We start from the raw sequence: 72,089 nt of genomic DNA, 5'->3' as shown, positions 1-72,089 counted from the left end.
TCTGTTATCCATTTGCCCATTAATGGACATTTGGGTTGTTACCACTTTTTGGCTACAATGAATAATGCTGCTCTAAGCATCCATTTACAGGTTTCTGCATGAATATGTGTTTTCATTTCTCTTGGGAATATATCTAGGAGTGAAATTGCTGGGTCATATAGTAACTCTATTTTTAATAATTTAAGGATTGTCAGACTTGTTTTGCAAAGTGGCTGCACTATTTTATTTTACCACCATCAATGTATGATAATTCCAATTTCTCCACACACTTTCCAACATTTTTTATTATCTGAGTTTTGATTCTAGCCCTCCAAAGTGGGTGTGAAGTGTTTTCATTGTGGTTTTGATTTGCATTTCCCTGACAGCTAATAATTTGGGCCATCTTTTTGTCTTATTGGCCATTTATATATTTTCTTTGGAAAAAATTCCATTCAGATATCCTGCCCATTTTCTATTTGGATTGTTTGCCTTTTAATTATAGAATTGTGATTATTCTTCATATATTCTGGATGAGACTTTTATCAATTTGTGTGATTTCCTTTCATTCCATGGTTGTCTTTTCATGTTCTTGATGTTTTCTTTTGAAGCATGAAATTTTTCAATTTTGTTAAAGTCCACCTTATATATATTTTTTCTTTTGTTGCTTGTCACATCTAAGAATCTTGTCCAAATTCTAGGTCATCAAGGTTTACCCCTAGGCCTTCTTTTAAGAAATTTATAGTTTTCCTCTTATATTTAGGTCTTTGATCCATTTGAGTTAATATTTATATGTGATGGTAGGCAAGGTTGCACTTCATTCTTTTTCCAGTTTTCCCAGAACCATTTGTTGGAAAGACTATTCTTTTCCCATTGAACGATCTTGGCACTCTGGTCAAATAAGATGATAATAGATGTATGGGTTTATTTTCTATTCCAAGGATCTATTTCTCTTTACTTGTGCCAGGACCACACTGCTTTGATTACCATTACTTTGTGTAGGTTTTCAAGTTGGAGAGTGTGATTCTTCCTACTTTATTCTTTTTCAGGATTAAACTTTTTATCACTATTCTCTGTCTATGGCAATTCCATATAAATTTTAGAGGTGGCTTAAGTACTTTGTGAAGAAATCAACTGAGATTCTGATAGAAATTGTATTGAATCTGTAGTTCAGTTTGGGGAGTTTTACCATCTTAATAACATTAAGTCTCCCAATCAATGAATAGGACACAGGCCATCACATTTTTAATTTCTTTCAACAATGTTCCATCATTTCAGAATATAAATTTTGCACTTTAAAAAAATATATATTCCAAAGTAGTTTCATCTTTTTGATGCTAATGTGAATTGAATTGTTTACTTAATGTCATTTTCATATTGAGCATTGTAATTGTAGAGGAACACAATTGATTTTTGTATATTGATCCTGTGTCCTGCAACCTTACCAAACTCATTTATTAGTCCTAACAGTTTTTTTTTTAATAAATTCCTTAGGGTTTTCTATTTATAGGATCATGACAACTGCAATAGAGATAGTTTTACTTCTTTCTTTCCAATCTGGATGCCATTTGTTTCCTTTTCTCTCATAATTACCATATTTTGACCATCCAGTGAAGAGTGGAAATTCTTATATTATTCCTGGTCTTATGGGGAAAGTATCCTGTCTTTCACAATTAAGAATAATGCTAGATGTGAGGCTAACTTAGATGAACTATATTAGGATTAAATAAGTTCCTTTATGTTCCTAGAATTTTGAGTATATTTTGTTTTGTTTTCATCAAAGCATGCTGGATTTTGTCAGATGCTTTTTCTGGATCTATTGAGATGATCACATGATTGTTGTTGTTTATTCTGTTGGTATGATGTCTTAATGAGTGAAGTTTAAATTATTGATTTAAGATCTTCTTTCTTAATATAGGTATTTGCAGCTAATAATTTCCCTTTAATACTGCTAGATTTGTGCCATACTTTTGGTAGGTTGTGTCTCCATTTTCATTCATTTCAAAATATCTTCTTGTTTTCTTTTTAATTTATTCTTTGACCCATTCGTTAAAAATACATTGTTTAAAATTCACATATTTGGAGTTTCTCAAATTTTTCTTTGTTATTGATTTCTAATTTCATCCATTATTGTTAGACAACATACTTTGTATTATTTCTCTCCTAAATTTACTGAAAACGAGTTATTGATGTCTCTAGCTATTATTATTGAATTGTCTATTTCTCCCTTCATTTCTGTGATGTTTTGCTTACATATTTTTGTGTTTTTCATTATGCCTAAATATGTTTCTAATTGTTATATCTTCCTCGTGGATTAAATTTTTTATCATTATAAAATGTTTCTCTTTACCTTAGTAACTTTTATTTTTGTCTTAAGGTCTACTTTTTATATTATTATAGCCACTGCAGCTTTTCAATAATTGCTTTTTGCATGTATTTTCATCCCTTAACTTTCAATCTAGTTGTATCTTTGAATCTAAAGCATGTCTCTTGTAGACAATAGGTAGCTTGATTGTGTTTTATTTATCCTATTTGGCAATGTCTCCTTTTAGTTGGATGGTTTAATCGGGCTTACCATAACTATCTTAATTTATTAGAATCAGCTTTATACTTATGCTAGCTTAATTCCAGTAATATATAGAAACAATACTATATAGTTCTGTCTCCTTTTCTCTCTGTTTTGTTATATTATTGAACACATTATCTCTATTAATGTTAAAAGAAACTCAACAATATAATGTTATAATTATTACTTCATTGGTCATCATTTCCTTAGCCCCTTACAGCTTTGTTCCTACCTACTTCCTTTACTATTGACAAACCCATTACACCTTTACTATATTTCTATATATTATCCATATTATTTTACTTGATTGCTATTTAAATCAGTTATGAGAAGAAAGGAGAACATGCATTTATGCTATCTTTTATAATTATTTTTATAATTATACAACTGCCTTTACTCATACTCTTTATTTATATAGATTCAAATTTCCATCTGGGGTCACTAGCTTTCAGCCTGAAGAACTTCCTTGAGAAATTCTTGTAAGGCAGGCAATCTAACAACAAATTCTCTCAGTTTTTGTTGATCTTGGAGTTGTTTTAATTTGCCTTCATTTTTTCATCTTTTTTAAATTTTACATTTTCAAGACAATTAAAATATTGAAATGTCTAAGTAGATGGCTATATAATTCATAAAAAGACTGAATGAGAGTTATAACCTAATATGACACAAATAGGACTTGTCATAGATTTTCAACTTCCTACACAAGTAATTTCTATTAAGTAATGATTTCTAAAAATGAAAAACGATCTGTGAAGAATAAATTATCATTGGTCTGGGAAAAATGCCAAGCGAGAGAAGAAAAGGGTGATGGCAAAATGCAACCTTACATGGCTTATAGCAAACATGTTACATCTATAGAATGGTTTTATATTTATTCTACTTGTCCAGTTCTCTTGGGTCCTTTCTCTGTTCTGCTGGTTTGAAGCTGTCATGTACCCCAGAAAAGCCATGCTCTTTAATCTTCATTCAGTGTTGCTGGGTGGGATCATTTTTATTGTTTACATGGAGATGTGAGACACCCAATCGTGGGTGGTAATTTTTTAATAGTTCATTTCCAAGGAACTGTGTCTCCACTCATTCAAGGTGGGGTTGCTTACTGGAACCCTTGAAGAGGGAACCATTTTGAAAGAGCTGATAGTGCCAACAGAGCCCACACAGCCAGAGACCTTTGGAGATGCAGAAGGAAAACGCCCCAGGGGAAGCCTTAGGAAATGAGGAGAGAAAGCCAGCAGTCTTCACCATGTGCCCTCCTAGCTGAGATAGAAATCCCAAACTTGCTTGGCCCTTTCTTTGGAGTTAAGGGGCCTATCTCTGGATGCCGTAGTTTGAATATTTTCACAGCCTTAGAACTGCAAACTTGTAACTTAATAAATTCCATTTTTAAAAGCCATTCTGTTTCTAGTATATTGCATTCCAGTATCTTACAAATAAAACATCTGGGGATGTATTTTTAAGTAGTAAAGTGATTATAAAAAAAAAAAAGGTACAAAAGTGACTACTATCCTCAAGGCTTTGAGCCAGTTGGAATATATGACAAGAGAAAAAGTTCAGTGCGTAATGCCATCTCCAAACCTATTATTACCAATGCTATAGCATCACTGAGTCTTTCAGAAGTAAGAAAGGCAAACCATGAAAATAAGAGCAGGAGTTGTACCATTAGTTAAATTAAGGAAGTCTGGTTTGGCTGGACTACTTTCTGGCAGAGCAAAACTGCATATGACTTCTTCCAAGAAAGATAGGAAACTGGTTCCATGAGCTATTTGAAGAAAAGGGGATATAATTCTTTGTCATCACCTTGACTAGAGGTAGAGCGACAAAGGGGATTAGTCCTGCCAGAGTTACATATAATGCTGGCTTTGGGCTGTCAGGCAGGTGAGTGACGGTGCGTTGAGGCCTGGCTGGAAGTACTGCTTGCTTATGCTTCTTAAAGCACCACTAGGAAGTATGATAGCATGGTCTTTTGCTCATACACATTGAATATGTCAAGAAGAGTCAAACCCTTGGAGACAAAGGGAAAAAATTCTGCTGGAGGGATATCTTTAAAGAAGGTGTATCTACTCTGCTGGCTCCTAGTCCCATTGGAAAAGAGTACTACAGCATCTTTTCAGATTCTCAAGGAAATTTCTGGATGAAGTGAACATACCGGACCCTATTGAAAGTCTTGCTCAAAAAGATGCCAGGAAGTTCTGATTAATGTATTTTTATGACTAAATGGAGGATTGAACCAGAAAAAGCATGTTGGTGCCAGCATAGCATTCGGGGGATAGAGAGCTCTATTTTTGCCTTCAGTTTTTGAAAGATATTTTTGTTAGATATGGAATTTCTGGTTGAGAGGTTGTTTTTTTCTTCTTCTTATTGTTTTTTTAACACTTTGATTATGCTTTCCCACTGCCTTTGAAACCACTGTTTCTGGTAATGTGATTTGTTAATCTATTCAGATTCCCTTATAAGTGCCATTTGGTTTTTCTCTTGCTTATTTCAAAATTTTCTATTTGTCCTGGAGTTTCAGCTTTCCTATTAACATGTGTTTACATGAGGATCTCTGCATTTACCCTACTCACAGTTCATTGAGCATCCTGGATGTGTAGGTCATTGTTTTAGAATAAAGTTTTTCAGCCATAATCATTATTTCATCACATATATGTATTTCCTCCTTGCTCTCTCAGCTCTCCTTTCTGCTGCATAGTCTCTATTTATATATCCTCAGATTTACTAATCTTCTTTCAGTTCTCATTTTACCTTTTGGTTCTTTTTTTATAGTTTATATCTCTCTACATTGATGTTCTCTATTTGGTGTGACATTGCTATTATACTTTCTTTTTCTCCTTTAATCATGGCTCTTTTTAGTTCTTTGATATATCATCAAAGATGATTTTGTTTGTTTGTTTTGTTTTTTACATGGCCAGGCACCATGAATCTGGCATGACAGGCAAGAACTCTGCCACTGAGCCACCGTGGCCTGCCCCTTTGATGCTATTTTTAATTGCTACTTTGAAGTCTGTGTTGAATCAGACATTTCATTATTCTCACAGGTAATTTCTGATTCCTGCTTTTCTTCTGGTGTATAGTTCATCGTTTCCTGTTTCTTTGCATGCCATGTGATGTTGTTATTGGAAATTGGACACTTTAGATAATATATTCTAGTAATTCTAGGTTCTAGTCCCTCTACCCACCTGCATTTGTTATTGTTAATTGTGTGTTTATTTGTTTACTGACTGTGTGCATTTTACTCTAGTCTATCTCCCACCCAAAGTATGAAGCCTCGGATGTTGCATACCCCCAGGAGGCACAGCTTTGGTTCTGTCCACAGTCACCTGGGTACATGGTTCTGGAAGTTCTCACTTCCATTCATTCCTGGACCACACTCAGCTGTGAAATTCCGCTAATTGCCAGTCAATTGCTCTACTGTTTTCAACAATGTTCCAGGCCATAAATTCCTCTACAAACTAACCCAATTAAATTGTAACTTGAGGTAGAATAGCTTCTGTGGTCAATGTTTGCCTCAGAAAAGTTTGTCCCTACAGTTGCCTTATTTCTTGGCTTTCTCCTGCATGCTATCAGCCTACAGTCTTTGCTGTATCTTCATTAGAGATTGGACTTCCAGCCTCCAAAACCATGAGACAATAAATTTCTGTATTTTTATGCCACCAAATTTGTAATACTTTGTAACAACAGCCCTAGGATACTAAAATATCTCCCAGTTCCCTATATGGTCTACTTTTCTCCCCCAAATCTCTGAGCTATGGCTCTGGAGCCTGGGGTGGGGATAATGACATGTTTCTCTCTTAGTGGCACCCCTGCTTTAGAAATTTCATCCTTGGTGGAGGGGGGCAGAAACTAAAGGTCTCTAAGTTGCTTCTCCTGGCATTGAACCAACACTTTACAAGATGGTGGCAGAGTTATAAGTATCCCACTATTGGCAGAACCACACACTTAAGGTAAAAACTGTTTACTTCCTTGAGTGGGGTGTGGGTAAAAGAAGGAAGTCCCCATCTCTCAGCCATATTCACCAAGAAAGCCCTCCAAGTAGGGGTTGCAGAGAGAGGGCATGTCATTATCAGGGGTTGTTCTGGTCTTTAGCAGTCTGGATTGGAGTTTGCATCGCTGAGCTGAGGGAAGGCAGAGAGGGAGTGGTCTTGGCTCAAATACCATAGACCTTCACTTTTCCTTCCAAGTGTTCATAGATATTCTTGAATAGACATTTCTTCATTTGCTGTATGCTCTTAGAGGCTTTAAATTATTGTTTTTTAGGACAAAATTTTTTTCTTTTTTTTTTTTTTTTTTACAGATTTCACTGTTGAATGGGTCAATGGAGTTCTGCATGCTGTCTTGCTGAAATAAAGTCTTCTTACCCTTTCCTTCACCTTCAGGTCCCCACCACACATCTCCTGCAGTTTCTGGAAAAGCTGTTCTGTCTATGAACACTGAGATTTAACTTGATATTATTAAAAATATGTGTAAGATAAAAATGTTAATAATGAAAAATATGTAAGAACTAATTGGAGTAAAAGTATTCTAAGTTTTTAGTATTTTCATGGACAGTATTAAATTTATCAATTTTACATAATAATAATAAGTCAGGGATGTAAGTTTTAATCTGTAATATAGTAAAAGAGTTACCCTCTGAATGAATATTAAATTAAAGTAAAGCTAGCAAGTTAACAGAGGAAAAAAATGGAAAGTAGGCTATATTTGATTAATCCGATAGAAAGCAAATTGGAGAGAAAAAGAAACATAAAATAGAAATATGACAGATAAAAATCAATATGTATCTGTCATTATATTATAAAATAATTAACACTAAAATAATAAAATTATGAGACTGGATAAAAAATACAAAATATGGACTGCTTCTCAGAAAATGCCTTACAATGGAGAATACTTGAAAATAAAAAGACTTTTAAAATATACTGTGGGAAAAAAAAAAGTTGGGATAGGTGCATTAATATCAGAAAAGTAGGTATTAAGGGGAAAAAGAACTGCTAAAGATAAACATGAATAATACATTATAATGAAGGGGTTAATACACCATTTAGATATCCTAATAATAAACATGTATTCCTTTGCTGTTTTAATATATTTTAAAATATTTAGTGCATATTAAATGAAAATAGTCAAATCTATACTTATAGTTGGGGACATTATCTTACATATCACATCAAACTTGAACAAGCCAACAAAAATGAAGTAATCACAGAAAAATATTAAAATAAATAAAATATCTACAAAAATTTGTATCTAATAATTATGTACAGGACCAATCAGACACAGACACGCTCATTTTATAAGTGTATGAGATATTTATTTTTCATACATCTTGGATCATAAAGTAAATCTAAGTAAACTTCAAAGAACAAAATCATATTTAGGATGTCTTCTTACCATGGAGAAATTGTCAGAAATAAATAATAAAAATAATTAGAAAGTTTCCAACTGCTAAAAATTAAGTAATAAACTACACAATCCATGGGCCAAAAAGGAATGTATAAAATATATAAAATTAGAAAATATTTTAAACTGAAAGATAACGAAGACACGATATATCAACACTTGCAGGAGATTGTACAACAATACCTAGAGGGAAATTTATAGCCTTAAATATATAGATTAGAAAAGAACAAAGACTGACAATCAATAATCTAAGCTTCCTACTCAAGATGTTAGGAAATATATAGCATATCAAACGCAAGAAAATAAATAAAAGAAAATAATCAAGAGAGAAAAATCGCACGGAAGAATGCATGAACACAAGCAAGAGTCAGTTCTTTGAGAAGATTTATTTCAGTCTCTCTTCCTGAATATATTTTAATCATAATTATTTCAAAATCCTTGTCAGCTAAGTCTATTATTTGGATCTGTGGGTGGTTCTGTATCTGCTATCTGATAATTCTTATGATTTTCAGCTTAATTTCATCATTTTTTGTACTTGTATTAGTTTGCTAAAGCTGCTGGAATGCAATATACCAAAAGTGGAATGGCTTTTTAAAAAGGAATTCATTAAGTTCCAAGTTCACCATTCTAAGGCAAAGGAAATGTCCATATTAAGGCATCCAGAGAAAGATATCTTAACTCCAAAGAAAGGGTCCATGATATCTGCCTACTGCCTGTTTTTCTACAGCCTAGGGGCCAAGAATAGTTTTAAATATTTTAAAATAATTGGAGAAGAAAAACAAAAGAAGACTAATACTGCTTGAACCAGAGATTATATAAAATTATATATTGATCGCCATACAGTTTTGTTGAAACACACTCACGTGGATTCATTTATGTATTGTGTAAGGTTACTTTTACTGCAGTGGGAGAGGTTGCTATTGAGATTTTATAGCTGTAAAGCCAAAACTATTTACTATCTGGCCCTTTATAAGAAAACATTTTCCAATCCCTGTTTTATAAGATCAGCAAAAGTTCTGGTAGTTTCTGGATCTCCCAATAGTAGACTTCTGCCTCAGTAAAGCCCAGATGCTCAGTGAATACCTATAAGAAAAATATATGGCTCCAGATTGTCAAATGTATCACTCTCTGATTATCTAACTCTAAAATCTTTAGCACTTAATGCTCCTGTCTTTAGAAACTCTGCAAATGCAGATTTTTAAAATGTTATTTATCCTCTTTTTCCATTTTATCTGATTTTTTCTTGACAGGAGAAGATATCTGCTAGAAACTACTCCATTTTACTTGCAAGTAGAATATAATTATTAATTTTAAGAAGTATGCTATTGATATATACAATTTTGTTTTTCAAAGGAGGTATCCAGACCAAAAAAAAGAAAAGAGGCAAAAGTGGAAATATTTATATCATCAAAGAATTTCAGGTTTGAATGGAATCAAAATTATTTTCCAATTCAGTTCCATAGTTTGAATAATAATGAAGAGATTATTTTTTTGAGGTTCCAGTTCACATAATGATGAAGAGATTTTTGAGGCTCCACCTTTAGATTTTGGTAGTCAGGATATGAGTTCTAAGCTTCTAGTTCTAGTAGACTTTCCTCTGCTGCCCTCTGTGTGACCTTCACTATATATGCATGGATGTGAATATAACTGTAGCTGGTTGTGACAGGCTGTGAGTGTGTATATGTGTTGTATGAATGAGTGTGTGTGTCTGCCCTCCAACAGCTGTGTATAAGTGTATTATTGACATATTTAGACAATGCGCTATTTGAAAAGTATAGAAAGTTATCTTTCTAATTCTAGACTTATGTTCTTCGCAAGAAAAAAATGCCTTCCTGTCTTATTTGGTAAAATGAAATGGTTGTTTAAAATAAAATGAAATGGATATTTTTAGGTCAACTTAAATTTATCCAAAGTCATTGTATATTATTTTTTGAAGCACAAGTATAATGCATCATTTCAAAAATAGGGTTAATTAGAAAATTGCTGGCAGTTTCATAGAGCTAGTGTCACTGTAATTTAATTCTTTATTCAAGGTACCAATTAAGTAAAAATTTACATTTAGCTTGTCAAAAAGAAATATTTAAAGAAATTTTATTTATCTTTTTATAATTTCCAGCATAGCTCATCCTTTAATACAAAATCATAGCTGTTTATATTTGCAACTGCTCTGTACAGTTTATCTACCTGGATAGATTGGCATATCTCATATGGAACAACTGGAAGCATAAAAGTAAATATATTTGTTAGTTTTTTAAACTGACTGATAAATGAAATCACTCCAGAAAAGAACCAAATGTATTTTATATCCAACCATATCATTGGTACTAAAAAATATAAACAAAATTATTAAGTTGAATTTATTTTAGCAGCATTTTATTTCCAGGACAAGTATATTGGCAATAATTGCTAACAAATTTAGTAATAGATTTATATTTAGAAATTCAAGCAACTTTCCATCCAGGTTTTTCATGAAATTCTTTGGAATGAAGTATCCCAGCTCTACATATTTTTGTTATTATAATTTATTTCAAAATGGCAGAAATCAGAGCTGGACACAATTAGAAAATATTTATATAGTTGATGCTCTCATTCCTATTGATTTTAATAATCTTGAACAAATATGTATATTTAAAGAAGAGTTTCAGAGTTAGCCAAACATTCCTTGACTTCCATGTTAATATTCACTTACTCTAGAGGTTATCATAAGATCAGAGTGGTTAAACTCAGTTGGAAAAATTTTTATTATTCTCTATAATTTGCTTCTTCCACTGTTTTGACTTGAAACTAAACTTTTAAAGACAGAATAGTTCATTGATATTTGGATTTTAAAAAGAACATATAACAAAACTTTTGAGTAGAATAAAATAAATTATAAGTCACCATTATTAGTAAAAGTTGGTGGTGTCTTCATGTATTCAGTATTTGGAAGGAAAAATATCACATTTCTTTTTTATTGCTTTTTTTCATAGAACTGGAAAGATAGGAGAAATGAAGTAGTTGAGAATTAACCCAAGAAGTTCTCTAAAATATAATATAAAATATATTTACTAAGACAGATATAAATTGGGAACAAACATGTAACTTAAATTTACTTGGAACATAGTTAATTATTTCCCATAGCCATTAGCATAGTTTAAATATAGATCAAACAACTTTCTGTTAATATCATTTTGTGGGTAGACAGCACAATACAAGATTGAGAGGTCATACAACAAACATTCAGTGAAGATTAATTGAATAAATGTCAATTTATGAAGAACAAGTTCAATGTATAGTATTGAAAGGAAAGAAGAGGGATTAGTAAGTAATAAGAAAATACTTCCAGGTATTGAATTTTGTAATGCATTTTAAATAATTGAGTGGAAAATGTATTAGTAGATGTATAATTCAAAGAACGTAGCTAAGCTGAGATAAAATATAGTCAAATTTCACCGGCTTAGAATAAAAAGAGCCACATTCCTTGCTTATGCTATGTGCCTAATGTGCTCGTTGGGCACTCACAGTTTCAGATTAATCATGGAATTTCACAATCCATCTTGGAAGAAGAACACTTTTTGATATCTGCTGTTAAATGCTTCCATCTAAAATTTGGTCCACAGCATTATACAGAACTAGTGACGTGACCTCACCGAACTTTAAGGAGCAGGGAAGTTCAAATAACTTGAGTGTCAGAAAGAGAGGGGTTCTGGATATTAGAAGTGAGTGGCAATGCCTGCCATGGTGGGGAATATTCTAGATCAGGAGTGATCAAATAATGATATGGCACACCCAAAGGCAAATTCATTGGGAACAGGGGAAAATAAAAAGGTGTCTGGCCATTTGGCTAGACAAGGCCACATGGAATAACTTCTATTATTAGGTTTATAGATTTGGACTTAGCACAATGAATAACAGAGGACAGATTTTTCAAAAAAGGAGTCAAATAGAATAATAAAGAAAATCAAAAAAAGAAAATCCAGGCATTTCTGGGGACAAGTTTTCTCGGCCTGGAGAGCATATTTAATTGTAAAGGCAAAGAAGAAACATAGTCCCAAGGTTATATATTTTAGGAAGTGAGGCAGAATGTTTGTATGTCAATACAACACAGGAGAGACAAGACAAAACAAACAATTTCTAAAACAAATCAAAACATTTGAACAACTTCACCAACAGTGAAAATCATATCAAACTAGAAATAAGGTAAGATAAATGGGGCTTCTCTCTCTTTCTGCCTTTGAATAGCAATATGAAATTAGGGGTGAGATAATCTCCTATTCATGAAAGCTATTCTGCTTTGAAGTTTACTCATACCCTCAGATATGTTAGGAAGGTAATGCATTCTGTAATGTGGTCTTTAAAATGCACAGTGTGACTGGCACGGTTTAAACATAACGTTTAGTTGCAATATCACCCCAAATTATCCTAGCAGGGAGAGCTGAGGCAAACCACCAATTTTGACTCCACATGTATTCCAGATAGAGGAAAATGGATAAATTGGCTTCTTTTGTGCTCCTTCCTGCTTGTCTTTGTGAGCAGTGAAATTGTGTGGATGGAGATTTCAGCACACAGAGAGGCTTGTAGAGGAAAGCTGCAGGAGTCACAGGGCAACATGGACTACAAATGGAGTCCAGCAGTCATTGCACTGAAAGGGATGGGTGTAAATTACAAAGAAGGAAGTAGTTATTTTAAACAGCAAGCTCCAAGTGTCTGAACTCCAGTGAGGCAGAAGGGAAGCCCATGAAGAGTGGGCATTCTAGGAAAGATAAATTTGGCTTGTCAAAGAGCTGTTACTCAAAAGGTTATCAATAGGTTTCCAGGACTTAATAAGCAGTGATTTTACAGTTCTCTAACACTGTGACTGTCTGATCTTCAATGAGTCACTTAACCTCTCTGGGCCTGAGATTCTTTCTCTGCAAGATGGAGATAATGTCTAAAGATCAGAGAGTAAATCAGAAGATCAACGGAGTCTCTTCCCACTTTAGGATTTATAGTTCTGTAATTCAAAAGGGCCTCTATCTTTGTGATTTGCAAAGACCAATAACTATAATGAATTACTCTTGTAATTCTTTAACCTTTAAAATTGTGGCCACTTCCCTCCTACCTGTATGTTTAACAGTGTTTTAGATTCTCAGCTAGTTCTGTTCTGGTTTTCAGATAATTTAAGAAACCCTTGGTCAGTAATGACTAAGCACTGAAGATCTATTTTCAACGTGATTACAGAGCATCAAATGTATTTCCACATTAAAGTTCTTAACTTACTTCGTGGCATATAACAACTGTTTCCTAAATATTCGTGTTGGTTGGTATAGAGATGCTCATCCCAGAATGGTTATTGTGCTAGTGGTGTTGTCAGCCTTTCTGATATTAATTTCAGTATAATATTCTATTTCTCACATGACAGTAATGTGCCCTAAGTCTCCCATGAATAAATTCCCACTGCATATTGTAATTCAATTATCTTTGTTTCTTTCTTTGTTCTCTGGCTCATTTCTTGGGCTTGGTCATGAGTTTGCCTTATGACTCCTTCTAAGACCAAGAGATCTATGCCAGATCTCCAGGGTGCACCATGTGTCATAGGGTTCTGATGGCTGCTCTGATAGTGCTGACAGAGGTCATCACATGGACCTCCCTTTCCTTGAGTATGCAACCTGGTGGTTTGCTCATCCCTCTGTGGCCTCCAGAGCAGCATCTCTTTTACTGAAGCCTGACCACCTTTTCATAGTTTCTCCAACAGGGCTGCTAATCAAAGACATTTCTTGCCTAAGTTCTGGACGATTTAGGAAATAAGAGAAAAGAGAAATCAAAATACCATCTTTAATATGGATGAAGTTGAAGTGGCCAAGTATGGTTTTACGTGAACAATAGATGAGCTTCTTTGCAGTGAACCTCAGAATTAGGCAAGATGGGGTGGGACTAGTGCTGCCTCCAGCAGAAATCAGCTGGAAGAGAATAGTATGGAACTGAGCCCAAGATGACCAGTTGTTTTTCCCAAATTTGTCAGTGGGATGAGTAATGGTATGGAAAGAGATTAGAGGTGTGACTAAGTAAGAAAGTCCCTCCTCAGGAATACTAGAAATGGGGAATAGGGGTCCTCTTATATGGCTTCCCAAATATCCTTGGCTCTCTCCTGATTGTGTGTACTTCCCCCTGCTTGGGGAGGGGCAGGGCTTTCCATATTTTGGCCATGTTTGGGCAAAGACTGTGATAATTATTAGCATCTTTTATATTTTATTTGGAGTAGCAGTAAGAAAATAGTACAAGTCCTCTACAAAACCTTTATTTTTATGGGGATTTATGTTAGAGTAAATGGAATACAAATTTGTGTTCATAATATAAATTTAGAAAGCATTATATGTGGTAATAATGAACAACAGAATATGGAAAGAGATGAGAAAATGCAACACCCTCCCCAATGAAAAATAAAAGACACTTCTAAGAAATGGTAGGCTTTTGTGTGTCTATATGTAAAGGCAGGGGATAAGGAAGAGTTTTCTGAGTAATGGGCATTGATTTACTCCTGGTCCTATTTCCTTATTACAATCTCCTATAAAATATGTGACCCAGAGTTACTTCTGCTGTTCTTTGTCACAGTGTTATGCTCTTTAAGAAATTCTGATTTTCATTGTATACAACAGTGATGCTACTCATCATCAAGCACTTTCAGGATTAGAATTCATTAAAATATTTTAAGAGTGATGAAAATTATTTCATTTTGAAGTGTGTCCTAAGGGAACTACAGCAACCAGCAGCAAACAATAAATTAACAGAAAAGGAATTAAACAGTGTCAAGCAGTAAAAGAATGCAAAAAATTACATGTGTTTCCTCTCTAGTAATTAGGAGTCAGAAAAATAGAGCAGGAAATCTGACTGGGCTTGTATTTTTTTGCTCTTATATGTTAGCATCTTGGGGGCTGGGGAGTGGGGGAGGGTGGTGGAGGTGGAGGTAATGGGGCACGTGCATGTGTTTCACTTGGGGAAGGTGAAGAACAACTTTGTTCCCATGACTATCCTCTTTTATGCACATTTTCAGCCATTACTAATATGGCAGAGGTGTTCTAGAAGCACTCAGCCATCATACTGACTTAGCTAAAATAAAAGGTAGTCGGAGACACGTCTCAGTACTTAACTCTGAGCTAGGTGTGTGCTTGGAACTTTGTGTGACATAGCCCATTTATTCTGTAACATAGAATTTCAATTATTCTATGACATAGGTATTATTATTATTGTATCCATTTTCTATAAGATTTTTTTTCAACCTGAAGTTGTACGAGGTCGTATATCTGGCACAAGAACAGCCAGCCAGAAATAATCAGAGCTAGTATTTTAACTCTTAGCTGAACAACTCTATAATCCATACCCTAAGCCAGTAGCTACCCAATTACTCACCAGGGGATGAGAAAAAAGATACACCAGGGAACAGATGGGAAATATTAAGATATATACGTTTAAGTTTCTATCTCATCCTTTGACATATTTACTTTTGTGTATATTTTAGAACATACATGACATAATAGCATGGTATCATATACAGGTATTTATAAAGAAATAGATGCATAAATATGGTGCCAGGGCTCTATTTAAGTTATACTTTTATTTTCACTTTCATTTTTACTGATATGGTTACTTCTTAAAACTGGAGAATGGCTTTAAGTGACTCAGTTGTATTTGCAAAAGTGACAATATAGTTTTTTTTATATTATTTTTCTTTGTTAGAGATATAGTGGGTTTATAGAACAATCATGCATAAAATACAGTTTTTCCATATACTACCCTATTATTAACACCTTGCATTGATGTGGAACATTTGTTACAACTGGTAAAAGCATGTTTTTATGATTATACTATTAACTATATTCCATGGTTTAATTTAGGGTTCACTGTTTGTATAGTACAGTTCCATGGATTTTTTAAAAAATTTGTAACCAAATATACAACCTAACATTTCCCCATTTAACCACATTCATGTATGTATCTCAGTGCTATTAATTATAGGAATCTTTTACATTTTAAGCCTTTTCCTTAAAGGAAAATTTCCCATTCCTATCCCCATCACATCCCCTGGTAACCTATATTCAACATTCTGACTACAGGAGTTTGCTTATTCCAATAGTGTCATGTATCCATTTTCTATAAGATTTTTTTTTTAACCTGATGTTGTAAGAGGTCATATATCTGGCACAAGAGCAGACACCTAGATCTGTTAGATGATAGCTAGATCATTTTGTGTCTGGCTTGTTTCACTTAACATGAGGTCTTCAATGTTCATCCATATTGTTGCATATATCAGCATGTCATTCCTTTTAACAGATGAATAATATTCCATTGCATTGCATATACTACATTTTGTTTATCCATTTTTTAGTTGATGGACAGTTGGGTTGCTTCCATTTTTTTGGCAAGTGTGAATAATTACGCTATGAACATCGTTGTGAAAATAGATCTGTTTGAGTCTCTTCTTTGAATTCTTGGGTTATATTCCTGGTAGAAAAATTGCCAGTTCATACAGTTGTTCTAAACTTAGCTTTCTGAGCAACCAACAAGACTTCTTCACAGCAGCTGCGACAGTTTACATTGCCATCAGTAATGAATGAGTGTTCCTATTTCTCCACATCTTCTCTAACACTTGTAGCTTTCTGTTTTTATAATAACAGTCATTTGAATGGGTGTGAAATGCTATATGCTTGTGGTTTTGATTTAAATTTCCCTGATGGCTAATGATGTTTGGCATCTTTTCAAGTGCTTTCTGGTCATTTGTATATCTTTATGGAGAGATTTCTATTCAAATCTTTTAACCATTTTTTTAAATTGGATTGTTTGTCTTTGTTAAGTTGAAGGATTTCTTTACATAGTCTGACTATTAAATCTTTATTGAATATATGATTTCCAAATAATTATCCGATAGAGTACGTTGTCATTTTACTTTAATAATAAAGTCCTTTCGGGTGCAAAAGTTTTTATTTTGATGAAGTCCCATTTATCTATTTTTTCTTTTGTTGCTTTGCTTTGAGTGCAAAGTCGACAAATCTATTGTCTAACACTGGGACCTAAATATGCTTCCCAATATTTTCTTCTAGGAGTTTGATAGTTCTGACTCTTGTATTTAGGTCTTTGATCCATTTTGAGTTAATCTTTGTATAAGGTAGAAGTCCTCCTTTTTTTTTTTTGAAAATGGAGATCCAGTTTTCCCAACATAATCTGTTGAAGAGACTATTCTTTCCCATTTGAGTGGTCTTTGCTCCCTTATAAAAAATTCAGTTGGCCATAAATATGAGGGTTGAATTCTGAGTTCTCAATTTGGTTTCATTGGTCTATCCTTGTGCTAGTTCCACGCTGTTTTGATAACTGTGGCTTTGTAATAATTTTTAAGATCAGAAGGTATGAGTCTACCAACTTCATTTTTCTTTTTCAAGATGGCTTTTGTCTATTACGGACCCCTTACTCTTCCATATAAAATTGATGATTGATTTTTTCATTTCTGCAAAGAAAGTTGTTGAAATTTTGACTGGGATTCTGTTGAATCTATAAACGCTTTGGGTAGGATTGACTTCTTAACAATGTTTAGTCTTCTAATATATGAATGTGGAATGTCCTTCCATTTATTTAGGTATTATCTGAGATCTTTTAGCAATGTTCTGCAGTTTTCTATATATAAGGCCTTTACATCCTTAAGGTATTCCTCATCTGTGTTCTCCTTCACTTTCTGCCATCTTTGTTTCCTGAATATCTTAGCCATACTATCCTTATGCCCAGTTCCTACAGCTGGCTTTGGTGTCCTATTACAGCTTCCCTTTCAGTTCACAATTTCCCCTCTTGTTCTGCTTTTGTCCTTCAGAAATTAGTAGTGCCCTTTAATCAATGTTGCTGGCTGAAACTCATGTAAAATAAATGAATTGTCCATTAATCTGATCACACACATTGCTGATGAGTAATGGTATGCCATCTCCAAGGTATTTATATTTTAAAAGTGAAGTCTATAACTTCAAATAAAACTTTGAAAATGGGAATATGTAGGGAGAACTGTTTATTCACTTTTTCTTCCTAATTTCTAAACACAGGAGAGACAGATTATCGATTATGTGAACAATGTCAGCAACCCCTTTAATGAGTATTTTTGAGTGCCAATTTCACCTTACAACATTGGTGAAACAAAAAAACAGACATTTAAAATGCACAATATTATAGTTATCTTTTCTTTTAGAGTAGAGATTACCTTGAATGCTGTCTTCTCTAATACCCAGCTTTTCTCCAATGACTATGGTTTGGTATTTTTTCACATGAGCTTGCAAATTTCCATATGAAAACATAGCAATATCTTTAGCATAAAAGACATTCAAAGCTTTCCAAATACTCAAGGAATAATATTCTTGATCATATATTTTGCATGGCAAGAATTATCTTCCAATATCCTTAAGGGTCTTAGAATAAAGGGCCTCCGATCTCTGAAACATCAATGTTTGTCAATTTCTATCAGATGGGAAAGTGAGGACCAGACAGAGGTGAAAACAACAACTTGATGTTGAATAGTTTTTGATTCTTGTGAGCACTCTTTACTTGACTTAGAAATCCATCTCTGGTAGGATATTGGAGACAGGATGTTAAGGCAGAATTTTTCTACCTTGTATATGAAAGAGGAGAGCAGAATAAATAATGGAAATATGTAAAAAGGTAGAACATGACAAGAGTGAGTGCAATTTAAGTCTGGAAGGATTGCTAGGTATCGACAAAGTTTAGTTTTAATGCAATTCTATTTTCTTTATTGAAGATGCGTATTTTCACTGTCCTGTCTCAGATGGCATCGGTGTTAGACTCATCCTTCTCAGTAAGCATTCTATCCTGGTGCTTTGAATAGCATAGCAGAGAGGACTCAAAGGGCTGATAAAAAACAACCCAGGTGAGGCTGTGTGCAAACTATCTCCAAAATGTTTATTTGCAAAATATGGAGAAAAGTTAGACTACAGAGACAAGCATAGGCCATTCACAAGCTCTTAGGATATAGGCCAGAAAGATGTTTCTCTGTTGAATATTATGCATTAAGTACATAAAATGAGTGGTAATTAATTATATTGGAAACTTATTTCAATACTCAATTGCTCTATCTGGGTTTTTTGTTATCAAAATATGAACCACATTAATCCTGTAGGTGCATTCAAATTATTTAATTTAACCTACTACAGCATTTTCAGAAAAATTGATTTATTTCTCAAGATATTTAAAGCATCAAACATTCTAACACATTCATAGTTTACTACTTTAAACCTTAGTAAGTTGAGATATCAGTAGCCTTTTACTTTTATTTCTTAGAAAAAAATAGTCTTTACTTTTATTTCTTAGAAGAAAATAGAAAATAAATATATGTTACTGTAATTTCAGTTTTTCACAGAACAATTTACCCTATTTGGTCTGACATAACCTATCATTAAAAGAGAGGTTGTGGTATGTGTGTGTGTGTGTGTGTGTGTGTGTGTGTTTTGCATAATTCTGTTTGTATAGACTAACTGGAAAACAAAAAGCATCTATTGCCATCTATAAACAAAAATGGATTTTTTCCATGTGTTTACTGAATGAGAAGTTAGTTCTATCTCTCCATTTTCACTTCCCTGAAATTTAATTTATGCAAATCTGAAGTGAACACAAGTTTGTAGCCACATTATTTTATAAAATCACTCTGTTGAATAATTTTCTGCCACTAGGTAGCCCCACAGAGAAGAATTATTCTTCTTCAATTTTGTCGATGGTTTGATGCAGGACAGGTTAATAAACAACAGACTTTGATAGAAGAATCAATTATAAAAAGAAATCACTGGGTTTTGTTCTTGGGATTAACATTATTTCTTTTGAAAACTATGCTTACAATACACTGTATTCTCATGAGAATCAGCTTTATAAAACCAGAATTCACATAAGGGAATAGAGAGAGCACAAGAAACGCTACACCTTCAAAACCACAGTTACTCCATACCTTTGTATTTTTAAATAAACCCATTTGAAACCATTTCATACATATAAAGATTTACATGTTAGAATGATAAAGAGAAAAAAAATGTTACTCAAAAGCAATCATTAAAATGTGTGTAGGTTTTTCCCCAAATAAAAGGTAGTGTCTGGTTTATAGTATGTGTTTTTAAAGTGAATTTTCTTTTTGTAGGCTTCATGGTTGGGAGGAAAACAATATAGCTAGAATCTTAAGGTAAAGTTTCACTCCTTTATTAAAAAAAATCTGTAGCAAATTAGAAGTAAAACTGCCATAATACCTCAGTGGGAGATACTGATGTATTCAATTACATATCACAGTGTAGAATGTCACTTATGATTTATCAATTTAAATCAGTTTAGTTAAAAAGCCTTTTATCTATAATTGATATTATTGCAATATGGCATAAGTTAATTTAAAGTAATTTATATTTTTTCATGTAATATTAGACATTTCCTGTAAAATTCTCTTTAGTTGATCAAAGCAATACAATATTTTAATAAAAACATAAGTATGGATATCAGATAGCCTTAATTTAAGCACTGTTAAATTTTGGGTAATGATAGAAACTATTTTTTTACGTACATATCTATGTCAGAGAACATTAACCCATTATGTGTTTTATTATCAGGTTGAAACAAGAGAATTTTCTTTTTTCTCTCTCTCTCTCTCTCTCTTTTCTTTTTTCAGTTTTCAAAATAAGTATTGAATTTCATTTTTTGGTTAGGCTTTAAGTTTTCATATTTATTCTTTTAAAATATTATCTTTGTAATATATTTGTATTTTAGGACAGTTTTAGATATATAGAAAAATTGAGAAATAGTATAGAGTTTCTGCATATCCCACACCCAGTTTTCCTTATTATTTATGCCTTACTTAGTATGATACTTTTGTTAAAATTAATGAGCCAATATTGATACATTATTACTAACCGATATCTATATTTATTCAACTTTCCATAGTTTCTGCTCAAATGTCCTTTTTCTTTTTCAGGATCCCTTGCTGGATACCATTTATATTTAGTTATCATGTCTCTTTGGGTTCCTTTTGGGCTGTGACAGTTTCTCAGACTTTCCTCAGTTTTGATGACTTTGACAGTTCTGACAAGTACTGCTAAGGTGTTGGTCGGATGCACTTCTATTGGAAGTTGTCTGATATTTTTTTTCTCGTGATTAGACTGGCTTTATGGGTTTTTGAGAGAAAGATCCCAGAGGTCAAGCTTCATTTCAGCACATCATGTCAAGGGGACATGCTCTTAACATGGCATATCAGTGTTGATGTTGACCTTGTCACCTGTTTTTCAGGAGTGTCCATTGTAAGGTCACTCTTTTTATCCCCCTTTCCATACTGTACTTTTTGGAAGAAAATAATTATATGCAGCCACACTTAATGAGTGGGGAGTTATGCTCTCCTTTCTTTAGAGACATGTACATAAATTATCTAGAATTCTTTTGCATAGGATATTTGTTTCTTCTTTCACATTTATTTATTTAATCACTTATTTACATGGACCCATGGATATCTGTTTTATATTTTTGGGTATAATATCATTAATCAAATAGGCTTCATCAATTAGGTCCATTTTTTTCAGCTTTGGCCATTGGGAGTCTAACAAATGGATTCCGTGCACTTTTGATCTACCCACATCAGTGTGTTGCTTGTTTTTGAGCACTTACTTTCTATCACTGCGGTTTGTTCCAGGCTCATCTTGTACACCTGTGCCCTAGTTCTTGAATCATTAGTTTCTCCATGGAGCCCTTTTCTTTTATAGGGAAAGATAGTAGAATCCAAGATCTGGGTACTAGCTTGCTTGTTGCTACTAGGTGTCATTGTTTTCAGGTCTTCTCAGCTGACAGAGCAAGGATATGTGTTTGTGTGTGTGTGTGTGTTAACCCATGTATATACACACATTTGTAAATATTTCTGTCACCATCTGTATCTACATTAAGCTAAATCTGAGGTCATATTGATGTCTGCCACGAAATTCATTGCCATACAGATGATTCCTTCTTCAACCCTTGATTATCAGTAAATTCATTCTTCAAGTGAAATATCTGGCTCCCATAATCTGCCATTCTTTACTTTTTAATTCCAGTATAAATACATAGCAAAATCAGAATTATTAATATGTACCCCCATTGGAAAATGACTTTTGTCAACTAGAGCACAATGCTCACTTACATGCAACTCCTTTTTTCTCTTTAGCCTCACTAACTCCACTTATTTTCAGAGTAACTTAGATCATCCCCCATTTCTCCTTACACTGTTCATGCTCAGTGAGATTGCTTCATATATTTGTAATACAGTTAGATTATTTTGTCATATTTTTAATTCTACCTGTGATTCATCTAACCTCTCAAATGATTTTTTTTTATTTTGCATATATTAAAGTTTACTCTCTGTGCTTTAAAATTATATGGATGTTTACAAATGCATAATGTTATTTATCCACCCTCATAGCATCATGCAGATTTGGTTCACAACCCAAAAATTCACTGTGCTTCACCTATTGAACTCTAAAGCCCTCTCCCAGAAACCCTTCCAACCATGCATCTTTTTACTCTATCTGTAGTTTTGACTTTTCTAGAATGTCCTTTAATTGGAAACATGCATTATGCCTACCTTTGAGACTGGTATCACTTAGAAATATGTATGATATATTCATCTATGTATATCTGTGGCTTGAAAGGTCATTTCTTTTTATGGCTGAATAAGTTTACATTATTTGGATGTACCACAGTTTATTCATCTGCTCACCTTTTGAAGGACACCTTGGTTGCTTCCAGTTTTTTGGAGATCATGAATAAAGTTGCTATAAACATTTACTTCAGGTTTTGTATGGCTATAAGTTCTCAAATCACTTGGGCAAATACCTAGTAGCACTATTGCTGGATTATACTATAAGACTATATTTAGGTTTGTAAGTAACTGACAAACTTTTTTCCAAATTGACTGTGCTAGTTTATATTCTCACCAGAAATGAGTGAGAGTTCCTCACCAGCAGTTGGTATTGTAAGTCCTTTGGATTTTCGCTATTCTAATAAGTGTAGAGTAGCACTTCATTTTAATTTTAGCTTGTAGTTCCCTAATGATAAATGATATAGACCATCTTGTCTTATGTTTATTTACCATCTGTGTACCTTCTTCAATGAGGTGTCTCTTCAGATCTTTTGCTCCTTTTGAAATTAGCTTGTTCAATTATTGCCAATTTTTAAGGATTCTGTGCATAGTTCGAATACTAGTCCTTTATCAGATATGTTTTTTGCAAATATTTTCTCCTAAATATCTCCTTTAGTAGGTGGCTTGTGTTTTTATTCTCTTAACAATATTATATGCAGAGCAGCACTTTTTAAGTTTATTGAAGCCCAACTTAGCATTGTTTTCTTTAATGGATAATGCTTTTGATTTTTTGCTTAACAGCTGTCACCACACAATGAGATGCCATTTCACATCCACAAAGGCAGCAGCACTGAGAATAATATGCAAAGGAAATAACAGGTGGAAGAGGATAAGGATGTGGAGGAATTGGAACTCTCATACATTGGGATGTATGAGGTAGGAATGTAAAATGTACAGTTGCTGTGTAAATAGTGAGGTAGCTCCTCTCAAAGTTAAAAATAGAATTACAACATGAACTAGCAATTTATTCCTTGGTATAGACCCCATGGAATTGAAAACAGATACTCAAATATTTTAATAGAAATATTTGTAGCAGACACTTTAAAATAGCTAAAAGATGGAAGTCCTAATGTCCATCAATGGATAAATGCGTAAATGAAATGTAATATATTCATACAATGGAATATTATCTAGAAATTAAAAGAGAATGAAGTACTAATACATGCAACAACCTAGGTGAACCTTTGAAACATCACTCTAAGAGAAAGAAGCCAGGCCATAAAGGTTACAGATTGTGTTGGGGATTGAATCATGCCCCCTATAAAGGCATCTTCAGGTTCCACACCTGTGGGTATGATTCCATTTGTGAATAGGACATTTGAAGATATTATTACTCTTATTAGTGTAGATTCCTTTGTAAATGCAATCTTTGAAGTCCTAATTAGATGTGGCCAAATTGAATCAGGGTGGTTCTTAATTGACATGGCTTACATCCTCATAAGCAAAAGAAATTGGATCCAGAAGTTAAAAGCCAGAAGTCAGTAAAAGCCAGAATTCAGGGGCAATCAGAGGTACAGACACAAAGAGAGAGAGAGATCTCCATGTGACTGAGGATTGCTGGAATGCTAGATTCTAAGATAAAGGAAGCCTTGCCAATACCTTGATGTTGGGTGTCTACCCTCCAAGAAAATCAATTCTTGTTGGTTAAGCTGACCCTTTGTGTGGTATTTGTCACAGCAGCCCTGGCAAACTAAGACATAGTATATGATCCCATTTATAGGAAATGAACAGAGCAAGTAAATCTATAGAAACAGATAATAAATTAGACTCTGTCACAGGTTGGGGGAGGATAGAAGGGACCCTTTCGGGGTGATGAAAATGTTTTGGAATTAGGTAGAAGCGGTGGTTGCACCACATTGTGAATATAGTCAATGCCACTAAATTAACCTCTGTAAAATGGGTAATTCCATGCTATATCACTTTTGCCTCAATTAAAAAATAAAAGCCAGCAAAGGCCACCTAAATATTCTCTATGTTTTCTTCAATAAGTTTTATAATTTTTATCTATTATCACTTAGTAACTTTATATCAAAAGATTTTTAATAAATAGGAATGTTCTAATCTATTTCTAAAAAAAGAGATGTTAAATTGATTTACTTATTGTGCTAGTTAGGTTCAGGTGTCAACTTGGCCAGGTGATGATGCCTAAATTCTGTTACCATGGACTTGAATCTTTAGCATGTGAAACTCATCAATGGCTGATTACACCTGCAATTGGCTAAGGAGCACCTTCTGCAATGAGTGAGGTTTAATTTACTTAGACGGAGGCTTGTAAGAGAGAGGTCAGATGGGCAGCCCAAGCAGCTCAGCACACCTGATCTGAGCACTCGCAGCTCAGCCCAGACTTTGGAGATGCAGAAAGAAATCACCCCAGGGAAGCTGTTGGAACCCTGAAGCCAGGGGAGAAGGCCAGCAGACATTGCCACGTGCCTTTCCGTGAAACAGAGAACCCTACATGAAAGTTAGTTGCCTTTCCTCTGAAGAACTATAAGTTTTTAACAAATAAATCTCCTTTTATTAACAATCAACCCATCTTTGCTGTGTTGCATTCCGGCAGCTTTAGCAGACTAAAACACTTATTACATTTTATAAAGTATATATAATTACCATAAGTGAAATATGGAAAATAAATCCTTTTAAATATTTTATATTTGTATAATTTTATGTATTAGTTTTGCTGTAAAATGAAATATTTACACATATTTTGGGGTCATGTCTATCTCAGTTATATAATAATGAAAGTTTTTGGCAATCTAAAAAATGTTTAAATTAATATATTTTAATTTAATAACTATATTTCACATATATTTCATTCTCTTTTAATATATTTTTAAATTTGTTCTCATATATGGATCTTTGATTATAAGCAAACAATACCTAAAGTGGCTTTTTTAGTAAAAGGTGAGCTTATGGGACAATGTATAGAATAAAAGGAAGAGAATTAATTAGTATCTGATGCCCATTATGAATTAAAATGGACAGAAGTGGAAGTTTTCTTGATTTTCATAATGAAAATCAAGTCCAATTAGTATTTTCTGAGATAAATTTTACATATTTTTCATATCTCTCTAATTATTGGATCTGTACTACAAGCATACTCATTCATTTTTTTAAATTAGCAATAAAATTATAAAATTTGTAATGAATGAAAGTCATTATTCATAAGTGTTTCTGACTGGAGTACTGTCTTTTCTTTGAAACGAAAAAGAACATTAGAAAAAAAAAGACCATTAGAAATAGACAGTCCATGTTCAGAGATATCAAACTAGAATACAAATTTTACTTACTTTGGGAATCTGAAAATTATTAGGATCCCATCACCACGCCCACTGTGGTATTAGTAAACCATGATGAGCTAGCTTTAATTTAGATTATTCTTTAGTTCCATCTGAAAACTAACTTTTCAGCCTTAATAGAAAATCTTTGCATCATCTCCAATGTTGTGTTTATGTTTGAAAACATAGCTGATTTATTAAAGTTAGAAAAGAAAATAACTGCAGTAGAATTGACTTAAAACAAAGAGCATGAAGGTGTTAGTAATGTCATGAGAGGCCCTCCTTTTTTTTCTTCCTATATTTTAGCTGAAACTGAGAGCCTTTCACTACAGTGCAACAGCTAGTTCATTGGGTGGCACATTCTCCACTTAATATTTTATGTTTGGATATATGGGGTATTAGCCTATTTGATTCAAATCCTATCAGGCTCTCAGAAGCTATGGAGATGTTACCATACTTTCTTAAAATAATTTAGTAATGGTACAGAAGAAAGATACAATATTCTAAAAGTGGTTGTTTTCTGATGTATGGAGAACAAAATATTTTGAGGAGAATGAGGATAATTTTAGTATGGATCAATATGTATGCTGTGGTAATTTTGACAACTGTGTAATTCCACCCAGATAAATATGAAATCCTTAGAAATGAAGGTCTCAGAGTTACCTCAGATTTTTCCTATTTATTTTCTCTTTAGGATTCCCTTTTTGGAAAGCACCTTCTGAAATGTTGGGCATAATAAGAACCTCACCCAGCTCGTTTACTCTCGACCATGTTGTTCTGGACACAAGTCATCATGTAAGACCTCAGCTTTGCTTGCTTCCTCCCTCAAGCCCAGCCATTCTTGTTTATTTTCTCTGACCACCTTCTTATTTCAATTACTGGGTCATTTCAAAAACGTAGACTGGTTCCCTTGCTAAAGTCTGAATAGAGAATACACAAGGCATTTAAAATTGATCCACTTTCACCTCAATACAGTAGGAAGTAATTTTCCTGTGTTCCTATATTTCTCCCTGGCATAGCTACCTCACATTGTAAGCTTGTGTTAGGAAGTTAGACTATGGTCAAGGCTATAATGTTCAAATCTTATTTTAGAAAACATTCGGTTCTGTATCTATTATATGTTTTTTCTTGTTCCAGACATTCAACTGTTGGGTTTGTCGGAACCCAAAAGTATCATTCCTTTCTCCTTCCTGATTGTGGACTAATAGGCAAAATAGCAGGTAGTGACCACTTTCCGGAAAAAAGCTAAAATTGGACAACGTGCCGATTTTGTCCAATTTTTCTGAGTAAATGGGCTTTCTTATATTGAGGTCTGGAATTAGACAGATTTACTCAACAAATCTCTATGTGCTTTCTGTGGAACACCTTACTGTAAGACAAGAAAAAGAGAGAAAGAAGTGGAACAATGCATGAATAGTTCTTGATTCCAAATTCTAGAGAAAGGCCAGGTTTATTACTCTGCAGACCTCTCCTACTCCTGATGTCCCTGTCACATAGAACATTTTGTAAATACTGAAATTGGGCTGCATTACAAGGCAGCAAGGAGGCAAAAAGTTCAGAATTAGAAACAACAGATCCAGTTGAGGGTAAGAGTGGCCATGAGGACTTTGGGGTTCATTACCCAAAAAACACAACTCAGTTTTATGGAAGTAAACTGATCAAGAAAAAGATTGTACACCATGCATTCATAACACCTTCCTGCATTTTAAATGGGGAAAGGTAACTTAATTTGAAAGAAGCCACTTTTTTAAAAACAAGAACACCATCTTGACTCCAATCTCACTCTTTGCCATGTATAAACAAAAACGAACTAGGTGCTACATATTTCAACTGAAGAAAAGAAGTAGAGGTTTTGCAAAGCAGGCATCTGTAGCAGGTGTGTTGGTGGAACCTGCCTCCTGCTTCTACTACAGCTGAGTGTTTCTGGCTGGCAATATGTATTTGTGTCCCTCAACTCCAGCAATTTCATTTTCTTGGCTCTAGATCCTGGCATGTCTGTGCATAAATCAGCAACTTTATTAGAGTGACAAAAGGCCCAAAGTGTTAACATCAAGTATGCAGATGAGGTACTTGCCTAGCCAAGCAGATTTTCTGGACTACCAGAATAGCGCAGCTGCCACCATTGTGTGCCATTGGCAAACTGTGGCACCGTCAAGAGGCAGTTCCAGGGTAAACATTGGCTATGTCCATTATGTTGTGGGCAGATCTCTATAAATATGATTTTTTTTCTTAGAGGTTAAATTGTGCATTTAACATCAAAGTGTATCTATAGAAAAATGGCTATTTGTAACTGCTGACTTGGTAGTATGCTTGGTTAGTTTTCTTTTAGTCTGTGTCTTTTGCTTCCTCAGAGTATTTTTTTTTTCTCTTGGAATGTTGAAAAATTATTTTGAAGTCAGGGTTTCTTCCTCATGTCTTTTTCATATAGATGTTTGTAGATTCATTTTCTGTGAGTCAGCGTTTGTGGGCCCTCTTTAACTTTTTGTTCTTTAAAATTGAACCACACCTGTTTAGAACATTTTGTTGAATAGTACCATGAAGAAGAGAAACAGTCAAGATGGGTAAATTAATGACAATTAATAATAAGTATAAATACTTTAAGATATCACCTTCAGACTTCGATAAGTAGAGAAACAACAGGCCAAACATGACCATCATATTAATTAATTTATAGTGTGTAGCAAGTAAACTGGGGTTAACAATACTTAAAAATAATTGATTTGAATGAGTCAGTTATTGATCTAAGGAAGTAAATTTTTATTTCCTTACTGGTCATTTAGAGAAGCATTTGATAGATTCATTTAACATCATTAAGATCTATTATTTGAGTCAGGTTCCACAAAAATATTTCTTTTAAACCTTATTTACTCTACTATGTCCAGGGGGAATATACTGCTTCTGCCTTCACTCCTAGAACTTGTACTCAATCTTATTATGGTGTTCTGTGGTTACCAAGTAAACTCAAAAACTCATAGAATGTCATTTTTAAAACAAATATGACTATAGTTAAATCATCAAGGATTTATCTCTGTATTAATTTTCTTTTGCTGATGTAATCAGGTATCATAAAGTTTGGGATTTAAAATAATATAAATTTATTATCTTAGTTTGGGTGGTTATTAATCCTAAACTCAAAATGTCTGCATACTGGGCTCCTTCTCAAAGCTCTAGTGGAGATACCTTTTCCTTCTTTTTTTAGCTCCTAAAGACAACATGTGTTCCTTGCTAATGGTTCTCTTCCTTCATCCTCAAAGCCAGACAGCATTATAGCACCTTCCAATCTCTATGTTTCTCTAACCTCTGCTTCTATCATCCCATCTCCTCTGACCTTATCCCCCTCCTTCATCTTAGAAGGCCTTGTGATTACAATAGGCTCTCTTGCATAATCCAGGGAAATCTCCAATCTTAAAAGCCACAACTTAATTACATCTGCAAAGCCACTTTTTTAGTAGAAAAGATAATGTATTCACAGGTTCCAGGAATTAGGACACAGACATCTTTGGGGAGCTATTATTCTGCCTATTACAATCTTTCTTAAAGTCGGGTGATTCACTTACTTGTAAATTTGTGTCTTAGCTCTATTACATATAAACCCAACATCTGGCTTCATCTGGGGGTGGGGGGGAGGAGGTATAGTTTTTTGTCATAGATTCGTAAGAAAAATCACTTCCAACATGAAAAGTTAGAGTGGGCATAGTCCAAATACCCCTAAAGAGTGAGAAAAAGCTCAAAGGTAGTGGTGGAGTCAGACAGAGAAGGTAGGGTTTAACAAATGAGTATGTTTGCTGAATCATTATATTGATATTTCTTTTAGTCTCCAATATCTTAGAGCAGCTAGAAGTAGAAACCTAAAATTGTGGAATTGTAACCCATACCAAACTTTGAAATCTTTTCTATAACTAATTGTTGTGCTGTGCATTGAAATCTATTGCTTTTTTGTATACATGTTATTTTTCACAAAAAAGAAAAAAAAAGTCAATTGTGATGATAAAAAAATACATTTATTCCTTCTAGCTTCCAATGTGCTGGAGTAGCTAGAAGGAAAAATCTGAGAGGATGGTATGATAGTCCATGACAAACTTTAGGATCTGTCCTGTAACTACCTGTTGAAGAGTGCTTTGAAAACTATTGCTTTTTTCTTTCTTGCTTTGTATATATGTTATATTATACAATAAAAAAATTAAAAAAAATCCAACACTGTTTTTCAATTTTTACATGCCATTGCCCAGTTTTGTGAATGAGCCATTTATCTGCTGCTTACCTTGATATTTTTCTAGATAATTGAGTTACAAATATAAGAAAACTGAATCACACTTATCATCTTCCATTAATACAGGAGAGATCAATTTTAACTTTATTATTTTAGTAGATCCTTAGCTAGAATCAAAATTATTGGCAGTTTTGTGTCAATAGGTTAAGTTCTTACAAAATAGCATATTCAAATTATATTGTATTAATTGTGTATTGCTGCATAGCAAATCACCCCCAAATTTAGCAACAAACATTTATTATCTCACACAGTTTCTATGAGTCAGAACCTGGGAGCAGATTAACAGGGTAATTATGACTTAGGGTCTCTCAAATAACAAAAAAAAGCAAAACTGTAATCAAGTTGTCAGTTAACATTGCAATCATTTGAGAATTGAAGGGATTGGAGGATTTGATTCTAAATTCACCCACATAGCTGTTGGCTGAAAGCCTCTTTCTTTGCCTGCCACCTTGAGCTCTCCATAAGGTTGCCCATGACCTGGCAGCTTGCTACCCCAGGACAAGTGATGAAAGAAATAGAAACAGAGCTATACTGTCTTTTATGATCAAGTGTCTAAGTTGCACAGTCACTACTGCCTTATTGACTCATTAAAGGTGAGTCAATTAGACCAGCCCACACTCAGAGAGGGAACCACATGAGGGTGTAAATACCTGAAGGCAGGGGTCATCGGAGCCCATCTGGTGGTTACCATGTACTTAGACTAGTAAAAGGTATCTGTAAAGATGGTCAGTCCTTATGGTGTGTACTTCAAAATGGTACTTTAAAGAGCTATTAAGCTATAACCTGGGTGATTAAATCTAAATCAAAGCTTGCCTCTTTATGACCTTCGAGCTAATAATTCTTTTTTTTTTACATTGTTATATAGGGTTAACAAAAAATACAAAGAATATGGGACAGAGACCGTATGTGGCTGGTAAAACATAATGCCTGGTCCTTTACAGAAAATGTTTGCCAATCTGTGGTAATAAGGAAGGACATGTGGACATTTGAGGTAATGTGAATATCATCACAATTACGGAGAGGTTACCCAAATATGAATTTGTTAACTATATTGTCTTATGACTATATTTTTGTCTTCATTTGTATAAACCAGCAATATACTTTTATTATAGTTGTTGCTGTGTTGCAATTTTTCTATTTGTTTTGTTTTAATAATATAAACTCATGCTGTTTATTAATGGTGCCCTTATTAACTAAAAAATGAAAGCATTTTCTTTCAGGAAGCCCTTTGAAATTAAATTCACATTAAACTCCATCATATCTTCAACAAAGCCAACCCAAAGTAGAATAAGCACAAAAAACAGCCTAATGAACACTCTTCTGCCCATCACTACTACTATTTTCATAGTCTTAATTAACTCATTTCCCAGAATAACCCTTCTGGAAGACATTTCACTGGGGGATCAGTATTACAGAAACTACTTTTTTTACTCCACAGGTATTTATCCCTATTTGTTTCAGAGGTTCCACTCTATGAGATATTTCTCCACTCCATATAATTACAAATTCAGTCAACAACTATGTAGTAAAGACAATATGTTAAATATACTATTGTATGCACTATAAGAAATACCTGGAAGTAAAAGACTCACATGTAATTCGTATTTTAATGAGGGAGCTAGTCTTCGGAAAGGCAATGCTAGCTAATAACCATGCCGGTATGAGTGAGGTACTAAATAAGTAATACAGAAAAGAAAGAATTAGAAAAGTTGTCCAGTCAGGTCTTTCATATTTTAAAAGTAGGCCACTGTGTGATGTTTAATCTTATGATCATGCCACATCTTCTTTGTTAAAATCCATGAAGACAGTGCTCATTTTTTTTGGTTGGAAGTAAGAGAATGGAAGCTCAACATTCAATTTTGCCTTGCTCAGCCTTAACGTTTCATTCAGCATCAATGTCACAAAATGGCTAAGAGTTTTAACGTCCCTGTCCAAAACCTATTTTTATCAAATATCTGTTAATCATACATATCATAGAGAGCAAACAAATCTGTCACTATTGTTTTGATGCCATGAATGTTTTTATATTTTCATCATGCTTAAGGAGCTCTTCAGCTAATGTAATGTAATTAACTTGGTGTAAAATTAAAATGAATTGCTTTATCATGGATAAAGCCATGAGAGAGTATCAGAAAGAATGAAACAAGCGATTATTTAAAATTCATTTTGTGGTGTGGTGTGTCTGTATGTGTGTGTGTGTGTGTGTGTGTGTGTGATTTAATTTTACTCAATCTTAATTTTTTTATACAATGGTATGTTGAATCATGTTGTAAAACAACAAACCAAATGCTATTCATCCTTAAAATTATTTTTCTTTCTTTCTTTAATTTTTTTTTATTTTTACTTAAACAAAGCTGATTTTTCCTTTAGAAGGGCTCATCCATATACATGATGCTTGTGCCTTTGTGAAAATGAACATTATAAATGGGTAAGGTGGTTGTTAGGAATAAAATTTCTTTGTATCACCTCCAAAATTTAGTCTTTTTTCCCATCTTATCAAATCTATTATCTGATACATATAAATGTTAAATTGGTTTATTTATAAATGTATATATGTAGGCCCACCTGAAGTTTTTATTTGATTTGAACATTGGAATTTCTTCTGTAAAAGTTGACATGTTTATGGTCTTCTTAGGAGAAAATCTAATGCTCTACAGTTATCTCGTGAAGGAAGAGTTTTCTAAAGAGAAAACAAAAACACTGAAGAACTAAAGGCATGATGAAGTATTCAGTTGTAAAAGTTCTTAGGCAATTTGAAAATGTCAGGACACACATTATTCTGTTTATATTAAACAACCTGTCAGCCAAGCACATTTGTGAAAAATAACAGTGGGTTATTTGTTTGGTGTTTTCAATGTCTCTGCATTTAACTCAAAATGCACCTCCTTCCCTGAACCAACATTTAAAAATACATAGATTATTTTAAAACATTTGACATCCTCCAGTCACATTACAACTTCGTACATGTTTAAGTCCACAGAGACCTAATAAGAGTGCCACTATTTAAAAACACTTTAAATCCTTCTAAAACTCAATATATTCAGGTTTAAAATAAGTTGTTTTGATATTGTTTATTATAAAAGGAATACATTTTGCAATTATTTTATAGGACACAGATATCTAAGAAGATAGAAAAAGAAGCTATTTCCCACAATCCTAGGATAATAGTTGCTACAATTTGTGCTTATTTATTTTACTGTGGTAAGGTAGACGGGCCCTATTTATCAGTGGGTACTTATTTCTCTACTGTGTTCCATAATAAATTGTGTAAGTTTAAAGATAAAAAGAGCAGCATAATGTAATTTTAATTGAAGTGAAAATAATTTTAAGTTGTAAGGAAGAAGAGAGATCTAGGAAGGAGAAAATAAGACCAGTGAAGTGAGAAAATATGAGAAAGCAATATATTCATGGGTAGTACAACCAAGAGGTACCCAGAAGAATATCTAATGTAAAAATTCAAGCTGCTTGTAATAGAATATGCAAAACTCCTCTACCATTCATGAACATAGAGTTAAATTTTATTTTGTGAGGGAGGACTATCTTAGGGATATTGTAAAATGTGCTGACTTCTGCTGGTAAGGACAGGCAAAACTGGAAACAGTATTCATTGACACCACAACTAGGAAAGAAAGGGATTGGCTGACAATTAGATTGTGTGTTTATGTGTGTGTGTGTGCATCCATGCATTGAAAGTGCTATCATACAATTGTTTAATATTTTTATAACAAAAAAATCCTGCAATAATAGTAATGTCAGATAAAAACTGCTCTATTAATTTGAAATCAGTTGACTGTATTATGTCTTTGAACATCTGGTAGAAAATTGGCATGATGAGCTTGGGGTTCTAGGAAGACAGCTTTGGCTAGAGATAGGAATTTTAAAGCCATGGGGACCGAGATAGTCTGTAAAACATTGGGATTAGAAGACATCACCTAGAAGAAGTGTGTAAACACTGGCAATGTAAGGGCTCAGTCACACACTTCAGGAAACTGGGACATTTAGAAGTTGAGAAGAAAGACCTGAATCCGGTACAGGAGACTAAGGAACGGCTAGTAGGGAAGGAGAAAACCTAGGTAAATGTGTTAAAGTTTTAAAAATGATTTCAGAGCAAATACTTCTGAGGAGCCGTGTTAGGAAAGGATGGAAAAGTGAGCCCTGCATTTGGCAACATGGAGGTCTTTGACTACATTGGCAAGGGTGGTAGCTTTTGGTGTCCAATAGAAAGGGTGATGATGTGCAAGCAGGAACCAAAGACAACTCTTTCAAAAGTTTTACCATGAACTATATTAAAGATCTGCTATGCCTATGATACATGAACAAATGGGTATAATGGGTCAGATTGTTTTATGCTCACATGAAAGAAGCAAGAATGCAATATACCAGAAATGGACTGGCTTGTGTGTGTGTGGGGTGGGGGTCACATTTCATTCTTTTACCATGTGAGTATCCAGTTATTGAAGTACCATTTGTTGAATTTATGTATGTTTGTTGTTTTGTTTGTTTGTTTGCTTGTTTGTTTTTTTGGGGATGTGCATGGGCTCAGAATCGAACCCAGGTCTCCCATGAAGTGGCTTTTATAAGGGAATTTATTAAGTTACAAGTTACAATTCTAAGGCCAGAAAAATGTCCAAATTAAAGACCAACAAGAGGATACCTTCACTCAAGAAAGGACAATTGTGTCTGAGTTTTCATTGTCACGTGGGAAAGTACATGGCAATGTCTACAGTTTTTCTCTCCTGGGTTCTGGTTTCAAAAGGCTCTATCATTTCCTGTGGGTCCTTCTGGGGTCTCTTGGGGCGTTTTTCTTGTATCTCCAAAAGTCTGCATCTCTGTCCCTCTCTTAAAGGACTCCAGTAAGTGGATTAAGATCCAACTTGAATAAGCAGGGCCACATCTCCATGGCAAGAACATAATCAATAGGTTCCACCCAACAATACTTCTGCCTGCCCCACAAGAGTGGATTATGAAAACATGACTTTTCTGGTGATATATAACATTTCAAACCAACACAGCTGTTTTCTCCACAGGGGCAGGATATCAGAATTTCTCATTCTGCCCCCATTTTCCTATTGCTGAAGCTAACTAATTTCTAGGCATTTTTGGTTGGAAGATGGGAGCTCTTTTCTACCACCCAGCCACTTTTTCAGCTCACAAGGTGATAGTTTCATGCCAAGAGAGGTAAGTCTAGAAGACCTGAGGTTACTACCCTGACCATGTGTTCAGTCCCTACAGGACAGGTCACACTTGCAGAGAAATGTGCATTGCCCCTACCCCCAACACCAGTGCTTTGGGCAGAGATTTTGTGTGAATAGAAAAATAGGCCTAAAAACAGATGGTTCCTAATATCTTCCAAAAGAAACTGAATTCATACGCAACAGAGGGTGGAGAACAGTAAGCTTAATTTGGTTGGAATAGTTAGTAGACCAATGTACATGCCATGGCATTGTTAAAAACAATAGAGCAATCAACTGGCAATCAGAGGAGTCTACATTCTAAGTGTGCCCAGGAAAAGTGATAGTCAAAGAATGCACTGCCAAAACCACTGACAGGCCAAAGTGAATGTGGAGTTATGCAAGGTCATAATCTTGGAGGAGCAGTGTTAGAAGCTTAGGACTGCAGGGGTTAAGGAAGAGGGAGCTAAACTTCACTAAAATAACTCAATCAATCACTAAACAAATAAACAAGCAAATAACTATAAAAAGCCCCACAGGAAAAGGATGAGTACCCAGAGTAACTACAATATATCGTCTAAAATGTCCAGTTCCAATAAAAAATTATCTGACATGAAGAAACCAGAAAAGTATGGTCTTTACACCAGAAGAAAAGCAAGCAATAAAAACTGCTTGTGAAAGCAACCAGGTAACAGATTTAACTGACAAAGACATCAAGGTAGCCATTATAAATATGTTCAAAGAACTAAAAGGAGCCATGATTGAAGAAGCATAGGAAGGTATGATAACAATATCACCTTAAATAAAAATATCAGTAAAGAGATAGAAATGATTACAAAAAGGGGCAAATAGAAATTTTGGAGTAAAAAAGTACAATAACCGAAATGAAAAAGTTAGTAGAGATGGAAAACAATAGATTTTAACTGGCAGAATAAAGAACTAGAATGTATATCAATATAGATTATGCAAACCAAAGAAAAAAAGAGAAAGAAGAATTTAAATAATGAACATAATCTCAGAGAATATGAGACACCATTAAGCTCCCTATAGACATACCAGGAAGGAAGGAGAAGAAGAAGGAGCAGAAAAAGCATTTGAATAAACAACAGCTGAAAATTTCATACATCTATTGGAAAACATCAATCTACACAACCAAGAAGCTCAACAAACTCCAAGAAAATAAAATGGATCCAAATAGATCCATTAACATACAGTTATGGTAACAAGCTGAATGTAAAATGTAAGGAGAAATTATTGAAAGCACAAGAGAAAAATGACTCATCACTTAAAAGAGAACTCCGGTAAGATCAATGGCTGACATCTCATTAGATGCAATGGAACTAAGAAGGAAGTGGCATAAGTAAGGAAATGACTCTAGATAGTAGTTTGAATCCATAGGGAAAAATGAAGAAATGAAGAGAACCAGAAATTATAAATACATACTTGCTCTTCTTGTATGTAATTCTGTACTTGTTATCCTTAATTCAGTACTTGTTCTCCTTAATTCTCTCAGTTTCATTAAAAGATAAAATTATATAAAGAGATAACTAAAATAAATATAAAAACATAAAGTTTCAGTAATCAGCTACTTTAAAAATAGAATAACAATTAGAGTTGTCCCTCAATTCCTAACGAAATGCTTCCCATATAAATTCTTAACATGCATTTATTGATTATTCTAGTGTTTGATGCATGATAGTGGTCACAGATACAGTATAGGATATGATGTCTAAACTAATGAACATTTTTCCTGACTCATTTCATACAGGACAGACAGTGATTTTGTATATCTTTAGGAGTTCTTCTGAATGTGAGATAAGATGAGGTAAATGAAAGTAAGACATTCCAAATATCTGTTAGGTATGGTGACTACCTATAAATACTTGATAACTCAAGAGAAAGCACAAGGTAAAGAGACCTGTTGTAAAATTCCTCTAGAATTTCTACATAAACAATCAGGTCATTATCTCTACTGATAATAATCCATGCATAGTTTCCAGGCTGACTTCTTGGCTTGGACAAAATTTTCTTAAGAAGGATCAGAATTACTGTTGTTGACTTTTGATGACTTAATATAGGAAGATACTTATTCTTCATGTTTTCACCTCATTCATTAGTTGCTTAATCCTTAGGGTGACTGAGTACTTGTTGTAAGCAAACAGTATATTTACTGTAGAATACATTCAGCAAAATAGAGAAAAGTGTGGATGGGGGAGAGGACGCTAAGTCAAGATACAAAGGAAATAGATGTCTTATCTCATCAAGAAGCTCAGCATGTTCATGTAAAGAGTATTATCCTCATTACTTTTTGGCAGGAATCAGAAATTCCAGAGAAGAGATAGACTGCATCGTTTTTTCTCCAGAACATTATAAAAGTGAACCCTAAGACACCTTTTGAAAAAACCTCCCCAGAGATTAAGTGGATAAAAGGACAAATCCCACTTCATCAGAATGCTGGAGGACAGTAGAGACTGGAGAAGGACTCCCCAAATGCTGCATCAGAAGAAAAGAGAAAATTATCAGGTACAAAGTTTCTGTCCCAGACCTATTGGTCTGTTCCCATTCCCCTCTCCATCAATTGGTCCTGCACAGCTTGAGTATTGCTCAGAGGCAGCAGGCCAGGTCCCTTCAACCAGGGAAGAAGCTATAGAGCCACTTGCAGCAATGAATTAGAACCCCATGCATATGCAGGCACAGAGACCCAAGTCAGCAGAGATCTAGAGCAGAGCACAAGTTGCTGAAGAGGGCTGCACACACACACACAGAGGGAGGGAGGGAGGGAGGGGGAGAGAGGGGAGAGAGAGAGAGAGAGAGAGAAAGAGAAAGAGAGAGAGAGAGAGAGAGAGAGAGAGAGAGAGAGAGAGAGAGAGAGAGAGAGAGAGAGAGAGAGAGAGAGGGAGAGAAAGAAAGAAAGATTGAGAGAGAGAGAGAGAGAGAGAGAGAGAACATGTTAGAAAGTCTAGTAATTTTGCCTCAATTCAGTTTTTGTTGGATAGACTATCTAAATGCAAAATGAACTTATCAGGAGTGACTCACCTTCCTGGACTGATGTCATCTGGCTCCCAGGGGTGGAATACCCTAATCGGGAAGAAACCAGTGGCAGAGAAATCTCACAGAGAGAGAGAGAGAGCTAAAAAGGGAAGTTTAAGCTGAACTACTATAACACAGGAGGGTTCCAGAACTGAAAACTGTTAGAAAAATGGGGCAGTGAGTTAGGGAGAATTTAAAGAAATCACAGGAGTTGGGGAGAAAATCCCAACAAAAATGGACAGAATAGTTAAAGATTCCTGGAGAAGGAACTGAAGAAAAGGAACTTTCTCTTAGAGGTGAAAAAAAGTACCATCTTAAAAATTGTACCACACATCCAGGGTAAGAATCAGATGAAGAAGAGCTAGAAAATCTGATCAGCTAAATATAGGCTGTTCTAAAATTCTAGAATAAATTGGATCAAACATCAAAGAAGAACCTGAATACAAAACCAGTCCACAACAAATCCCCAGACAAGAGGAAGAAATGGACCTTCAGAGTTAACTCAAGATAATCAGATGTCTAGACATTAGCAAAAATCTATGAGTCATACTAAGAAATGGAAAGATATGGTTCAGTCATGGGAACAAATTAAAACTTCAGAGGAGACACAGAATTGGTAACAGCTAATTAAAAAGTTTCAAACATTTTCCTAAATCATTTCAAGGAGATGAGCGAAAATATGTATAAAGAAATAAGGGATATTAAAAAGAGAATGTCTGAGCACAAAGATTTGAAACTATAAAAATAAGCAAAAGAGAAATTATAGGGATGAAAGGCACAATAGCAGAGATTAAAAATATACTAGAGGCATATATTTTAGTTTGCAAGCTGCCAGAGTGCAATATTCCAGAACTGAATTGCTTTTAAAAAGGGGAATTTAATAAGCTGCAAATTTACAGTTCTAAGCCTATAAAAATGTCCAAACTAAGGCATCCAGGTAAAGATACCTTGATTCGTGGAAGGATGATGGTTTAGGAACACCCGTGTCAGCTAGGAAGTCACATGGCTGGCATCTGCTCGTCCCTTGTTCCTGGGTTCCATTGCTTCCAGCTTCTATTTCTGTGGGAATTCCTCACTTTGCTTCTCTAGGGCTGGCTTTTATCTCTGGCTTCCGTTGGCTGTCTCGAGGTTGTGGCTTGCTTAACATCTCATGGTGACATATGCTGGGCTCCAAGGCATCTCCAAACATCTGTGTCTCTGTTATCCAAGTGTTGACACCTGTTCAGCACTGCTGGGAAGTTTCTGCTGGCTCTGTCATTTCTGAGGTTTCTCAAAAATATTTCCCCTTTTAAAGACTCTGCCTGTTCCAGGGGCATCTTATTAGACACACCTGGAATGGGCAGTGTCACATATCCATCTAATCAAAAGATCACACCCACAATTGGATGTGTCACATCTCTGTGGAGATAGTCTAATCAGAAGTTTCTAACCTACAGTGTTGAATCAGGATTAAAAGAAACAGCCGCTCCAACAAGATTGGATCAGGATTAAAGCATGTTTTTCTAAGAAACATAATACTTCCAAACTGGCACAAAATACAAGAGCAGATTGGAACAGGCAGAAGAAAGAATCAGCAAACTAGAAGACAGGACAATTGAAATCACACATTCAGAGGAACCGATAGAGAAAAGAATAGGAAAAAAGAGAATGAGCAGTGTCTGAGGGATTTGAGTGATAGCATGAAGCACACAAATATTGGCATCATGGCTGTCCCAGAAAGAGAAGAGAAGGGAAGAGGGGCAGAAAGAATATTTTTTCATTAAAAATAGACTTAGATGTCTTGACATAGAACATTTCAACTTAAATGGATTTATTGTAAAACCAAGTACATTTTCACTTCATTACATATCAGGTAACTTCAGGTCACAGGCTTAGCTGTTTCATTTTAATCATAATTTCATTGTGAAATTCAAGAATCACTATAAAGAATCATTCTGATTCTAGCTTGCTGCAATCTTTGGGTTTCCTTGGCTTGCTTCTCTGTCAGCTGTCCCAGAGTGATCTTACTTTCCTTGTGTCTGCTTTTCCAATTTCTGATTTCCAGCTTCTGCCTGTGGCCCTCACTGACTTCTGGTATCCGGTTTCTTTTCTTTATAAGGCATCCAGTAGCATGGACCAGCCCTGATCCAACTGGCCACATTTTTACTAAAATTATGATTTTTATAAAGTCCTAGTTGCAAGTGATTTCACACCCACAAGAATGTGTATTAAGATTAACCACATGCTTTTGTTTGAGTACATAATTCAATCCATTGCAAATGGCATAAGATATTGTATGAAGATAAGTCTCTGCCAGGTTCTTTGATGACTCTATCCAATAGAAAAGAGGAGTACATGAAGATATAGATAGGACAATTCAAGTGTTAATTTTTGAGCAACTCTGTATATCAGGAATTTAGTCCCAAAGTTAATTAATTTTTCAATTATGTATTTTTTTTAATTTATGTTTCACTGGTATAACAGTAAGGATCATGAAGTTAACAAAACTGTCTCTTTTTTTTCTGCAGCGTTCTGTGTATCTTGCATGGTGCCTGGAGCTTAGTAAATATCAAATAAAATCGTTTTTAATTAATTAAATAAGGCAGAAGATGTGATACGATGTAAAAATGGCAGTGGAATACAAAATATGATGTGAATGGAGAGTCTGGAAGAATTAGATCTTTATAGTAGTATTTTGAATCTGAAAGTGTTAAGCATCTTAACCAGGGTTACATCAGTGGAAATAGAAAAGAAAGGGCATAAACTGATTAGCAAAGTGGCAGGCATAAAGCATTTCTGTGTGGTCTATACTTCACTGAGGGAATAACAAACTGAGCTAATAGTTGTTAGATATATTGGGCAAATGCAATTATTTTGCTTTTATTTATTTTATGTTGGCATTGCACTATAAACCATTTTATTTTATTCATCATAACTTCAGTTTGAACTTCCCAAACAAAGGCTCTCTTTTGTTGGAAAGCTCTGAACATGAAATATTTTCGTTGGCAGCATGGATACTAATTTTTCAATGAATTTACTGTGGCTACAAAATCAGGTGCACATAAAATTGAGATATGGCTGTAGCTTAAGTCAGGTTAGAATTTCCCTGCTGAACATAAAGCCCAGACCTTCAAAGAGCACATTTATTTATTTTGCTTTTTATTTGTAATTCCCAGGCATGGTGTGTTGTTTGTAAAATACCTCCAACTGTTTAAGTGAAGTAATATTTTTGGCTCTTAAGGAATATTTTTCAAAGACAGTCAACCGATGTAAAACTTGAGTATCTAATATGAGTTAAAGGAAACCATTTTCCTAATATCTGAGGGAGTCTGCTTGGGAATTCATCATTACCATTATCACTCGAAATGTATTGAGCATCAGGAAAGCTGCATATTATTCATTCTGAACACCATGAGGGCACACTATATATCACCTCGTTGCTTTTTAATAGACTTTAATGTAGGAGTCATGGTAAATAGAAAAAAAATTGCAATGGTTTCTCATATACTCAGAATTTCAATCCATGGACAGCACATATAAAATAAACATTGCTTTCTTTCTGATTCAATGGAAGAAATATAAATTGATGCTTCATGCTATATTATTTACTGTGCTATCAGGAATATTAGAATTTTCAAGTTAAATGTTAGGGTATGTGGGTTTTTTATAGAGATGATGTTAAAATTCAGATATCAAAACTTGCTCTCTGATACCCAGTATTTATTGCAGACAAGTATTGTTCCTTACATTGCCCAAATCTTAGTAATATTTTGGAAATAAGTTAATTTGGAAAAGAAAAATGTGAGGTAGTGTGCGACTGTAGAAAAACAGTCTCTGTCTCAGGGACGGAACACCTCATACAAACGTTTACTTATTTAGGGAAGCATACAGACAGGAGACATGGTCCAGGGCGGCAGCTGCACCCCAAATAGCGCCCTGCTATTGAAGTGGGGTTATGCTGCAGTGTATACAGGGAGAGAACAAAGAAGGCGCAATGCCATGGGTATACTAAATCACAGCACTTGGGAGGTATTTGGTGGAACATGCATAGCCTGTTCTTAAACGTTCTTCCTCGTGCTGTTTGCACAGACTCTTTTCTTTGTGGTCACAAGCCTGGGTTTCTGCATCTAATTCACATAGCTGTTTCTTTCCGTAGCCCTTGTCAGGCTCTCTGCATGCCATACTCCCCGTTCATAGGTCAATGATGGCTTAGGCATTCCTTCGTTCCCACGGGAGATAAATCATAACAAGCAAGGGAGGCAAGGTCCACACAAATACACAAATGAAACTATTTACCTTACAAGCAGATAAGCTTTTTAGCCAATTTATAACTGTTTATGAAGGTCGATGTAACGTTGGAAGTGTTTGGAAACTAGCTTAAGGACAATAAATATGTAAACTACAGTTAGAGATCAACTGAGGAATCAGCATGTTTTGACACTGCTCTACATCTACCTAATCAGAGTAGGGGAAGAAGCTTTGCAGAATTCCCTTGAGCTCTACCTCACGCCCTTTACTTCCAGGTCAGTAGTTCTCAAACTATACTACCTATAAGAATCACCCAGAGAGCTTATAAAAATCCCAATACCCAAGCCATTCCTTATGTGAATTAAATCAGAATTTTTGGATATAGAACCTAAGAATCAGTAGTTAATGAAATTTCCCAGGTGATTCCAATATCAAAACCAATTCTCTAGATTCTGAATGTCCTCTTTCTTATGATGAAGTGTGCTGCATGAAAGCATTCAATGCTTGGTTTAAAACTAAAGGTCTAATTTCCATATTCAAATAAAGTGTCAAAACCTCTGAACCTTGTATCAGACGCTTGCTCTGGCATTCCTCACTTGCCACATCTTAAGGCAGACTTCGTGCTATGAATTTTGCACTCCTAAGGAATCTGTGATAAAGAAGAAACACAGTCCTCCTTTCTTTAATAAAGGATCTATCTGCTCCCTGGATTTCAACTCTATTTTTCAGGAGTTGAGTCTATGTAACTAAATGAAATGATTAGCAGCTAATCATTTGTTGCTAATCATTTGCTTGAAGCTTGAAAATCTACTTCAAAATGTATTGAATTCTAAACATGTAGCAATTGAAAAAAATGGCAGATATTCACCAGAGTCAAGATACCTGTATATGGAACACCAAATTGCTGATAAGTTTTCTTTCTGTGAATATTAACTTCCAAGTTAAGACTTTGAATGCAAATATAAGCTACAAAAAAAGAAATGTTGAGTGAAAATAAAATATGCTGCATTCTCTTTTTCAAACCATTACTTATATGTGCATAAGTATTTCAGTGGATTTAAGACTAGAAATTATTTTGCCTGTCTTTAACCAAGGAAATGCTCAGCACCTGGCAGTGCAGTCAGGGCTTCTTATTTATTAATTCATTTACCTTTACGACAACAATTATTTCCATTCTGCAGGTAAGGAAACTAATGATTTGAGACCTTAAATAACTTGTCTCTAAGAGACACTCTGGCAGATACAGAATATTAACTCAGCTGTGTCTAAATCTAGAGCACTTCCTTGTAATTACTATGCTACATTAAATATCAATTAAGACTGGTTACTTCCCATAAAACAAGTTTATATGTGCAAAGTGAGGTCAATGCTAAATTAAGACACATTTATGAGATTTCTAGCATTGTCTACAATTTATGCCATTTTCTTTCATTTGTGCTTAAATCTATTTTTCAAAGCTATATAAAGCATCTACGCTTTTAGGCACTGTGTTAGGTACTAAGGAAACTGGAATGAAATCCAGGATCTTTTTCCTCAAGGAGCTTGCAGTTGGGAGGAGGTGAAAGCTTGAGAAGAGCAATTTACTATGTTTATGTGCTAAAATGAAAAATCTAATAAAATGACAATTTGAGGATACCAGGTGGAGAAAGTGGGACTAAAAGCAAAGATATATGGAGGAAAGGGAATATGCTCTAGAGAGATGGCATAGTTGAAAATACACACTTCGAATAAGTAAACAGCATGTTATCCTCTAAGGTCAGTAGGAAGAGGCGTATTTGGGTATAGATTGGCACTTGATAAAATCTTCAATATTTGTTAGGTTGTCTGGAGGGCTAAATGTTATTTTCAAACTTAACAATAACACACACACACACAAGCAAACAAACACAGATACAGTGACTCATATTTTGAATATGGGAATTGGCCATTCGGCTTATTAAAATTCTAAAAACTCTGGATTTTATTTTGTTTAGCTTTAAAAATTGACATACAGTTTACATGCTGTAAAAAATTACCCTTTTTTTAGTGCACTGTCCTATGAGGGTTGACAAATGTGTAAAGTTATGTAACCAACAGTATAATTTTTTTTATTTTTTTAAATGTTAGCTCTATGTATCCTCTTCCTTATTATGAATGTTGACACAAACAACATACAAAGAAGTATTTATAAATTTTAAACAAAATCCTCAATCAAAAAAAAAGTTTGTTAGTTCAACACTCAGCAAAACTCAACTATCAAGAAAACTATTCTGTTTTGGTAAAAATTAACTGCAGAAAATAAAAGGGGGGGTTTAAAATTTTAGATCATCTGTGCATTATTGATATAGAACTTTTGTGAAACTTCATCAAATCATCATAAGTGAATAGATGTCCCCTTGAAATCACAATTCTTTATTAAAGGGTGAGCCAAGAATATAGCTGGGCATGTGCAGGTAGCCTGATAAATTAAGGACAATAGCAAAAGCAGATTTTTAAGCAGTTGGATATTTTCACTGATTTATTGGGAAAGACCGCAGGCCTTGGTCTACATTTTGACAGATGACATTGGGTTAAAGACTATTTCTGTTCCTTGAGGGATATATATATATAACTAAAAGCATGAGGAATTTCATATATATATATATATATATATATATATATATATATATGGTTATATATATGTATATATATAACTAAAAGCATGAGGAATTTCTGACAATGGCAACATAGTGACAGTTGTCCATTACTGGTTAGTCAAATCTTTACTAACGTTCTTTTTGCCAGCATTGGGATAAGCATGATTAGGTTGAAAAAATTTTTTGTGTGTTTCTTCTTTGCCTTCATATTATTTCCAACCCAAATCTACATATAATGCTTACTAATGATCAGGCATTTTCTATTATAGCCAAAGCTATGTGCACGCTATTTGAAATTGCACCAACACTAGTGTAACTTGCAGTGTTCAAGGTATACAATCCCTGGCATGGGCTCTAGGGCCAGGTTTTAAGCTGCAGCCATGAGGAAAATAGGACCTTTAGGCATAAAAACCACTTTAAAGTAGCTGTAGTTTATCATGGCATTTTCTCCAAGTGGTAAAGTATCCATAAAGTTGAGAATTTGATTTCTCACTACTGCTAAATTTTTCTGAAGGGGGTTAGAGATAATTTTCTAATAGTGGTATCATCCTAATTGACAATCTAATCCAGCACTCCCAGACCCATTATTGTTACTTTCATTTTGCCACTGGGGGTACTTTAATTTGCTTGCTCCTGGGATTTTTACCTGCTGTTTTCCTCATTGTGGTAGTTTAAAAATATATTGGGGAATCTTTGACATTTGTCACTCTAAAAGATAGTCTATTAAATGTGGGCTGGATTTAGTGACTTCCTTCAAATAGAATAAACATGGAGTAAGTGCTGTTATTTGACTTCTGAGCCTGCCAAAAATGGATAATTTTTGCCTGTGTATCTCTCTCTTGGGCTACTCACTCTGGGGGAAATCAGTCACAATGTCAGGAAAATACTCAAGACTGGAGAACATCTGTGTGGAGAGAAACTGCAACCTCCTAGTAATAATCATCAGAGCCAACCTCTTAGTCCTGTGAAGGAGCCATGTTAGAAGCAGAACCTCCAGTCCCGGTGAAGCTTTCAGATAAGATGGAACCCTGATCACCGTCTTATCTGCAACCCCATGAGAGCCCCTGAGTTAGAACTGTCCAGGAAAAATTTTCCTTGATTATTAACCCACAGAAACTATATGGGCTACAGAATGCTTATTGTTGATTTAAAGCACTCAATTTTGGAGCAATTTGTCTAATAACAATAGACACATAGCACAGCTTTTGGCATTTGATAGTAGGGTGCTATTGTCATAGGAATCAAAATATATGGGAGAGTAACTTTGGAACCAGGCAGTGGGAAGAAACTGGAAAGAACATGAAGAAAATGGGCATTCGCTTCTGATGTTCCTTCAATCTGAAGCACCTTTCACTCAGATGGGGCACTATGGCTAGCTGTTGCCTCATCTCCTTTATGCCTTTATTTATCCATCATCTTCTTAGCAAAATATTCTCTGATGCTATATTTAAAAGTATAAACAACACCCTAAAACCTCTATCTTCTTTCCATGGATTGTTTTTCTCCTTAATAGTCAATTGTATCTAATATATCATACAATTTGTCTATTTACAATGGTGTTTTGTTTGTCTCCTCCCTGTAGAATATAATTTCAATTAGGGCAAGGGCTTTTGTCTATTTTATAAACTGCTTTACCCTGCTCCTAGAAGAGTGTCTATGACCCAGAAACACTAAACAGATAGTTGAAAGAATGAATGGCCTTGGGGAAATAGGCGATGCTGTATGTTAATGATTTCAAAGGCAAGGGACCTCTTCCAAAGAAGTTGTGGCCCTCTGTTCTAGTTTGCTGGCTGCCGGAATGCAACACACCAGAGACGGATTGGCTTTTAATAAAAGGGGATTTATTTTGTTGGTTCTTCAGAGGAAAGGCAGCTAACTTTCTACTGAGGTTCTTTCTTACGTGGAAGGCACATGATGGTCTCTGCTGGTCTTCTCTCCAGGCCCCTGGGTTCCAACAACTTTCCCCGGGGTGATTTCTTTCTGCATCTCCAAAGGCCTGGGCTGAGCTGCAAGTGCTGAGATGAGGAATGCCAAGCTGCTAGACTGTGCTACATTGCGTTCTCTCATTTAAGCACAAGCCAATTAAGTTAAACGTCACTCATTGCAGCAGACACGCCTCCTAGCCGACTGCGGATGTAATTAGCAACAGATGAGATTCACCTACCATTGGCTCATGTCCACAGCAACAGAACTAGGTGCTTTCACCTGGCCAAGTTGACAACTGAATCTAACTACCACACCCTCCATATGTGTGTTTGCCTAGACCTAAGAGCAAGCAGGAAAGAATGAGGTAAGGGAAGGAGACGGTTGTGATTTGCCTTAATGTCTCATGCTCCCTCATTCTCCATCTAATTAATCACAAATTCCCAATTGCTTTTCTACTATACCAGTGGAATCTCTCATCTTCACTGACCCCAAGTATTTCAGCCTTTCAATCTCCCTTCTATGCAATCTTTACTCAAATCACCTGCAGATTATTTTTTTAACTCAAATCTATTTATATTATTCTCCTGTTAATGGTAATTTTATCAATGGTGCCATGCTGTTCTCAGCATGAAGACAAAAAATCCTTAACATTCATATAAGACCTGCCTCTTCTCCTTGCATCCTATAGTTTTGCATTATATCTGCTTCCAATTACTTTGAGACATCATATTATTTGTTTCATCTCCCCAAATTGTTGCTGATGCTCTTCAATGGTTCCAGGACTTTGTTTTCCTTGTCTTCAGTGGACTATTAGGTAACAACCTGTCAGGTCTCAGTATTGGTGCTAAAATTTTCCTAATGCACCACTAGAACATGTATTTTTTCCATAAAAAAAAAAACATTTAGCACAGGGAACTGTGACTGCCCATCTAGTTATTCAGATCATCTGCATCTTTGAATGAAGGAATTTTTGCTTAATTTTCATTGAGCATATAGTGCTTAACAAATTGTCTGGAACAAAGTACAAGTTATATGCGTATTTTAAATGAATAAGTGTGCCCAGTTCACTATAATATCATTTTATTGCTTCTTTTTGTTTGTTTGCTTTGTAGAATTCTTCCTTGCCATGATGAATTTTGTTTTTTTAATTCATTTATTTATATTCTTAATTTTTCCATTAAGGCTCCAGCTTCTGTCATTTTCCTTTACTTTAATTTCTCCTTCATTTTCTTTGATTTTTAACTGTTTGACATATCAAAAAATCTTTACATATTTAACATATACAATATGATAAGCCTGGCACATACACATATACGCATATGCAACCATCACAGCAATAAATTTAATAAACATTAATCACCTTCCCAAAATTTCCTTGTAAGTCTTTGCAATCTCTTCTTACCCTAATCCTTTTCCCCAGTTAAACATCCATTTACTTTTGGTTACTGTTTTAATTGAAATTTTCTAGAATTTTATATAAATGAAATCATAAAGTATGTACTATATTTTTTTTTTGTGGGAGGGAGGGTTGGATCCTGACTTCCTTTACTCAGTATAATTATTTCGAAATCCAGCCATGTTGTACCTTGAATCTGTAGTTTGTTCTTTTTTTTTTAATTCTGCACAGAATTTTATGATATAGAAAATATCACAATGTATTTATCCATCTACCTGTTGATGGACACGTTTGCTTCCTTATTTGCTATTATAACTAAAGTTCTTAAGAAATTTGCATGATAATTTTAATATGAACATACGCTTTAATTTCTCCTTGGTAAGTAGCAATATTTGGAATGGTCATACATATGATTGGTGTGTATTTTTAGTTCTTTTAGGAAACTGCCAACTTGTTCTCCTCATGTTTAATTTAAATACACAGTTACAGTAAAATAACATGTAAAATGGCCTTTCATTCCTTTGTGCCTCCCCATTTTTTAGCAGGTGTTTTAATTAACCACTCCATTTTTCTACTAGCCACTACTTTGGGGGATGAATGTGGTGTTTCTTCACCCATCAATGTATAGCATGCAAAAAAAACTGGTTTCCTTGATCAGAAGCAATATAAATTGTTGGGCAAAATTTATATAGTATTTTTTATTCCTATCCTTATATTGTATTTTTAGTATTTGCTTCCATGGCTGAATAAGCAAAATCTAGTTTTATCAAATCAATATTAACGTCAGGGGACCTAGCATATATTAAGCAGATAATAAAAAAGTATTGGCAAAGTCCCTTGAGGGATGGGAGAAAGGATATGGAACTATTAAACCTTACCATCAGGGAATCCCCTGATAATGTGTCAAACTTTAGGGACACCCAAATTAATAGGCCATGCCCTCGATCCTGAGGTTTACTCTTGTGAAGCTTATGTAGGTAGTGGAGAAGCTTAAACTACCTATAGGTATGCCTAAGAGTTACTTCTGGAGGACCTCTTTTGTTGCTCAGATATGGCCTACCTCTCTCTAAGCCCAACACTGCAAGTGAAATCATTGCCCTCCCCTCTACATGGGACATGACATCCAGGGGTGAAAGTCTCCCTGGCGACATGGGAGATGACTCCCAGGGATGAATCTGGCACTGGCACCATGGGATCAACAATGCTATCCTGACCAAAAGGGGGAAAAAGTGTAACAAATAAAGTATTAGTGGCAGAGAGAGTTCAAATAGAGTCGAGAGGCTACTCTGAAGGTTGTTCTTATGCAAGCTTCAGTTAGACCTGGCTACCTATCATAACCTGCCAACCCCCAACCAAGACCATTCCAGCCAATCCTAAAGAAAAAGGGGCAATATATAAGATTCCACAAGGGAGCCATGCAGTAGAGTAACATTCCAGAGACCCGCAACCTCCAGATGGGTCCCTGGTCTAGATAAGTCCTGAAACCTAGCCCAGCCTCTCCAAAACATCAGAGAGTTCCATCTCCCTACCCCATATTAGTGACAGACCCTTCCAATATGAAAAAGTTAGAATGGCCACAGCCCAAACATCCCTAAAGAGAGGGATGGAAAGATCAAAGGTGATGGTGGAGTTATACAGTGAAGATAGGATTAATAAATGAATATGAATGCTGAATCATTAAAATGATATATGTTTTAGTCTGTAGTATCTTAGAGTAACTAGAAGGAAAAATCTAAAATTGTGGAATTGTAATCCCTGTCAAACCCTGAAAAATGTTCTACAACTATTTGTGGTGCTGTACTTTGAAATTTATTGCTTTTTTGTGTATATGTTATTTTTTACAAAAAAAAAATGAAGGAAAAAAGGTGACTGTGATGATTTAAAAATATTTAAGCCTTCGAGCCTCCTCTGGAGCACCTAGAAGGAAAAATCTGAAAAATCGTATGGTAGCCCATGACAAACTCTGGCATCTGTCCTATAACTACTTGTTGAAGAGTGCTTAGGAAATTATTGCTTCTTTATTTCTTTGCTTTGTATATATATTATACTATACAATAAAAAATTTAAAAAATATCAACGTCAGGAAACAATCTAGGCTATTTGCCTTTGCATTTTGTAACCACGGTCTCTCCTTCTAAAAAACTGTCCAATTACAGTTAATAGTTTGTGGCTCTACTGGTACTAATGGTATAGGATGCCAGTTAAGCCAGCAAGCATGCATTGGATCTCTGTGACAATTAATTTCATGTACCAGAAATTCTACAGAACTGTGTCCATTTGAATCTGTTGTGTACCCCAGAAAAGCTATGTCTTTTAATCCTCATTCAGTATTGTTGGGTAGGATCTTTTTTATTGTTTCCATGGAGATGTGACCCACCCAATTGTGGGAGCCTTTGATTAGACGGTATACATGGAGATGTGGGTTGCTTACTGGAGTTCTTTAAGAGGGAATCATTTTGGAAAAACTGGAGAGCAACCAGAACCAATAGAGCCCCCCATCTGGTTGCAACCAGAACTTTGGAGATGAAGAAGGAAAACGCCCCTGGGGGAACTTCATGAAATAAGCTGGGAGAGAAAGGTTGCAGATGACGCCATGTGCCTTTCCAGCTGATAGAGGTGTTCTGGACCCACTGGCTTTCTTGAGTCAGGGTGTCTTTCTCTGGAGACTTTAATTTGGACACTCAGTTTTTGTTATTGTAAATCTCATGTAGTCTTGTTTGTGAAAGGGACTTTTCAGAGCAACATAGCTGTCCAGGGTTATTACACCATGTTCTGGTTTGCTAGCTGCCAGAATGCAATATACCAGAAATGGAATGGCTTTTAAAAAGGGGAATTTAATAAGTCGCTGGTTTACAATTCTAAGGCCAAGGTAATGTCCCAGTTAAAGCAAGTCTGTGAAATGTACAATCAAAGGCATCCACTGAAAGATACCTTAGTTCAAGAAGGCCGCTGAAGTTCACGGTTTCTCTCTCAAGTGAGAAGGCACATGGCGAACAGGGTCAGGGCTTCTCTCTCTCATCCGGAAAGGCATGTGGTGGACATGATATCATCTGCTAGCTTTCTCTCCTGGCTACCTATTTCATGAAGCTTCCCCAGAGGCATTTTCCTTCTTCATTTCCAAAGGTCGCTGGCTGGTGGGCTCTCTGCTTCTCGTGACTATGTCATTTTGCTCTCTCAGAATCTCCCTCATTCTCCAAAATGTTTCCTCTTTTATAGGATTCCAGTAAACTAATGAAGACCCACCCTAATCCAGTTTAACAACCACTCTTGATTGAATTACATCTCCAGGGAAATGATCTAATTACAGTTTGAAACATACAGTACTGAATAGGGATTAGAAGAAACAATTGCCTTTACAAAAGGCGATTAGGATTAAAACATGGCTTTTCTAGGGTCCATACATCCTTTCAAAGCTGCACATGCCATGAGACCAATTTTAATTTTATTTCTTGCCTTGGGAAGTATTACACAATATGGGCTCTGTAATTTTAGATTACAAACCATTTTTTTAGAATGGTTGGTGTTTTCATTTGTGAAAAATGACTACTTTTGAACCACAAACTATCAGTTTACCACTACCCTTAAGAAAGTAATTCTGGAATTAGTAAAATGATAAAATTCCATTATCAATGGATTTTTAAAAATCTACTACTGATGACTATTGAGAAAGGAAGTGACTTTATATCACATTCTATTAATTTTGGTATTTCTAAGTTAAAATTAGCCATTCTGTTTCCTATTAAATGTGATATGTGCATTTGGAGTAAATATTTTAGAAATGGTTTGAGGCATCAGACAGTGTCTTAGTTCATTTTGGAAGTAGGGGACAAGTAGACGAACAAATAAAAAGAGGCCACTCTACATTTTACCAAAATACATCTTAGTATAAACATCTAATGTTCTCTCCACAACACAGCCATTCAAGATGATTCCATATGAGAGAAACAAAACTGAGATCTCAGCTCCAAAAATTAATGCTCAGCAAGAGATGATTTTGTATGTGTGTTATAGATATGTTGAGTTAGGTTGTAGACACTCAGATTATGGTTGAGATTAAAGAGGACAGCTCTCACAGGAAATTCAACTGTCCCAAACTTTGTGCATTTCATTCCATTTTCTGATTAGATCACAAACAATGTTGTTTTTTTATTTAACAATACAATCACTCAGGACTTCCCAACTCTTCATCTTGCCTGTTAAAGGACTGCTTTTTATTTAGGAATGTTGAGCCCTGACTTTTATGATATTATTAAACCAGTACATATTTTGTCATACTCTCTATTCTCAAAATAGGTCACTCAAATGATCAGTAATTTTGTATAAAACAGACACTATGTTTTATTTTCCTACATGATATATTGTATTTCTCGGAGTTTGTGACTTAGCAATGGTATTTCTATTTAACTATTATGTCAATAACTTGATTAGGCAGTTGAATGTATTGGAGCATTCACCATTTTCCATTTCTTTTGTTGCACAGAGAAATAGTCATTAACTACACACAGATGCCATAGTCTTACTGTGACAACAATGATATGAGAAATACAGGTTTCAGATGAATTATTCTAAAACTCAGGTCATTATTTTTGAAAAAAAAAATTCATTAACATGAAAATATGCTACAGCTGAGAAACATATGTCCAAATGACAATTAGTTTCATTAGTGCAATTATTTTGAAAGGTAGATCAGTATTTACATTCCTCAAAATTACTATTCACCACATTAAAATGATCCCCATTATAAAGACAGGTGAAAATAAAAAAATAAATGAGTAAACTCTGGTATCATAGAAAGAAAGTTGTATGTCTCTTGGAAAAAAAATCTCATTTTCATTTATCTTTTGGACACTGAAAATTATTCAACTAACTATACTTATCTTGTGTTAGTTGCTTGAATTTCAGAAGCAAAGTCTATGTGTCATTTCCAACAAGTATTTATTTAGTACCTTAGTCTATATATTTTGTGTATTCATCTAACTGTGGCTTTATCATATTTCTCTTTACAGTTAGTTTTTCTTTGTCATACTTTTAAGATGCCATAAAATAAATTATTCGGGTATAGGATATATTTTTACAAAACATCTTAAATCATTTGGGGAATAAGTTATTTGAGTATGTTATTTATTCCAATTTAATCTTTTTGTAAAACATATAGTAGATTATATTATTTCATTTGAGAAGTTAGGAGGCCTGCCATACTTCTATGAGTGTAGAATGATTCAGATTTTCCTAGCATCTGCCTGTTAGTTGAGACTAAGTTCCATATCTTTGGCTGCTCTTCCTGATCTTTTGGGACTCAAGGGACCCATTCAGCACACTGAAGCAATAACTAGCTAAACTGAATGAAGAAAGCCATTGTAGGGAGTGTTTGAAGAAAGCCATTGCAGGGAGTGTTTGACGATGATTGTGGAAGCTTTAGCTTTCAATAGATTCCTAAGGCAGTAAGTTATGAAAAAGATCATAACCATGGGAGTTAAGAATATGATTAATGTCCCTGTCTAAGTTGTTAAGAAATTGAATGCCTGCTCATGAACATGAACATATGACTTATTCAGTGGTTTACATTCTAAGGGAAGGAAACATATATTAGAGAGAGAGAGAGAGAGAGAGAGAGAGAGAATTGTGTATCCTTTGGTAGTTCTCCCATATTAATATAGGCTCTCCATTTTTTAAAGGGAAAATATTATTTTTTTGTAATAGGAATACATTTTCAGATAAACATCACCCAAACTATTCTCTAGTTAAAATGTATGCTACTCTGTGAAACTTCATAAAAAATATGCTTTTTAATTTATAAATCAGGAAAACTGATTTTTATTAAATTTTGACACAAACCCACCACCTAGATAAGTTATCTGCAACATTACACAAGGAACCATCAAAGTCTCAAAGTTTCAGTTCTGTTCATTTCCTAAAACATGGAGAAGGAAGGAATATTTTAACTTTAAATGGATTTTACACTGAAGGCGAACAAACATTTATTAGGAAATATTGTGTGTGCATTGCTATAAAGTTCTAAACAACTCATAAACTTTTCTAGGTATGAATCAAATATAAAAAGAAGGAAAAAATCTTGGAAGCACCATATCTCACGGACATAAATTGATGTTAGTTTTGTCTTTACACTAAACCAAACTCGTTCTTGCAATAAAGTATCTTTCAATTTATGGAACTTTTTTATTGACACTGGTAACTAGATACTTTTATTAGGGCATTAGGAGTTCAGATTTTGAACCAACAATTTTGGGCCCATTTTTTATTGCTCTTAATTTCTCCTCACCCTTTGGTGAAATTAGATTTCCTTTTGCACTGCTTTTAATATTGTCTTTAAACAGAAAACACAGAAATTTTTAGGATATTAAGACAGAAAATTTAATATTTACTTTATCTTCAGTCACAATTTGTAAACCCCAACTCCTACCAGAAGCATCAACATATTTTGAAAGTCAAAGACTTACATAAACACACTCACATGCTCATTTAGTACTAAAATTTAGCTCTTGTCTGAACAATGCCTGAACTGGCATTTTCGAGTATGTGTGTTTCACTATTTCTTAATACTGGGTTTTTAGTGTGCGTGATTAAGACTAAGATGGTAAAAACTATTGAGTCTAATGTGAATAATATTGGAGAATGATAATTTGGACTTTAAAAAATTCTATAAGCCTCATGCACCAAAAATCATTGAATCTGTAGTTCAAAGTTTTCAAACATTTCTCATGACTCTCTGCTTTATAATGTCTTTTCAGCTCATATTCCCATTTGGTGTGTGTATGTAAGAAATCAAAAAGAAAATAGCTTGTCATATTTGTAGCAAAAATAATTATTCAGAGGAATCATTTAGCCAAAATTTCCATATAACCAAATTTTGGATAGATTTGGCACCTTAAGTATATATTATCTTGGAAGCTTTAAATCAGATGTCAGAATTTTCCAAATATAATTGTACCAGTTTTACTTTCTGTTTTCACATTTACAATTTTTATAGAATAAAAATTAGAACATCAGACAATATTCCAGTGAACTACCATGTAGCTTGAAACGTTTGCTTGCATGATGTATTTGAAAATATGCTATTCACCCAACTTCTGCTATGTGATCCGTTCAGTAAATTTATAATTATGGATTGGTGTTATTACACATATTTGATAAGTGGAAGAACTGTGGTCTAGAGACCAAGAATATGTGTAAGCATGTGTCTTTATATATATATACAAATTTAACTCATATAAACCATGCCAGGACTTCTGACTTCTTGCCTAGGTCTCATTGTAGTTTATCAGTTTGCTTTCAGATATTTAAATCACATTAGGTATCAATACAAGAAATACCCTTTAAGTATTGAATTTGAACAACTTTAAGGTCAAGGAAATACTCATTCCATTTTTACTATAGTCTTTCTTTAAATACAATTACAAACATTATAATCACACTCTGGGATAAATATGCATAAGGAGTAGGAAACTAAATAAACTCGTTTATACACAGATTCATAATTAAACATCAGAATTTTTGTACCAATTATCTAATGCCAAAAATCAATGGCTTCGTAGATACAGCATTTATTTAGCCAGCTAGTTGCATGTTGGCAATTTAGACTGATATCTGTTTTTCTGGTCTTGGCCAGGCTCACATGCATACGGTGGCCTCACTCATATTTGGTAGACTCATTCACAATAGCTAGCTCCTGGCTGATTTAGATTGGTCTTGGCTGGGGTCACTCTGGCCATCTGACTATGTTGTACATTGCCTTGCATTCTTGATATATTACTCTGGGCATGCTTTCATGGTGGTGGCAGGTGTTTGAGAGTAAAACCTAGTGCACAAGATAAAAAAACTATTGAAGAAAGACACGGTAGAGCCCAGTGTCCAGGGACGGGGCGGATGCCCTGATCTAAGGTACTGTGAGGTCACATGACAAAAAAGATGGACACAATAGGGTTGAAAGTTGGGACCTTCATTGCAATTAACCAGTACCTGTGGAAAGAGCTCTTCTGTAATCTCAAGTTTTCTTAGTAGTGAATTATCAAACTTTACACTATTGAAACTTTCCTGGAGTATCAGTTTGGGAAATATTTTTGGCAATCTAAGCAGCTTTAGTATTCTTAATTTGAAATAATGAATTCACTTCCGATTCCCTTAGTCCATTAGCAAAAAAAAAAAAAAAAAAAGTAGAGATTAGTTCTGAGTATAAATAATTATAGAAACAATAAGCAATCATTGAGAGGCAAAGTAGTCAAACAGTATCTTTCCACAGGTTGCCTTTTTCCCCATGTAATTCTGAAAACAGGTTTTAGTTCAGGGGCATATGACTTGATTCTTATTATTTTCTTCATATTGACTTGTGTAGCCAAAGACATGAATATATAGCCATTTTTCATCTTTTTTCTTAACTCACTGACTAATCTCAATATTTCCATCAACTATGTTACATGTATTGAGCACCTTAAAATGCAGATGTGTGCTCAACATGAGAGGATACCCCACCTGTGTCCCTCTTTTGTCATGTGACCTCACAGTGCCTTAGAGCAGAGCAACCACCCCATCCCTGGACACTGGGCTCTACTGTGTCTTTCTCTCTTCAATAGTTTGTTATCTTGTGCACTAGGTTTTGCTCTCTTAAACACCTGTCACCGCCATGAAAGCATGCACAGAATCATGTGCATAGAATCCAAGGCAAAATGCACACAGTCAAATAGCCAGAGTGACCCCAGCCAAGACCATTGACAGAGTTACTCCATTATGGAAAATCTGACTAAGTCATGATTTGACCTAGGGAAGTGAGATACTAAAGAACAATGATGGATTTCAGGCCAGTGAAACAGAGAAATATGGAGGGTGTAAAGCAATTTTTATTATGGATGGCTTATCAAATGAAAATAAGCACCAGCTATTATTCTATACCTTTCTCTGTCAACATATTATCATGCATTATAAGGGGAAAATGATGTAAAATATCCAAATTATAAAGCAACAATGAATCTTGCAGTTTATTTTTTATTAGCAGACCTTATTTTCCCCTTAAAATAAAATAGGAAGCAGGAATCAAACTATAATACAGATACAAGTAGGGGGTCTTGCTGCATCCCCACTCATTCAATTTTCTTCTAGCCAACTTCCCCTGTTCCCAGGGCAGTGCTCAGGGCAACTGAGAAAGAAAACAACAACAATAACTTATGTGTGAGTGGAACACAATTCAGAAAACAGTGAACCTGCTGTGCTATAGAGAGGAAGCTAAGGAGTTGGAAAAAAAAAAAAAAAAGATGATGTGACCTAAACTACAGAACTATTCACTAATAGAACTGAAAATCAAATGCAGACATCTGAATCCAGATTGTTGTTTTTAAAGAATGCTAAGGAGTCCATTTTTGTCTGTTATGTGACCACAGTGCCACTCCTTTAAGGCTTCATTTCAGAGTAGAAGTGCCTATGAGGTTGTTTTGAGTAAATTGAAATTATAAGGGTACTTGAAAGAAAACAAGAGAAAAAACATTCATCATGCATTGATGTTCTTTTCCCATGCAAGTTCTCCTTCAGGTCTGAGACCCTTGGTTGATTGATGTGATTCTGTCTGATACACACCTTATTCCATAAATTGTTAACCATAAACCTGATGCTGACACAGCTGAATGAATGGAAAAACAGAAAACTCTCGTCTACTTTGTAGCTGGCATTTCTCATTTGTTTTGGAAATAAATTTTGCATGCCTTTTTAGTAGGTTTACTTTTTTAAAATTCCCACTGAAATTTGAAAATTGCTGGGTAGAAATAGATGAGGAGGATTCGGTTCCATGACATTTTTTTGAGCCTAAAAATTACCTAAAATTGTTTGTTTGGAGCAATAAATGATCTTTTCTTGCACCTATTGGTTTGCTTATCAAGGAACTTCTTACATAAAAGGAAAAAGAAAGACTGGTCTCACTTTTAGCACAAAAACATTCAAGCCTAGATGAAAATATTGTCACCAAAGCCATGGGGAAATAAATTATGAACCAAGGTTATCATGCTGGCAAGTTGTGAATCAAGGGAATAAGATGATATTTTCCTGGAATATTATATTTTTTGGACCTTGCTGAAAAAATCAACAATAAATAAAGTCAGCCAAGATATGAATCAAAATGAGGAATTCAGAAATGAGTAAGCTATTGCAAATGTAAAACCACTCAGACTTAGAACTGAGTTTAGTGACTTGTAGAACTGTAGTTGTACAACAAAATCCCTATAAAATGGAAATAATATAAGCACATGCAATGGGGCATTTTCTAAAAGAGCAGACTTCCTGTTTTTAAAGCAAAATATATATCAATCTTACCCTTACTAAAACATGTACTTGTAAAATGCTCTTTTCCTTAATAATTCCCATAATTTTCCCTAAATTTAATGAGATCTTAAAATAAGATATCTTGCAGTTAAATTATCTTAAATGCACTAATTCCTCTAGTTTAGTTAATTTTTTTCCTCTTAAATTCAAGTAAATACTAATTTAACATTAATTATAATCTTATACTACATACCTAAAATTATGCTATACTTATAAAAACTCACCGTCCCTACTCCTTTTTCTACCTATAAGTAAATAGATAAAGAGAGAGAGATTAATAGATTTCTGAAACCAGATAGCCCGTACGTTACAACTGTTTTCCCTTAGAAATGGATTTAGAGTGATTTTTTTTCCTTCATTTTTCCCCTCATTCTTCTTTCTTTCCTGTGGTATTTGATTTTTTAAATAATCAAACTTCATGCAAATACATGAAGTATTTGCAGTAACATAATTAAGGCATACTCTAAGTATATTCTCTTATACCCCCCAATTTCCTTCATTTAGAGGCCATCTCAAACTGCACTTCAATAATATACTTCTCAAGTGTTAGCTATAATCACTATCTCCACTTTCTCACCTTCCTTTCTCTCCTCAAAAATACAAAATCTGGCCTGTCAATCTTCATCATCATCATCATCTTCTTCATCACCATCATCATCACCATCACAATAACACATGTTGAACAGGTAGTGTACACCAGAAACTGATTTACGACCACTAATTCACTTAATATTCTTAACTTCACAGCAACCTAAGCATTATCATTACACCATTTTACAGATAAAGAAATGAAGGGAGAACAAAGAACAATAGCATGCCTTAGGTCACATAGCAGCTAATTACAAAGCAAACATTCAAACCCAAAAAGTCTGTCTCCAGTGAATACATCTTAGATGATGCAGGTCAACAAAACATAAAAAAACATTATTTGGTGCAAAATGCATGCGTTCAGTAGCATACTATAGTATAGTATAGCGTATAGTCAATTTATTCAAACACCATAATTGCATGGAACCATGACTAGGGAGTGAGATTATTAGTTTTGTACAGGTTTGTTTGATGCCCTGATATATCCCAGAGTAAGCTGGACAGAGATAAAAATAATATTTGCAAAGTCCCTTAAGGGATGAGGAAAAATGTTGGAAATATAAAAACTTCCCCACCTGGGGAAGACCTGATATTCTTGCAAGCATTGGGGACTGCCAATTGATGGGACAGGGTCCTCAGTCTTGATAAATGCCTTGATGAAACTTATTCCTGCAAAGGAGAAGGTAAGCCTACTTATGATTGTGCCTGAGTCACCCCCAGAGAACCTCTTTTGTTGCCCAGATGTGACCTCTCTTCCTAAGCCAACTCTGCAGGTGAACTCACTGCCCACTCCCCTACGTGGGACTTGACTCTGGGGGTTTAAATTTCCCTGACAACTTGGGACATGACTCCTGGGGATGAGCCTGGCCTTGGGAGAAAGTCTTCTTGATCAAAAGGGGGGAGAAGAATGAAACAAAATCGAGTTTCAGTGGCTGAGAGATTTCAAATAGAGTTGAGGGGTCTTTCTGAAGTTTATTCTTATCCAGTATATAGATATCCCTTTTCAGTTTGTTGTATATTGGAGTAGCTAGAGGGAAATACCTGGAATTGTTGAGCAATAATCCATTAGCATTGATTCTTGAAGATGATTCAATAATTATAGAGCATTTTTAAAATTTTTATTAATAAAACCAAAAAACATACAAATACAAACATTCATAACATATGAACATTCCATACTTGCTGTGTAATCAATGGCTCACAATATCATCACACAGTTGTATATTCATCACCATGATCATGCCTCAGAATATTTATATCGCTCCAGAAAAAGAAATAGAAAGAAAAAAGAAAAAACTCATACATACCATACCCCTTGCCCCTCCCTCCCATTGACCTCTACCCAGTTTATTTTAACATTTTTCCCTCTACCCAGTTTATTTTAACATTTGTTCCCCCTATTATTTATTTATTTTTAATCCATAGTTTTTACTCGTCTGTCCATACCATAGATAAAAGGAGCATCAGAATAAGGTTTTCACAATCACACAGTTACTTTATAAAGGCTATATCATTAGACAATCCTCTTCAAGAAACATGGCTGCCAGAACACAGCTCTACAGTTTCAGGCACTTCCCTCTAGGCTCTCTAATACACCTTAAACTAAAAAGGGGTTATTTGTATAATGCATAAGAATAACTTCCAGGATAACCTCCTGACTCTATTTGAAATCTCTCAGCCACTAGCACTTTATTTTGTCTCATTTCTCTCTTCCTACTTTCAGTCAAGAAGATTTTCTCAATCCCTTGAGTCCCAGCTTATCCTAGGATTTCTGTCCCACATTGCCAGGGAGGTTTACACCCTTGGGAGCCATGTCCCATATAGACAGGGGGAGGGCAGTGATTTTTCTTGCTGTGTTAGCTGAGAGATAGGCCACATCTAAGCAACAAAAGAGGTTCTCTGGGGTGACTCTTAGGCCTAATTTTAAGTAGGCTTAGCCTATTCTTTGTGGGAATAAGTTTTATATGAACAAAACTCAAGATTGAGGGTTTGGCCTATTGATTTTGTTGTCCTCACTGCTTGTGAGAATATCAGGCCTTCTTCAAATGGGGAAGTTGAATTTTCTCCCTTTCTCATCAGTCCCCCAAGGGGACTTTGCAAATACTTTTTTATTTACTGCTTAAATCACTCTGGGATTTATCGGGGTCATCACTCTGGACAAACCTACAAAATCTCATGCCCTACTCAAGGTTCCAAGTACTTATGGTGCTCAATTAAACTGTCCATATAAGTTATATTAGGAGATGCACTAGTCAAAAATATAAATTTTGTAACAAATAAACATTTTTTGCTTTAATCTCATACATAAGTTAAAGTTTTAAAATATGAATTACCGTCTATTTTCAACAAGCTATAATATTGACATTCCTTTGTTCTTCTTCATGCAAAAACATTTTTTAATTTGTACATTTAGTCACTGTCATTGTACACTCTAGAAATTTCTTGATTATACCATCTCATTTTTCCTTCTGATTTCATTTGTGCCCCCAAATTTCATTTGTGCCCTCCTCCCACTATCTTTATCACATTCAGCTTCATTCAGTGTACTAACATTATTGTACTATAGTTAGGTAGTATTGTGCTATCCATTTCTGAAGTTTACGATTAGTCCTGTTGCACAATCTGTATCCATTCAGCCCCAATTACCCAATATCTACCCTATTTCTATCTCCTGATGGTCTCTGTTCTTAACTGAAATTCTCCAATTTCATTCATTAATGTTAGTTCATATCAGTGAGACCATACAGTATTTACCCTTTTGTTTCTGGCTAATCTCACTCAGCATAATGTCCTCAAGGTCCATCCATGTTGTTACATACTTCATAACTTTATTCTGTTTTACAGCTGCATAATATTCTGTCATATAAATATATGTGTGTATGTATATATATATATATATATATATATATGCATACACCACAGCTTCTTTAGCCACTTGTCTGTTGAGGGACATTTGGGCTGTCTCCATTTCTTGGCAACTGTAAATAATGCTGCTACTATGTAGCTTTTAAGGTGTGAACATGTAATTGTGAAACCTTGTGATTTTGTCACTCCCTTTATTCAGTGTATGGACAGATAAGTAAGAAAAAAAAAGACAAACAAAACAAAACAATGGGGGGGGGGTATGTGGGTTAAGGGATGTTTGTGGCATTCTTTTTTATTTTTATTCTTTATTTTTATTGTGTTTGGAGTGATAAAATATTGAAAATTGATTGTACTGATACATGCACAGCTTTATGATGATCCAGTGAGCCACTGATTGTATACTTTAGATGATAACATCTCAATAAAAAAATCTCTGAAAAAAAAATGAAAATAAAGACACGTTCTAACAAAAAAGAAAACAACAGAACTCTAAAGGGCCAATAACCTTCCTAAAGCTAAATCTAACATGCACTTTTCATTTCTCATTACAGGTAACCTCTTACTGTAGTGTTAGCATCTTAAATATAACATTGAAATTGTAAGCAAGCCATGTATTTTAGTCTCACAGAGGAGCGATATGTGAAACATGCACCCAGGTGTGGATAGAAACAATTAAACTACACATTAATCACTATTGTTTGTGTTCTCTCTACTATCACCCCAGACTTGGAGTTATCATGCATTACATACCTCAGAGGATGTGAATCTAAAGGCTATAGTAAATAATTGAGATAAGGAACTAATGAAGTTCTCCAGACCCCTGTTACATGTTACATAAGATGATTAACTTTCTTTGTCTCTAACATGTATAAAAGCCATCCAAAAAAATTTGGGATGTTTCCCCTGCCCTCCTGCTGGCATAAGTAAACCCGTTTGGTGTGTCTGTGCATTAAGCCAAGCTGAGTGAGTAACCCAGATTTTGGGAGGGGGCCTCACTTCATTACCAAATTTATTTACACATACACACCCACAAAAAACCCTCAGGCTTGGAATTCAAGTACTTGAGTTTTACTCTTACTCTGAACTGTGCTGAATGAAATTTGGATAAATTCTTTGAATTCTTACATTTGTCTCCTAGTGTCTTTGTGAGAATTTAAATGGAAGATCCCTAGAGTTCATGCATTCCATTAATTGCTCCTCAAATTGGATACTGTGGTAGTTAGATTCAGTTGTCAACTTGGCCAGGTGAAGGCACCTAGTTCTGTTGCTGTGGACATGAGCCAATGGTATGTGAACCTCACCTGTTGCTGATTTACATCTGCAGTCAGCTAGGAGGTGTGCCTGCTGCAATGAATGATGTTTGACTTAATTGACTGGTGTTTAAATGAGAGAGCTCAACATAGCACAGCCCAGCAGCTCAGCATACCTCATCTCAGCACTAGCAGCTCAGCCCAGGCCTTTGGCGGCGCAGAAGGAAATCACCCTGGGGAAAGTTGTTGGAACCCAGAGGCCTGGAGAGAAGGCCAGCAGAGACCATCCTGTGTCTTCTTCCCACATAAGAAAGAACCTCAGTTGAAAGTTAGCTGCCTTTCCTCTGAAGAACTAACAAAATAAATCCCCTTTTATTAAAAGCCAATCTGTCTCTGGTGTGTTGCATTCTGGCAGCTAGCAAACTAGAACAGATACACATATATTCTCCTCATTTCTCTTCACTTAGATAATGCCTATTCACTATTGAGAGAGTGAAAAACAACCTGTAAAAAGGAAGAAAACAGATGCAAGCCATATATCCTATTAGGGCTTAATATCCAGAATATACATAAAACTCTTACAATGCAACAAAAAGACAAACAATCCAGTTGAAACTGGCCAACAGACAAAGGAGTAAACCAATTTAATTTGAAAGAAAAGTGAGAGATTTTAGCCAAGGAATAGAAAATACAAATTAAAAAATATTGGATATTGAAGAACAGAAGAATGAAATATCTGGGTTTATAATAAATTTATTAAGTGGACTAATAGAAGATTGGAAATAGTGGAAGAAAAGGCTTGTGAACTTGAAAATAAATCAAACTAAATGGTATGCTTTGAAAAAGGGAAAGAAATAAAAAGAATTATATAAAATATGAGCAAGACAGACAGGTGTGGGAAAACTATTTGAAGAAATAAAAACTTAACAATTTCCAAATTTGGTGAAAGACATAAATTTTTACATTAGAGTGCTCAGTGAACCCAAGCAAGACAATTACAAATAAAAATGCATATAGGTACATAATAATGCAAACCAAACTTAATGCTAATTTTTAATGAAAATCAAGCAAGAATAAGTCAGGAAAAGTTGAAGGGGCTTTCCCTAACATGGTACAACATAAGTCAAAGTCTTATAATTAAAATGTGGAACTGGTACATGAGCCTACAGACAGGACATTGGAATAGACTGAAAAGCACACACACAAAAAAAGACACAATTGAATATGTAAGGGGAGTGCATAATAAAGCTAGCATCTCAAATGTGTCAGAAAAAGATAGGCAGTTTTAATAACTGACAAAACTGAATAGTCATGGAGAGAATAAGAAAATTAGAAGTTTAATCCAAATAGATTGAAGTATTAAATGAAAAAATTAAATTATAAATATAGGATAAATAACTATAGTTAAATTCCTATATAAAGTCTGTTGACTGTAGATTTTTCTAACTATAACACAAAAAATTCAAAAGCAATAAAGAAAATGATAAATTTGACAGCCTCAAAAACAAAATCTCAGAATTAAAAATTAAAACAAAAAATACTAAACTGAGAAAATTATTAAAACTTACATTACAGAGAATGCTTTTAATATCACTAAATAAAGACTTAAAACATAGATATGAAAAAGATGCATAACTATATAGAGAGATAGAAAAAATACAAATGACCCTTAGACTTATAAAAAATATTGAGTTTCTTCCATTAATATGAGAAATGCAAGTTATTAGGATTACTTCTAACACTACCGTTTGGGAAAAATAAAAAATTTTGATAACAAAGTATGTCGGAGAAGCTATGGGGAAATAGGCACTCTTATGAAGTTCTACAGAGAATGCAAAATGATACAATTCCTGTGGAGGGATATTTGACAATGTCTAACAAGTTACATGTACATATTTATCTATTTGACCCAAAGATATTTCAAATAAAGATAAGCTATTTCTAGTGCGTTTAAAAGCTGCTGTAATTTCAACTGTGTATGAATCTGTGGGACATTTGGTAAAGAAAAATATGCCAGAAACAAAAGAGCAAATATTGTACAGTCTCATTTAGAAAATACTTCTAAGAAAAGTGGGGCCTAAATTGGACCACTTACAGCAGTCACATTTGGTCTAGCATTGTAACTGTTATTTCTAGATTTTGTTTTATACATGTATAACCTGGTATTTAGAGATAAGAATGAAGCTGATTAGGATGGGATTAAGGGAATTCAGAATTCAGGGATAAGGAAGATATTGTCTATATTTTAGAGCCTCATCTACTCTTTAGGTTTATTTTGTTCAGAACTTAAATTTTCTCTAGCACATATTCTAACTCAACCTGTCTGGATAGATCATTTACATAATCCAAACACAGGTTGCCCAGAATAAGAATGAAGGATTTTAATTCTGTATTGCTTAATGTAATGCTTGGATACATCACAGAGTATATTACGCAGATAATCAATATGCATTGGCATGGTCCCTTGACGGATGGGAGAAAAATTATGGAACTATTAAACCACATCAGTGGGGAAACCCCTGATACTGTGTCAAACATTAGGGACACCAAATCAATAGGGCTTGGCCTTGCTCTTGTGAAGCTTATGTTTCTAGCAGAGAAGCTTACCCTACCTATAGGTATGCTTAAGACCTCTGTTTTTTTGCTAAGATGTGGCCCTTCTCTCTCTAAGCTCAACTCTAAGTCAAGTGAAATCATTGACCTCCCCACTACCTGGGACATGATGTCCAGGAGTGAAAGTCTCCCTGGTGGCCTGGGAGGTGACTCCCAGGGATGATCTGGCCCTGGCACCTTAGGATCAACAATGTCATCTTGAACAAAAGAGGTAAAGGAAGTGTAACAAGTAAGGTATCAGGGGCTGAGAGGGTTCAAATAGAGTCAAGAGGTCACTCTTACACAAACTTCAGTTAGACATTGCTACCTACCATGACTTGCCAAACCCAACCAAAACCATTCCTGTCAATTCTAAAGAATACCTAGGGCATTATATAAGATTCCACAAGGGTTCCATGCACTAGGGTAACTTTCCAGAAACCTACAATCTCCAGACGGGTCCCTGGACTAGATAAGTCCTGAAATGCAGAGAGACCAGCGTCTCCAGAACATCAACTAGTTCCACCCCCATCCCATATTATTAATAACCCCTTCCAACATGAAAAAGTTAGAATGTTCATAGGCCAAATACCCCTGAAGAGTGGGAGAAAGATCAAAGACGATGGAGGAGTTATACAGAGGGTAGAGTTTAACAAATTAATATGATTGCTGAATCATTATATTGATATTTCTTTTAGTCTCCAATATTTTAGAGCAGCTAAAAGTGAAAACCTAAAATTGTGGAATTATAACCCATACCAAACTCTGAAATTTGTTCTACAACTGATTGTTGTGCTGTGCTTTTAAATTTGGTTTTTTTTTTTTTTTTTGGTCTATATGTTATTTTTCACACACATTGATTGTATACATTGGATGATTACATGGTATGTGAATATATAATATATATCAATAAAAATAAATATTAAAAAAATCCAAGAAGAAGGTGGGGTTATAAAAGGGAAATAGGATTTAACAAATGAGTATAACTCCTGAATCATTATATTGATATTTCTTTTAGTCTTCAGTGTCTTGGAGCAACCACAAGGAAAAACCTAAAATTGTGGAGCTGTAACCCATACCAAACTCTGAAATCTGTGCTATAACTAATTATTGCGGTGTGCTTTGAAATTTATTGCCTTTGTGTGTATATGTTAATTTTCACAATAAAAACATTAATCTGTAGGTAATAGATGGAGAAATGAACTAACAATAAAAAAAGAGAAAAATATTTAATAAGTTAAACATAGTGTTAAGAAGTCCATTGAAGTAGAAGAGCTTTAAATCAATTCTCGCTTATGTTGTCTACTATTATAATTATGCATCATTTTTTCTATAAATGTATTCGGTGTATACTAAAATAAAACTTGAATTGGAGTTTTAACATACTCTCCCCTCTATAAATCTAACATAAAAAATAAATCTTTTTTGCCTCAGTGTAAAAAAAAAGTACTATAATTTTAGATTTTTGGTCTTAGAGTTAAGATAGAAAAATATGAAAATCAAGAATTTAAATAAAAACCCTATCATCCTAAATTTTATTTGGAAATATTATTCAAATTTATAATGTATTATTGCTTATTTCTGAACGTTGACCACCGAGAAGCCTAGAAACAATGAATGACCCAGTAACAATGAGTACCATCAGCACCCCAATTGTATTGTATTATTTCCCCCTGAAAGTCATTAGGCCTTCTTGCAAAAATCTAATGCAAGAAATGTGAAGAAAATATTTTATCAAAATCCACTGAGTGCATAGGTGGTTCCATGGTGGAATGCTCGCCTGCCATGCGGAAGACTTGGTTCATTCCCAGACCGTGAAGCACCCACCCCTCCAAAACAAAAATCCACCAAGTAAGCTTATGCTAAAAGGACTCAGGATATCCCTTAAAATGCTCTTCCAGGCAATGATAACTGCCAAGAAACGATCTTATCTGTAATCAAATAGGTCACAGATATAAAATGTAATGAAATCGTGATATTTTTAGAGGTGTTTAGCCATTTTAGAAGGATGCTGAAACCAATAAATTATTTTGAAAATCAGTATGCAAAGAAAAAGAATTAAGCATTTATCTTGCTTTTCCTGTATGAACCATAAGTTCATACATGAAGAGTTGATGAGTTAAAAAGTTATCTTATTAAATTCTAATAAATTCAGAAGGAATGACAAATATAATTTTTTTGACAACCTTAAATACAGTAAGAATCTAAGCAATGGGGCTATGACCATAATAGGCTGTTGAATTCTTAAATAGAAATAGAAATTGAAATTCTTAAATAGAGAGCTGATAAAGAACATTATCAGAGATGAGTCAGGTTGATAATCCACCTTATCACGTAAAAAGGGAGAAAATCGTACACTGCTGTACTTCTGTTGCAGCACAACACATCTTATGAAATATTAATGCCAAAAAGTTGGACCCAAAGTTGGTCAAGTCTCTAGATCTAAGTACAATATATAGGAAAAACAGGGAACAGAGGAACAAGTCCTTATTTCCTCTATGCATTGTAAAAAATTAGGAAAGGTAAACTATAAATTAAAAGTCTTAGGAGGGGGCACAAGGGTCTGTCAATTGTAGAATTCCCACCTGCTATACAGGAGACCTGGGTTCAATTCCTGGCCCATGTACTTCCCCAAACAAACAAACAAACAAAATCCAAAAAGAACAAAAATTCAACAGATGGTGCTGCAGTAACAGGGTACTCACATGGAAGAAAAATGAATGTGACCCCCGTCATACAGTCTACAAAAACAAAATGTCTTAGGAGATACAACCAAATACAATGCATTGAGTTAGACAAACAAACCACTGGAAAGAAGATATACATTTGAGACAATAAGGGAAATTTGAATACTGTCTGGATATTTTATGATATTAAGAAATATTTCCTCAATTTTAAGTTGGACAATGGTATTATTTTTAGGAACACAATCTGGAGAATTTATGGATGATATGATATGGAATTTGCTTCAATCAATTTTAGTGAAGGTATAGTGGGTGCATGTTTGCATGAAACATTGATCATATGTTGATAATTACTTAAGCTAAGTGATCAGATATAGGAGTTTGTCAGACTTTTGAACATGTTTGAAATTTTCAATAATTAAAAATCTAAAGTATTAAAGGAAATTATAAACTTAACTATATAGTAATTGAAATAAAATCATTATAATTAACTTAGATATAATTAAAATTATTAAATTATAAAAATAAATAGTTAAAATGAAAGTTTAACTAATGATTAAAACATGTAATTTTTCAATGATTTGTTTTCTTACGTAAGGTCAGCTCTCTTCTCCTTTGACAATCAAGTCAGATTTTTATTCCTGATTAAGTCTTTCAAAGGTTACTAAAGAATAAATGATTTTAATATTTCTTTTCTTCAGACGTATATGCTTCAAAATCATATAATTATTGGTATTTTGTATGAAATTATCCTTACTTATATTTTAGTAAATAATGTAAAGTTTGATCCTAATTTCTTCAGTGATTTTTCTTAAGTCACTTAATGCTTTAGTAATTCAGGTTAGCTCTATCAAAAAGAGAGAATCTCCTTCCTCACCATGTCTTCTAAAATAAGAGAAAAGTAAAATAATGACAGCAAGTGTAAATATTTCACTTTAACCTTTGTAATTGGGGAAATTATTTATTTTTGAAATTCTAAACTGGAAGGAAAATATCTGAACTAGGAATACATACATTTGTAAATTACTCACAATTTATTCACAATTCAATCAACTATTTTTGAGTTTCCTTTGATTGATACTCAGTTGTAGGGGTTGTTTTATCATATTTTTGTAGTACAGCTCAAATAAGCTCCTATAAGTTTATGTAAATTATGTTTTTTTTGCAAATTAGTTTTTAATTACATAATCTTCATGCTAAGTATAAAATCAAATTATCTCCCATATTGCCTATTATAAAATTCTTTATGTGAAGTGTTTAAGAGTAGGAACTAACCTTACACCCCTTAATTCTAAAATAAAATATGCAACATATAAATATTAACTTTAATTCTATAGGTTAATCTCAATTTAAATAAATTTATGATAATGATGGCAATTAACTATAACAGAATGATTCTCATTAGACAAAACAGGCTTGCTGATCACTATGCTGGCTCTAACACTTCACAACTTAATGAATGCTAAAATATTAAAATCTTATCCAGTTTACCATAGAGCTATAATTTTCAAGAATAAATGCATAATAATCTTTTGGACTTCAGAGGTAATTTATGAGCAATATTCTCACAGAGGATGATGATAATTCACTCTCAATTAGCTCAGCTTGATTTAAATCATCGATTGCCCCGTGTTTAATAATAATTTTATAATAATGAAATTAATACCTCCTATTTCGGGATAAAATTATTCAAGAATCCATGGTGGCTTTTAACTTTAAACATGAAAGCCTATAAATATCTTCTTGCCACATTTTCATTTGGGATTGGTCTCTTCTTCCAGGTATTACTAACTTTATATAAAAAGTTTGATTCCCTTGGGAAAATTGAGAGCATTATATGGGCTGTACACATTCAATGGTATCTTACCAATAACTTAAAGATACCTCCAGGGGTGCCAAGATCATCTTTAGTAGATGTCTGATTTTCCCCAAATTATACACACAATATTCACTTTCAGGACTTTGAAGACACCAGGGTAGAATTTGTATGTGTGTGTGTTTGTGTGTGTGTGTGTGTGTATTTTTCATTTCAAAATAAAAGTATTCGCAAATTTATGTTTTAAAATTAAAGAGTTACCCTGATTCTGCTAAAAGTGGGTTTATGAAATAATTTATATATTTAATCATTTTAACAAATTAGGAAAATTCATCAAAGGTGGCAACATCTAATGAAATTGGACTTGTTCCAGTTGCACTATGGATTTTAATATGTTATATTTTTCCCATGAGTTGAGCACTTATTTAGTAGACATAGATATAGTAGGTTTTATCTATGCAATAATAAGCTTACCTTTCTTGGCTCCATATTTTCATTCGAGTTGGAATGGAAGAAAATGCTTATTACGACCTCACATCGCAATGGGAAAAACCCTGATTGTCTCTCACGTTCCATCAGGAGCCTCATCGGCAGAATCAACTTTTGCTTCAGAGCCATTTTATTACCCTTGTATTTCTGGCAGAACCTCAATGCTGCAGTTTTCAAAAACAGTACCGCCAGTGGAAAAACATAAAGGTAATAGCAAAATAAAAAGAAAATATGAAAAATCATAGTGCTGTTATTTTCACTTATGTGATTTCACAGAATACCTGAGTTTTCTTAATTTTTTCATCAACTTCTGTAACTTGCATAATTCACCTCTCAGACTGTGTTGCATTTGTAAGAAGTTTGGGTGGGGTGGTCAAAGAGATCAGTATTTCTCAACTAGGAGATCATCAGTACTGCCTTTCAAAATTAAATAAAATTCAGTTAGACCCTCACAACAAACCTACTGAATTAGAATATCTATGGCTGGGCCAGATATGTGCATATTTAAATTTCACAATTGCTGTTCCTGAATACCCTTGATTAGGAATCACTGGAGCAGATGATTCTTGATGTCCTTTCTAGCTCTAATGTTTCTCATTTTCAATGATTTTATGAATTTTAATTAATAGGATAGTACAGCCTAGAGACACCAATTCAACCACAAAACTTTACCTGTATTAAAAAATTCTGCATGTGTGTGTATATATAAATATATGTAAATGCATATATAGATATATAAATCTCTATCTATCCACCCATCTGCCCATCCATCCATCCACCCACCCATCCATCCCTGTGTCTATCTATTCAATCTATCTATTAGGAGACAAGAGTAATAGTCAATTCTGTACCAGACACTTTATAGGGGCTGCAGGAAGCAAGGGACTAGAGAAGCAAACTAATGAAATTATTTCCTGCTCTTAATTTGTTTAGTCTATTTGAAGACAAAACTAACAGATGATCATAGAAAAAATATTTAAAATGGCAAGTGAGGCACAAGGACTTAGAAAATA

The 72,089-nt window shown here is 34.5% G+C and overlaps 1 long non-coding RNA gene and 1 pseudogene across 1 annotated transcript; one reads left to right on the top strand and one right to left on the bottom strand.

The window, feature by feature from the left end:
• Nucleotides 1-3,940: 3,940 nt before the first annotated feature.
• Nucleotides 3,941-5,615, bottom strand: LOC143661115 (transmembrane protein 69 pseudogene; annotated as a pseudogene).
• Nucleotides 5,616-27,306: 21,691 nt separating this feature from the next.
• On the top strand, nucleotides 27,307-37,795 carry LOC143661526 (uncharacterized). The gene is made up of 3 exons (XR_013164656.1): nucleotides 27,307-27,423; nucleotides 30,973-31,098; nucleotides 37,594-37,795. It is a non-coding gene; the product is annotated as an uncharacterized LOC143661526 (long non-coding RNA).
• The last annotated feature ends 34,294 nt before the right edge of the window (nucleotides 37,796-72,089 follow it).

The sequence above is a fragment of the Tamandua tetradactyla genome, chromosome 17, assembly GCF_023851605.1.
Source record: "Tamandua tetradactyla isolate mTamTet1 chromosome 17, mTamTet1.pri, whole genome shotgun sequence".
Classification (NCBI taxonomy): domain Eukaryota; kingdom Metazoa; phylum Chordata; class Mammalia; order Pilosa; family Myrmecophagidae; genus Tamandua; species Tamandua tetradactyla.
Note: the sequence above shows the minus strand (reverse complement) of the source record. Positions and strands in the feature narration are given on the sequence as shown.